We start from the raw sequence: 72,089 nt of genomic DNA, 5'->3' as shown, positions 1-72,089 counted from the left end.
AATATATCCAAGCAGGAACCCTACGAGAGAATTGGTTGGATTGTTAGATGATCGAGAAGTTAAAGGTGCACTTAGAGAAAATAAGACCATCATAGCAAGACTAAATTAATTCTTTGCTTTAGTGTTTACTAGGGATGTGCAGGGGAAAAAAAAATTGTTTTTGTTTTCGGTTCATTTTCAGAAGGTTTTATCCATTGAATTTTGATTCGTGGATTGCTTGATTCATTTCATTTGTGTGAAAAAATGAATCAAACAATTAATAAAAACAAAATGGCCAAAAAATGAAAAGATGTCCCCCTCCCACCCTCCTGGAAAAATGCCTGGGCCAGGATCCCCCCTGGCCCCCAGTTACCCTGTCCAGTGGAAATCAACCGGCTTGGACTAGGCCGAAGCATTGTATAAGATGAGGCCACTGTAGATTGCTGTGGCCTAGTCCTAAGCCCGACATCTGAGTCTCGGCTGGAGCCTGCTGCAACCTGATCTGAAGACTGGGTCCTGACAGTGGGGTCTTGGCCCGGACCCAGGCCCAACAATGTGCACAGCTTCAGCCAGGAGGCTGGATCCTGATGCCTTGGCCTCGGTCCAGGGTCAGGTCCAGACCTCAGAGCCCAGGCCTGGAAGCTCCAAGCGTCTTCTTCTTTCTTCTTCCTGAAGCAAAATTACGGCATCTCCTGGGGTCGCACTGGAGTTAATTAACTCCGGCGCATTCACGCCAATGGATGGTGCCATTTTGATGTTCGGCCAAGACCGCCAAAAATAAAAAAAAAATAAAAACAAAACCTTACCTTATCCGTTGGGTATCCATCGAAGGCCAGGTTCTGATGCCAGGGCCTTGGCCCAGACCCAGAACCAACGCCGTGACCCGACCAGGCGGTCAAGTTCCAACACTGGGGCTTCAGCCTAGGCCCAGACACAGGCCCAATGCTGGGGCCTCCACTAGAAGACCATATCCCAGTGCCTGGGTCTCGGCACAGGGTTAGGCCTAGACCTTGGAGCCCAGTCCTGAAAGCTCCTCTTCTCACATACTCTTCTTTCACCTTCCTGAAACACAATGATGGCATCCATTGGGCTTGCGCTAGAGACAATTAACTCCAGCTCATTCACCCCAGCAAATGGTGCCATTTTGATGTAGGGCTTCAGGCCTAGATCTAGGCCCGATGCATTTGTTTAAAATGAAACAAAAAAATAAGGTTAGTTTCATTCAGGGCCCCCCAAATGAAACAAATTAGCCTTATTTGTCGAGTTTGCACTTTTGTTTTAAATGAATGCATATCCCTAATGTTTACTAATGAGGATGTTGGGGAGATATCCATTCCATTCCAGAGACAGTTTTCAGGGCTGATGAATTAAATGAACTGAACCAAATCATGGTGAACCTGGAAGAAAAGTAGGTCAGATTGGCAGACTGAAGAGTAGCAAATCACCTGGACCGGATGGTATACATCCTATAATTCTGGAAGAAATAAAAAATGAAATTTAATTTAATGATAGTTACAAATTACTAGTAATTTGTAACTATCATTAACATTGTCCATTATGGCTGTGGATTGGAGGGTGGCCAATTTAACTCTAATATTTAAAAAGGGCTCCAGGGGTGATCCAGGAAACTATAGACTGGTGAGCCTGACTTCAAGTGCTGGAAAAAATCATGGAAACTATTCTAAAGATCAAAATCACCAAACATATAGATAGATATGGTTTACTGGTATTGCCGAGGCCCTGGCCGCGGGCCCTGGCCGAGGCAGGCCCGCGGCCAGGTTTGCTTACCCCCAACACCAGGCCTCCAGAGCTGGCCCGACCTCCTTGGTGGCAGTGGGCAGTCGCTTCTACGCCCATGCTCCCAGGACCCTCCTTTGCTGCCGCGATTACCTCTGGGGCCGACCAAGCCTCCCTATGTGCAGCGGGGGAGATGCCGCCACCTCCTCCTCTCTGGCCTGTCAGCTTTAGTAACTTTATGATGGGGAGGAGGAAGTGAGAAGGGTAAGGCTGCCCCTCGAAAAATAACTATACGGTAAGTGAGTGGAACTTTCAGATGCAAAACGCAAGAAATCACCTCCCAAACTCAATGCCAAAACAACAATACTATGGGATAAAAAATAGCATATGTGACAAAGTGGTTTTGGGAAGTGAGCAGGTCAAACAGTTATGAGTGGGCGCTATGCCAGCTCAAAAGAGTTTCCAAGGAATCCACGCCACCCTCTGATATAAAAAAAATGAAGATTGAGTCAAACTGGAAGACAGTGATATACGCAATGAGGAACACCAAAAATAGCTCCAGTCTACCTCTTCAGAAGAGCAAGAACCTTCTGAGCACCAAAAAGATTGCAACCCAAGAGAGGTAAGGAACTGAAAGAACTTAAAAAATTTATAGATCTGAGATGCCAAATGCCCCTTGGGACCAAGGTCTCTATAAAGGACATACAAGCCCGGAAAGCCAGCAAGACAAAAATGGGTACACATATTTCATGTGCAATATGGATGACCAATCTTCCAGTCTTCCGTGATCCTCCTGCAGTTTATCACAATTCGCATGTTTTTTTAACTACTCTGAATAATTTTGTGTCATCTGCACATTCGATCATCTCACTCATCATACCTCTTTTCAGATCATTTATAAATAGATTAAAAAGTATCGGGCCAAGAACAGATTCTTGAAGAATTCCACTGTTTACTTTTCTCCACTGTGAAAACGGGCCATTTAATCCTACTCTCTGTTTCCTGTCTTTTAAACAGTTTGTAATCCACAAAAGGACATCTCCTCCTATCTCATGACTTTTTAGTTTTCTTAGAAACTTCTCGTGAGAGACTTTGTCTAACGCCTTCTGAAAATCCATATACACCACATCTGCCAAATGAACTTTATCCACATGTTTATTCATCCCTTAAAAAAAATAATAGATTTTGAACTTTTCCTCTAGGAACTAATTCAAACCATTTTTAAACCAGCTACACATACTAACATAACATAGTAGTGATGGCAGCAAAGGGCCAAATGATCCATCTAGTCTGCCCAGCAAACTTAAGGAAGTAACTGGCACTCTGTGCAGGTTACTCCCATATTCCTCTTAAGGTTAGTAACTGGCACTCTGTGCAATTATTCCCAAACCCATAAAAAATTCAGTTAGTAAGATTTTTTACTGGTTGATGAGCTTTCTTGAAAATTCATAGTGTTGCTTGATGTACTATGCTTATGGTCTTGGCCATAGAAGCAGTCCTGTGTTTTTTCTCTTATGTCTGTGTATCAGTATTCCCTTAGAGATTTCACCACATCCTCTGGCAACAAATTCCAGATCTCAATTATGCATTGAGAAAAAACAAATTTATCTTATTATTTCTAAATTGTTAGGATTCACAGCCTGCAGGTAGTTTTGCAAGCCGTGACACTCACCCCTGAATTGGCTCAGCTTTGCATGGCAGGAATGCCGCCGGAGTCAGCCTTCCATGTCATCTTGCTCCTCCCTGTGGTCCACACATGGCCTCAGAATGGCAAAAAAGCCTCCTCTGTTGCCATGACGCCATGAACCAATGTTTCCTTAAGCACGTGCACACTTCCCAACTTTAAAGGGCCCTCGGCAGAAAAGTCCCGTGGTGCCCTCTGATGACATCACAGGCTCCTCTGTATAAAAAGAGCCTTCCAAGGAACAACAGACACCTCTGTGAGGGTTCTCCTGCCTAGCAGTCTGTGTTGCCAGCATTCCTGATTCCTGTGTCAAGCCTTGCTTTCAAGCCTTGCCTCATCCAGGCATGTCTTCTAGCCTTTCTTAATCCAGTCTTACCTTGTTCAGCTTTGCCTTGTCCAGCATTGCCTTCCAGTCTTGCCTTGTCTTGTCCAGACTTGCCTTCCAGTCTTACCTTGTCTCCCTTACTTGTCTCATCCAGTATCTTCAGTGTACCTTTGTCCACCCTCGGCTTGCCTCCGGATCTTGACATCTTGCCTGGACCTGACCATGTTTTCCCGCTGCCTGGATCTGATCTGTTGCCTAGACCTGACCACGATTGTCTGCCGCCTGGATCTGACATCTTGCTTAGACTTGACTATTCTTCCTAGCTGCCTGCCCTGACCTTGGCCTGTAGCTGACTCTCAGGCGTCCAACCCGCGGCACCTAATAGCGCCCTCAACAAGCAAATGCATGTTGATGGCCCTATTAGGTATGCGCGCGCGATTCAGAAAGCAAAATGTGCAGCCAAGGTCGGCGCTAATTTCCTCCAGCACCGGGAAAGTGCACAGAAAAGCAGTAAAAACTGCTTTTCTGTGCACCCTCCGACTTAATATCATACTAAAAAGCAGTGGTCCCAGAACGGATCTGTTCTGGGACCACTGCTTTTTAGTATGATAAGGCACTCCACTATTCACCTTTCTCCATTGGGAAAATTTACCATTTAGCCCTATTCTCTGTTTTCTGTCTTTTAACCAGTTTGCAATCCACAATATGGCACTGCCCCCTATAGAAACATAGAAATGACAGCAGAAGAAAACCAAATGGCCCATCCAGTCTGCCCAGCAAGCTTTGCACTTTTTTTTTCTTTCATACTTATCTGTTATTCTTGGCTCTTAGTAACCTTGTGGTTCTATTTCCCTTCCACCCCCACCACTGATGTAGAGAGCAGTGTTGGAACTGCATCTAAGTGAAATATCTAGCTTAATTAGTTAGGGGTAGTAACCGCAGCAATAAGTAAGCTACACCCATGCTTACTTGTTTACCCAGACTATGTAATTCAGTCCTTGTTGGTTGTTGTCTGTATATTGATCCACTTTTCTTCATTCCCCCTGCCGTTGAAGCAGAGAGTTATGCTGGATATGCATTGAAAGTGAATTATCAGACTTTCTTCCCTGCCGTTGAAGCAGAGAGCTATGCTGGATATGCGTGAAATATCAGTCTTTCTCCCCTGCCATTGAAGCAGAGAGCTATGCTGTTGAAAGTGAAGTATCAGGCTTATTTGGTTTGGGGTAGTAACCGCCGTAACAAGCAAGCTACTCCCCGCTTTTTTGTGAATGCAAATCCTTTTTTCCACATTTCCTCTTGCCGTTGAAGCTTAGAGCAATGTTGGAGTCTCATTAACTGTGTGTATGTTTATTGAATAAGGGTATTATCTCCAGGCAGTAGCCGTCATTCCAGCGAGCCACCCACTCTTCATTCATGTCCTCTAGACCAGTGTTTCCCAACCCTCTCCTGGAGGCACACCTAGCAGGTCAGGTTTTCAGGATTGCCGCAATAAATATGCATGAGATTGATTTGCATACCCTGGGTCTCCAATGTATGCAAATCTCTCTCATGCATATTCATTATGGATATTCTGAAAACCTGACTGGTTAGGTGTGCCTCCAGGAGAGGGTTGGGAAACACTGCTCTAGACTTTATGGATCCACAGTGTTTATCCCACGCCCCTTTGAATTCCTTCACAGCTCTGGTCTTCACCACTTCCTCCAGAAGGGATTCCAGGCATCCACCACCCTCTCCATGAAGAAATACTTCCTGACATTGGTTCTGAGTCTTCCTCCCTGGAGCTTCAACTCATGACCCCTGGTTCTGCTGATTTTTTCCTGACAGAAAAGGTTGTCGTTGTCTTTGGATCATTAAAACCTTTCAAGTATCTGAAAGTCTGTATCATATCACCTCTGCTCCTTCTTTCCTCCAGGGTGTACATATTTAGATTCTTCAATCTCTCCTCATAAGTAATTCGATGAAGACCATCCATCTTTCTGGTCGCCCTTCTCTGGACTGCCTCCATCTTGTCTCTGTCTCTTTGGAGATACGGTCTCCAGAACTGAACACAGTACTCCAGGTGAGGCCTCACCAAGGACCTGTACAAGGGGATAATTACTTCCCTTTTCTTACTCGATATTCCTCTCTCTATGCAGCCCAGCATTTTTCTGGCTTTAGCTATCGCCTTGTCACATTGTTTTGCCGACTTCAGATCATTAGACACTATCACCCCAAGGTCTCTCTCCTGCTCCGTGCACATCAGCCTTCTCCCCCCCTCCCCCCATTGAATACAGTTCATTTGGATTTCCACTCCCCATATGCATGACTCTGCACTTCTTGGCATTGAATCTCAGCTGCCATATCTTTGACCACTCTTCCAGCTTCCTTAAATCCCGTCTCATTCTCTCCACTCCTTCCGGCGTGTCCACTCTGTTGCAGATCTTAGTGTCATCCGCAAAAAGACAAATCTTACCTTCTATCCCGTCCGCAATGTCGCTCACAAAGATATTGAACAGGACCGGTCCCAACACCGATCCTTGCGGTACACCGCTTAAAACCGCTCTCTCTTCAGAGAGAGTTCCATTTACCATCACACATTGTCTTCTGTCCGTCAACCAGTTTGCAATCCAGGCCACCACCTTGGCACTCACTCCTAAGCTTCTCATTTTATTCACCAGTTTCCTGTGCAGGACTGTATCAAAAGCTTTGTTGAAATCCAAGTAGATGATATCTCTTCCTTGATCCAATTCCTTGGTTACCCAGTCAAAAAAGTCAATCAGATTTGTCTGACAGGATCTTCCCCTGGTGAATCTATGCTGCCTTTGGTCCAGCAATTCTCCAGACTGTAGATATTTCACTATTCTCTCTTTCAACAGTGACTCCATTACTTTTCCCACCACCGAAGTGAGGCTAACTGGTCTGTAGTTACCAGCCTCTTCTCTGTTCCCACTCTTGTGAAGCGGGAGCACCACCGCTCCCATGACTTTTTCATTTCCTAAGAAGTCTCTCATGAGGGACTTTGTCAAATGCTTTCTGGACATTCAGATATACTATACCAACTGGCTCACCTTTATCCACATGTTTATTTATGCCCTCAATAAAATGTAGCAGATTGATGAGGCAAGACTTCTCTTGGCTAAACCATGTTGGCTTTGCCCCATTAATATATGCCTATCTATATGTTCAGAAATTTTGTTCTTTATGATAGTTTCTACCATTTTGCCTGGCACAGACATCAGACTCCCTGGTCTGTAGTTTCCTGGATCACCCCTTGATCTCTTTCAAAAATTGGCATTACATTGGGAACCTTCCAGTCTTCAGGTACCATAGACAATTTTAATGATAGTTTACAAATTATTAATAGCAGGTCTGCAATTTCATTTTTCAGTTCTTTCAGTTCTCTGGGATGTCTACCATCTGGTCCAAGTGATTTGCTAGTTTGTCAGTTTGCCCTTTTACATCTTCCAGAAACAATTTTGAATATCATTTCTCGCATGGGTATCTTCTTCAGTGAAGACTAAAGGAAATAATTAATTTAGTTTCTGCTAGGGTTTTATCATTCCCTAAGTGCTCCTTTTACCCCTTGATCATCTATTGGTCCAACTGACTCCCTTGCAGGGTTTTTATTTTGAATGTTCCTGAAGTACATTATTTTGTTTCAGTAATTTCAATTAAAGTCAGTGGGGGAAGCAATGCAAATGATTTTGCACTCTAATACTAGGATTTTCTATTTAAGTTTATTGAAACTTGCAGGCAGACAGCAGTGTCAGGAATAGCACTTCAAGACAACAGAAATGTGGAAAAGTGGTACCAACAGTAGCATGAACAGCCCAAGGCATTATGAAGGAGCAAAGCAGAATGAACAGTGTCATGAAAAGCTCAAGGCACTGTGAGAGGGGTAAATCAGCACAATGGCACAAAACTTCCAAGGCACCAAAAGAGGGGCAAAAGCAGCAAATGAATACCCCAAGAAACTAAGGGATGAGCACAAGGAACCAACAACAGTGGCATGAATACTCCAAGGCACCAAAAGAGGGGCAAATGACACAAAAAATAATGGCATTAACACACCATTACACGAGAGAGGAGTAAAACAGCAAAGAACCTAAGAAGGTGCAAAGGTACATGAACATCCTAAGTCACCAAGAGAGGGTGCCAATAACACATGAACACTATGTGATCCGAACTTGCCTATCACTAAGTTTCCCCTAGATTTTTCTAGCCTAAACAGTGTGGGGGGTCTGTGTGTGTATTTTTGGAATCTCCCCTTGCTTTATCCCCATCTTTTTGGGGAAGGCTGCTGGGAATTATAAAAATCCCCCAGATTATATGATTGGGTCTTTGCAATCCCCCTGGTGGACTGAACAGGAGGTGAAAGAGTTTCTCTGCTATGCAGTACATGAGACCAAGGAAGTAGATCTTGGAGCTTTGAAGATTTTTGCTACTTTTGTATTTTTGAGATTCTGACCAGTTCTTGACAGAAGGGAAGAGCTAGGTTCAGTTTTCTCTTTGTCCTTGCGCAGAGTAAATAGGAAAGATGAAGAGAGTAGAGGATTTTTTAGAAGTTTTGGACATTCCAGAAGGAGTTTCTGGATCTGTTTTAATTCTGAGGACCAGGTTTTGGAAACAGGGTCACCTTTTTCCCAGCTGTTGTATGCTGGAACTGGAATGGGACTATCCTACCCTTCAAGGGGAAGGATTATTGGAGATGGCTGCTGGTGCAGTGGAGAGAACTATACCATGGACAAGGAGCCAATGATTTTTCTGACTGATTTTCTTAATGCTGTTTTTGATTTTTTCAATTTTTGTGTGGATTTTGATTTTTAAAATAAAGTAAATTTTTGTAGAACCCCATCTTCTGGACTCTGTGGCTCTTTTTTTGGACTGAACAGTGGGAAAGAGAGTGGAGAGGGTGTTTGTATTTTCTTTTTATTTCATTTTCTTTGGTCTGATACCCTGGCTCCTACTGAAGGATTTCCTACACAGCATCTGAGACCAGGGATTTTGGAGAATCACCAGTCTACCACAGACAATACTATGCTAAGGGCCCAGAAGGTTAAGCTTTCCTCGCTAGATGGACCCCAGCATTGTAGCTCCACAAATGCAAACCAGCAGCCAAACAGGGGTCCCACCTCAATTACAAGGAACTAAAAAATTCTTTTCCACTCAATGCACAATTAAGCTCTGGAACTCATTGCAGGAGGATATGGTTAGGGCAGTTAGTGTAGTTAGGTTTAAGAAAGGTTTGGATAGATACATTGCTGGAGGAGAAGTCCATAAACTGCTATTAATCAAGTTGACTTAGGAAATAGCCACTGCTATTACTGGCATTAGTAGCATGGGATCTATTTAATGTTTTGTAATTGCCAGGTACTTGCAACCTGGATTGGCCACTGATGGAAACAGGATGCTGGGCTTGATGGGCCCTTGGTCTGACCCAGTATGGAAACTTCTTATATTCTTATGAGGTTCAGAGGGCACTAGTAACAATGGTTTGAAGATCCCAGACAAAAAAAGAGGGGCACAGAGCACCAACAATAGTGACATGAACTTACAAGGCACCGAAAGAGGGAAAAGCAACACTGTGGCTTGAATACCTCAAGCATATTGGGGGGTCATTCATCAAATCACATTAAGGCATTATTGCCCATGATAAATATCGCATCACAAAATGTGTATGCAAATGTATTCAGGTGGGAGGAATTTGGACAGAGAAAATGGAAATGAGGGTTGTTTAACATTGCATGGGATAAGGTAAACCATGCTATTGTGGAATTTAACACTGGAAATACTACACATTTGCCTGAGCATTATGCCTGCGCATTACAGCCAAAATGTGATTTATTGCATATCCCAGTTTAGAAGAGAGAGAGAGAGAGAGCAGACACCTCAGTAGAGGTCTGCTGATTTTTTAAACTCTTTATACCACTGTAAGAAGGGGCATTATGAACTCGTGGTAAGGACTGGGGGGGGGGGGGGGGGGAGTTGGAGTTTACAGACACAGACATATGTATGAACAGCACAGTTAACATCAGTGAAGATTTCATGTGATTTGGAGTGATGAAAGGTGAAAGAAGAGTAGGTTTGTACTATGTTCTCTTTAGCTTGCTTCATGCACTCTCTACCTAATTGCAATCAAGCTAAGTAGAGAGAACATGGAACAAATCTACTCTTCTTTCACCTTTCATCACTCCAAATCACATGAAATCTTCATTGATGGTAACTGTGCTGTTCATAGGTATGCCTCTACATGTTAAACTGCCCCCCAATACCCAACTCACCCCACAAACCTCACTCCAAGTTACTTTTTTCTCTCCTCACCAGCAGCCCAAAATGCAATAAAAGCCTATCCATGGACTTCTCAGCTTGTGATGTGAAAATATCGAGGGTGCAATAAATTTAACACGCATTGCAGTAAAATAACTATGTGAAGCAGTACCAAGAAAATTACTCTTTTTTTATCGTGGGCATTATTCATATAACTTCTGGGGGAATTCTGCGCACAAAAACTGAAAATTCTGCAAAATTCTGCAAACTTTATATTGGTCAAAATAACACAATTTATATGACAGTCTTTAAGTAATTACATTTTAAATTATTACAGAAAAATGTTATTACTTAAAGTCGCAGAATTTTAAATATTTTGAGCAGAATTTCCCTAGAAATTCACTGTAAGAGTGTCCCTTCCACATATACACACCCTCATACAGGCGCCCTCACTGTCTCGCACACACACATCCCCCTCATACAGGGCCCTCTCTCTTGCATACTCACCCACACAAGCTCCCTTTCTCTTTCACACATAAATCCTCACACAGGCTACCTATGTCTCTCTCTCACGCATCCCTTCACACAGGCTCTGTCTCACACATACAGAATCCCTTCACACAGGCTCTTTCTCACACATACATAATCCCTTCACACAGGCTAGCACCCTCACATACACACAATCCCTTTTTCATACACACGAGCTCCCAGTCTCTCACACACATACACACTCCTTCACAATCTCCTCATATAGGCTCCCTCTCTCTGAAATCCACACTCAAGCATCCCCCAGCCCCCTTCTCTTACCTCCCATGTTCTCTCTCACACTCTCCTGCTCTCTGTCACCCTCCCCTCATATAGGCTCCCTCTCTGAAACCCACACTCAAGCATCCCCCCACTCCCCCTTACCAACCAAGCTGTCTCTTACCCTCCCCCACACCCCCTCTCCTCATTTAGGCTCCCTCTCTGAAACCCACACTCAAGCATCCCCCCCACCCACCTTCTCTTACCTCCCATGCTCTCTCTCACACCCTCCTGCTTTCTCTCACCCTTCCCAGCCCCCCTTACCAACCTTGCTCTCTGTCACCCTCCCCTCTCTCACACACACATTCTCTCTCACCGGCATCCCCCTCCATGCTCTCTCTCACACCCTCCTGCTCTCTCTCACCCTTCCCTCCCCTCTCTGACACACATTCTCTCTCACCGGCATGCTGCAGGACGAGCTCTGTTCACGGCGAAGATGACATCCCGGAGCACCATTCGCAGTGAAAAGGGAAGGCTCCCGTGTACCGCGAACGGCGCGCCGGGCCTTCATCTTTGCCGCGAAAGGAGCGCGTACCGCGGCACACAGGGGCCTCCCTTTTCACCGCGAACAGCGTGCCGGGCCTTCATCTTCGCCGTGAATGGAGCGTGTGCCGCGAGACACGTTACATTCGCGGCATGCCGGGGGTCTCCTCTGCTATTTTCTGCACAGAATTTGGCAATTCTGCGCAGGGGGAGAATTCTGCGCAAATTCTGCATTCCGCAGTAGCGCAGAATTCCCCCAGGAGTAATATATCTAGGCCATAGTGAGCTATATGGCTTCCTACATAATGTGGAGTGGAGGAGTAGCCTAGTGGTTAGAGCAGTGAACTGCAAACCAGGGAACCAAGGGTTCTACTCTCATTGTTGCCCTTTGTTGGCTCAGGTACAACGTTAGATGGTGAGCACTCTGTGTATAAGGAGCTATCTATAGTACCTCAATGTAATCTGCTTTGAAGGGCAAAAAAGAAGAATATTAAAAAAAAAAAAAAATCTAATGTTATTAAGGCTGATCAATAAGTAGAGGAGTGTGGCAGCAAGTAAAGGGTATGGAAGCAAATGTATTTATTTAAAAATATGAATGATATTTGAGTGAGGAGTATGAAAACAAGCACAGTGGTATCAACACTCCAAGGCATAGAGTGAGCAGTAAGACAGTAAGAAGCATGGTATCAGTTCCCTAAGACATAGTGTGAGAGATACGGCAGCATGCACAGTGCCATCAGCAATTCAAGAACCTGAGAGAGGGGTGTGACATCAACACTCCAAGTCACAGAGTGCAGAGAAATATAGAAAGATAAGTGACATCATACAGCAAGATGCTGAATCAAGAGGGAATCAGGGCAGGTAGCAACAGTGGCCCAAGAACACAGCAAGTCAAATACCCAGAATAGGAGGCAGGACATGAGGAACAGGTTAGGTTACAGACAGAGTCAAAGTTCCAAAACCCCAAGGCATCCAGAGCAGCAAGGGTGGTTCTCGGGTGAGGCAGCCGCTTCAGGCAGCAAGATTTTGAGGCAGCAAAATTGCCCCCTGAAACCTTCCTGCCACAGCCGCCTGAGTTTATTATGCCTGCTCTTAAATTTGAAAATGGGGGGAGGGGGGGGAGGATTACCCTATCGGGGGATCGGGCTTCCCCCAGTGGATCGGTCGCTCCTGGCTGAAGAAAAGAAGAGGGGCTGCTGGCACTGCAGCCTGAAGATTTTTTTTTTTATCCTTATTAGTTTTAATTATTGGATGTAATGTATTTGCTGTTTTGAAATACTATATTAATGCTTGGTAATATTTTAAATATTTTTATACATGTTTTTAATTAGGTGAATTTATCAGTAGTTTTGATATTCTTTTTATTGATATGTTGAATGTTTTATATTTCTTGATTGTGTTTGCATTGCTTACAAAGTTTGTCTTCTTCTGATTTCCAGTAGAATTTTTGTCTGCACGCTTCAATTTATATTTTATGATCTCTTTATTCTGTATTTCATGAGAGTTTATCTGCTTGTGTGACTGAGGCTTTAGGTATTCTGCTAGCATGTAGTTTCTGTGCAGGGATTTACAACAACCTGGCTTTAATCTGTTTTCCTAATAGGAGGTGTATTGGTGTTTAGGGCCTGATGTAATATTTGCAGTATGGCTTTTTTTATAGGTTAAGTGCTGGCAATTATGATACGAAATTGGAATTGTAGTTCAGTTTATTCCTGGCTTTCGTGGGCCAAGTCCACACACAGTGCACTTTACCATAGGTCTGATACCATTTGGGATCCAGTAAACTGTCTTGATTACTATGAGAAAGGTAGTTTATTAAGTCTATTAAACTATTATTATTGAAAGTGTGTTTTTTGCAGTGTATGTCTATATAATATATATACTGTAAGTGATATTTTTACTTCAGAAGATTGTACTTTGAAAGTCTATTTTCCATATGCAATCTGCCTTTTTAGATTGGGGAGGTTAATACATAAGTTTTAATGCATAAGTTTTAATTATGTGGGGAGGGGAGGGAAGTGGGAATGAAAGTCTGTAAGGTTTGTCTAGGGCATGTAATACCCTTGTATAAGCCCTAAGAGAGAGTGTGTCTCACACACAGACTCCCACCATTCACCAACCTCTCACACCCCCAGGGGGCAGATCCTGGAGAAGGGTGGGCGGCAGGCAGTAGGGAATGGAGGAGTCCTATTTTTAGACCCAGGAGGTGGGATGGCCTTTGGCCGCTCTGCTCCATTAAACATTTCTCTGCTGCCCCCTAGTACGGACGCTAAAGACTGAGAACAAAAAGATAACAGGCCCCAAAAACTGAGTGCTTAGAGCAGTAGGCTGCAAACAGGGGAAGTCATTCCTTGTGACCTTGGGCAAGTCACGTCACCCTCCATTCCCCCTGCCCTGGCCCTCGGTGGTTTCACCTGTACCGGGCTATGGCGGGGGGGGGGCACCATTTCATCCTTCTTTGCTTCAGGCAGCAGATTGCCTTGAGCAGGAGAGGGGAAGAGACAATTTTTCTTTTTTTTTTTTAATGTTTCTTTTGGGAGGAAAAACACCTCAGTATAACCAGGAGAGAAGCAGGGCATGAGGAGCACACTGAGCAGTGGTAAAGAACAGTAGCAGCAAGGCTTTAAGATCCCAAGGCATCCAGAGAGAAAGAAAGAAGAGAGGTTTTTTTTTTTTTTAAATGCTTTAATTGGTTGCCAAAACTTCCTAGTATAACCAGCAGAGAAGAAGATCCTAAGGAGCAGAACTCCATTGCTGAGGGGGAGGGAAGACAGTGGCCTCTATTGCCAACCTCTAAACCTAGGGCCCCTGGCAGGAGAGCCCATAGTGTGATAGCCATTGGGTTACAGCAGCAAGAAAGGAATACTTTTTCATTACTTGCAGTTTAATGAAGATTTCCTCAAGAGTCAGGCACACCAGTGGTAAAACGTGGTCCTTATCAGGGGACAGCTGACTAAGCTGCATGCCGTGACTGTTTTACAAGCCTTTGAGAGATTTTTTTTTGTCGTTTTTTAGACAATGTTATTATTACGGTATAGCACAATTTTGTACACATAAATTTTGTGCTGTTCCTTCACTGACTTGATGAAAGCAGGATAAATCTTGAAAGCATGTCACAGATGTTTTGAGTTAGTCCTATAAAATGGTATCACCTAGAACTTGCTTGTTGACCCTTAATCCCATATATCCAAGTGGACTAACACGGCAACCACATTTCTTTGCTAAAAAAAAAAAAAAAAAAGTATAGCAATTTAGCTGGCAGAGGGTGGGGAGGACAGGGTGTGGGTCAGGAATATTCAAATCTTGAATTTTGTCTGCTGACTTCAAAGGTTACCAAGATAAATGTTTTGAATTTCAGGCTCGAAAGATTCTTGGGATGACTTTTGGAATATATTAGCAAAGAAGGGAGAAACAGCGGTGAAAAACATTTTTCAAGAAAGTAAAAATGACGAGCAACAGAGATGCAGAATATAATCTGACATAAATAGTGATTGAAGAACGAGGAAGGCCAGTACTGAAACTAGAGAATGTGCAGTAAAAGTGGATGCACTGTTTCTTTAATGTGCTAAACCCTTTGGGAATAGCAACAAGCAGAAATGAGACCATAAGGCAACTGAGCTTGAACCAATGAGGACCTTTTCAAAAGTGGAAAATGCCATTAAAGGGACAAATTTGAGAAATGCATATAGTTTGGTATTTTTCCTGTGCATACTTTGCAGCACATTTTCAAGGGAAACTGCACAGGTAAATCTATTTTGATAATTATTTAGCATATAAAGTATGCTCATTAAAAGTCCTCAAGTATTTTCCACCTATTTGTGCAGATGGGTGGGGTAGGGATAAATTAATAAACATACATTTGAAAATTCCATGTACACAAGACTCCCCCCACCTCCCACCAACCTAAATGTACTCAAAAGAATGACCCTTTTTAGTACAAATAAAAACGAGCATGTTGTGAACTTTTAAGTTGCTCAGAAAAGGGCAGTTTTCAGAGAGGTCAGTTTACCTGGGTATTTACATATGGAAATGTCCTGGAAAGGTGCCCTCCATAGGTGCACCCCAATGAAAAAAAAAAAGCAAAAAACGCAAGGCATAGATTTATCAGCAGAAATAATTAAAGCCACAGGGAAAAAAGGATAAAATGGCTTTACATAGTATATCACGCAGCACGGATCTAACAGAAAACATCATAAGATTGGCAGATTGCCATCATTTTCCCAATCTGGAAGAACAAAGGCAGTAGTTGGGGATTGTACCAATTATAGAGGTATTTCCTTATTAAGCCACAGAGAGAAGATTTATGCTAAAATAATTAAACAAAATTTAAGAGGTATAATTGAACACACGCTGTCAAAAGCTCAAATGGGCTTCAGAGAAAATCACTATTGTACCCATTCCAACTTTATACTTAGATGAGTAATGAAAAGGCACATCGAATACAATAAAAGCTTGAAGCTGGCCTTTGTAGATAAACATAAGACTTTTGATTAAGTCAACGGGAAATGTGTTAGGGTAAAACCCAGGCAGAGACTTGAAATGGGGTCAGTCCTGGCACTCTTCTATCTCAGTGGCTGCAGCTCCAGCTTGACACTGGAAGAGATGAAGAGCACAGCTAGATTTTGTGCAGAAGATGGGGGAGGAGAAGAGAGGGTGGAGACAAGAAAGAGAGAGAGCAAGAGGGAAAAGGTGTGGGGGCAAAGGGAAGAGAGCAAGAGGAGAAAAACTGGGAGGAGGGGACAGGGGTCAAAAGCAAGGGGAAAGGGCAGAGGGAGAGTAGGGGTTTGGGACTGAGATGAGAAAAGCAGGCTAGGGGCAGAGAAAGGGGCCGATCAATACAGTGCGCTCAACCGAGCGCACTGTATAACCCGCACTCAAATGCGGGTTAAATAGGCGTTAATCCACCCCCTAACGCAATAGGGGGATCAGCACCTATTTAACCAGCGACGGACGCGGAGTGAATGAGTTAGCGCTCATCACATGCAAATGCATGTGAATGAGCCTATTACTCATTCACTCCGCATGCAAAAAGATAAATGTGCGTCTCAGATGCACATTTATCACTCAGCTATTAACGCCTGCCTGGAGCAGGCGTTAGTAGCTGAGCGCAGGTAAAAGAAGTACAGAAAAGAAGAAAAAACTGCTTTTCTGTACTTCTTTTTGAAAGTTAAAATAAATAAATAAATAACTCAGCAGTTCGCCGAGTTATGAAGACCAACGCCGAGTTTACTGGCGTCGGTCTTCATTACCAGCAGCTGCGACCCCCTAATTTACATATTGCATGGCCCCAAAGAGAGCAAAGTTGGGTGGAGAAAGGAGGGGGCTGAGGGGAGAAGGGGCAGAGAGAGAAGGTGCTGAAGAGGGGAGAGGAGGGGGCTGGGAGCAAGGGGAGAGAAAATACAGGCTGGGATGGTAGGGAGAAAGCATGAGGAAGGAGCTGGTAGTAAGGGAGAGAAGAAAGTAAGGGGAAGAGAGCATGGGGACGAGGATGGCTAGGAAAGACAGGAGATCTCAGGGACCCTGCTTCCGGAGAAGGTGGTGGATGCCTAGAACGCCTTTCCGGAGGAAGTGGTGAAGACCAAAACTGTGAAGGATTTCAAAGGAACGTGGGATAAATACTGTGGATGCATAAATTCTAGAGGATGTGAATGAAGAGAAGAGGCATGCGAGTGACTTGCGGGAATGACAGCAACTACCTGGAGATTAATACCCTTTTATTCAATAAACATACTCACTGTTAATGTGACTCCAACATTGCTCTATGCTTCAACGGCAAGAGGAAATGTGGAAAAAAGGACTTGCAGCCACACAAAAGCAGGGGAGTAGCTTGCTTGTTGCGGCGGTTACTACCCCAAACCAAATATGACTGATATTTCACTTTCAATTAGAGATGTACATTCGTTTATCACGAATTAGGCAATTTCAACGAAACTGCCTAATTCGTCGTGGGTTGGGGACCCCGAACCCCGAAACGGATTTTCCCCGAACTACGAGGAAAATGTGTTTTTCGAGTTTGTACGGGGGGGAGGGGAACATTTTATTTTTTTAAATAAAAAAACACCCCAAGCATTAAAATTTAGTATAATACAACAACTCCCCCCACCATCCCGATCCCTCCCCAAGACTTACTAACATCCCTGGTGGTCCAGCGGGGTCCCACGAGCGATTTCTCCCTCTGTGCCGTCGGGCTGTCCGGCCTGCCTCGCATCAAAATGGCGCTGATAGCCTTTGACCTACTATGTCACAGGGGCTACCAGAGCCATTGGTCAGCCCCTGTCACATGGTAGGAGCATAAGATGGCGCCATGTGCAGGAGATCGCTCCCGGACCCCCGCTGGACCACCAGGGACTTTTGGCAAGTCTTGGGGGACCATCCATTGCTCCTACCAAGTGACAAGGGCTGACCATCCATTGCTCCTACCATGTGACAAAGGCTGACCAATGGCACCGGTAGCCCCTGTGACTAGGGATGTGAATCGTTTTAGGACGATTAAAATTATCGTCCGATAATTTTAATATCGTCTTAATCCGTTATGGAACACAATACAATAGAGATTCTAACGATTTATCGTTATAAATCGTTAGAATCGTGAGCCGGCACACTAAAACCCCCTAAAACCCACCCCCGACCCTTTAAATTAAATCCCCCACCCTCCCGAACCCCCCCCCAAATGACTTAAATAACCTGCGGGTCCAGCGGCGGTCCGGAACGGCAGCGGTCCGGAACGGGCTCCTGCTACTGAATCTTGTTGTCTTCGGCCGGCGCCATTTTCCAAAATGGCGCCGAAAAATGGCGGCGGCCATAGACGAACACGATTGGACGGCAGGAGGTCCTTCCGGACCCCCGCTGGACTTTTGGCAAGTCTTGTGGGGGTCAGGAGGCCCCCCCCAAGCTGGCCAAAAGTTCCTGGAGGTCCAGCGGGGGTCAGGGAGCGATTTCCCGCCGCAAATCGTTTTCGTACGGAAAATGGCGCCGGCAGGAGATCGACTGCAGGAGGTCGTTCAGCGAGGCGCTGGAACCCTCGCTGAACGACCTCCTGCAGTCGATCTCCTGCCGGCGCCATTTTCCGTACGAAAACGATTCGCGGCGGGAAATCGCTCCCTGACCCCCGCTGGACCTCCAGGAACTTTTGGCCAGCTTGGGGGGGGCCTCCTGACCCCCACAAGACTTGCCAAAAGTCCAGCGGGGGTCCGGAAGGACCTCCTGCCATCCAATCGTGTTCGTCTATGGCCGCTGCCATTTTTCGGCGCCATTTTGGAAAATGGCGCCGGCCGAAGACAACAAGATTCAGTAGCAGGAGCCCGTTCCGGACCGCTGCCGTTCCGGACCGCCGCTGGACCCGCAGGTTATTTAAGTCATTTGAGGGGGGGGGTTCGGGAGGGTGGGGGATTTAATTTAAAGGGTCGGGGGTGGGTTTTAGGGGGTTTTAATGTGCCGGTTTTGCGATTTTACGTTTTTTCGATTTTTTACGATTTTTCACGATTTTTCACGATATTTTACCCCCCCAAACGGCAACAATACGATTCCCTCCCCCTCCCAGCCGAAATCGATCGTTAAGACGATCGAGGACACGATTCACATCTCTACCTGTGACATAGTAGGTCAAAGGCTATGGGCGCCATTTTGATGCAAGGCAGGCCAGACAGCCCGACAGCACGGAGGGAGAAATCGCTTGCAACAGGTCTCCACGTTCGCCGTGTGCTTACTTGCTACTCCTTCGTTCCTGTTCCTGCTGCTGTACTTGTTTGTTCCAGTCCTGCTTCCTGCGTTCCTGTTTCCAGTTCCTGAGTTCCAGTACCTGTTACCTGTTCCTGATTACTTTGGATGGATTCTTGGCTCTGATCCTTGCTCGCGCCGGCCGTCCATTGCTCCTACCATGTGACAGGGGCCAACCAATGGCACTGATAGCCCCTGTCATATGGTAAGGGCAAACGGCCACTGGCACCATTTTGATTCCTGGCAGGCCCGATCGCCCGAGAGCAGGACCCCACCGAACCACCAGGGCTTTCAGTAAGTCTTGGGGGGGGGGGGGGTTTGTAATTAAGTACATTTGAAGGGTTGGTTTGGGTTTGGGTTTTTTTTTTAATAAATGTGCCCCTCCCCATGCGCTAACCCGAAAAAGGATCTTTTCCCGAATTTCGGGGAAATATCCATTTTGGGATTTGGGTCCTCCGAACCATGCCGAATTAGACAATTTCATTGAAATTGTCCAATTCGGCAAAAACGAATGCACATCTCTAATGCTTTTTAACTTGTAAATCATTTTGATGTAATGTGGAAGAACAGTATGGGGCGGATTTTCAGAGCCCTGCTCGCGTAAATCCGCCCAAAACCGGGCGGATTTACGCGAGCAGGGCCCTGCGCGCCGGTAAGCCTATTTTACATAGGCCTACCGGCGCGCGCAGAGCCCCGGGACTCGCGTAAGTCCCGGGGTTTTCGGAGGGGGCGTGTCGGGGGCGTGTCGGGGGCATGTCGGGGGCGGTCCCGGTCGTCGCGGCGTTTTCGGGGCGTGTCGGCAGCGTTTTGGGGGCGGGTACGGGGGCTTGGCTACGGCCCGGGGCGGTCCGGGGGCGTGGCCGCGCCCTCCGTACCCTCCCCCAGGTTGCGGCCCGGTGCGCAGGAGGCCCGCTGGCACGCGGGGATTTACGCCTCCCTCTGGGAGGCGTAAATCCCCCAACAAAGGTAAGCGGGGGGGTATAGACAGGGCCGGGCGGGTGGGTTAGGTAGAGGAAGGGAGGGGAAGGTGAGGGGAGGGTGTTAGAGGATTCCCTCCGAGGCCGCTCCGATTTCGGAGCGGCCTCGGAGGGAACGGGGGTAGGCTGTGCGGCTCGGCGCGCGCCGGCTATACAAAATCCATAGCCTTGCGCGCGCCGATCCAGGTTTTTTAGTAGATACGCGCGGCTCCGCACGTATCTACTAAAATCCAGCGTACTTTTGTTTGCGCCTGAGCGCAAACAAAAGTAGGCCTATTCGCGCTCCTTTTAAAATCCGCCCCTTTATGAATACTTGCAAATAAATTAATACGTGGATAAAGCTAGCAACACTATAATGCAAATATATGGCAATTTGTGGTATGAGGAATAATAATGCAGACAACACACACTCCAGCAGAAACAAGAGCCCTACAAGGAATTTAATACACTAGATAACTTCAATATTAATTATAACCTGCACAAATGTTTCCTTAAACCAGTCCTCCCTGAGTACTCAGGAAAGTAATTCCCCAGTCACAGTCTATGGGTATTTACACCATCTGTTGGGGCCCTTGCAGATTTGGGATAATACATGTAGAAATAACTTCCAGTGAATATGTTGAGGTGGGAGGTGGCCCTCTTCCTGGGCTGGTCCAAACTCCCCACTTCCGTCTCTTTGGGGGCAGGCTTGAACACAATCTCTCTGTCAGTCCCAGGAAACAGCCCTATACAGAAGCAGTATTCAGCCGGCTACAACTCAAGAAGAAGTCTGGGTTTGAAATAGGCTGGGCTGATGCAGCCATCCAGAGAAAGGGGAACAAAAAAAAAAAATCTCCCCGCCTCGCTTCCTGAAGGAATTTCTATAACCCGTATGTGTACTTATCTCAAGTTCATTTGCCTGGAGATTGTATCAACCAGCCCTGAAGTGGAGATTTCACTGTAGGGCCCCTCAGTCTATATACACAACCTCTCTCCCAATGGGAGGTCAATATATTTCAGCCTTTCAATCTCAGATTTGTCTGTTTTCTGGTAGCTGCAGGTAGAAATTACTCTCCACTCCTTTTCAGCTCTCTCAAGATCATTTACTCCTCTTCTATCCAGCCCAGGAGACAGAGAAAAAGCTTCTTTTTTTTCTCCTTATATTTGAAAAGATCCCACAATTCATTGTGCTTCTTGATCTCCTGTTTCAGTTCAACTTTGTCGTCTTGAGGGAGGAGGTTTCTCTCGAGGTGGTTAATCCTGCAGCTGCTGCAGCAGCACAAGTCCTCTGATGAGTTTCATTCGAAACAGTTTTTTTTTCTACACAGCTCTGCTCACAGTAGGGAAAGGAAGCAGTATCCACTCCAGCAGATGCTCTGCTACAGTCTAGAGTGCAGTTGTTCCCAGTCCAGCTCGTATCCATTGTCCCTGGGTTAACTATATAGTCACAGCATAAGGCAAGCTCATGAGGAAGGGACCTGGTAGGGGACCCGGCCACATTTGTCTCCACTTAATTGGAACACGTCTTCTCACGCATCTGAAAGAAAAATTAAGTTAATTTTTCAAATGCACCTAGCATACTAACTAGAGAAACAGGAATGTTACAGTAAATGTGACTTTGAAATTCATGTTAGTCCCGGTGCTATTTTTTACAATCGCCACTATGCCCCGGGATGCTGCTTGCATTGGGATACCGGTAGGCAATTATAGCTGTTGTGTTATATTATAGTAAATAGTCTGCAAAATCTCCCTCAACCATCTGAACAAACTAGAATGTTTTTCTGACACATATTTCTTTCCCATATTTATTGTTTTTAAACATGGTTGCAATAAATCACAAGAATGACACTCATTAAATGTAATAATTCACAGCAAGTATAATACAAAAAGTGGCCTTGAAGATTATTTCTATGTGATTGTGATTTCCATAATGATTGTGTTTTTTCAAAGTATGAAAAATTTAGACTTTAGGTTTGCAATATTACATGTATTTCTCCTAATAATGTGCCCTTTTATTTATTAAATGGAATGGATAATATCAGCTGACCTATTTGCAAGAAACATGGATTTGGGAATGACCCCAGCATAAAGTAATGTGATTGAATGCACAGAATGGGTAGATGTGAATTGGTTATTTACTCTTTCGGATAGTAGAAAGACTAGGGGGCACTCCATGAAGTTAGCATGGGGCACATTTAAAACTAATCGGAGAAAGTTCTTTTTTACTCAACGCACAATTAAACTCTGGAATTTGTTGCCAGAGGATGTGGTTAGTGCAGTTAGTATAGCTGTGTTTAAAAACGATTGGATAAGTTCTTGGAGGAGAAGTCCATTACCTGCTATTAAGTTCACTTAGAGAATAGCCACTGCCATTAGCAATGGTAACATGGAATAGACTTAGTTTTTGGGTCCTTGCCAGGTTCTTATGGCCTGGATTGGCCACTGTTGGAAACAGGATGCTGGGCTTCATGGACTCTTGGTCTGACCCAGTATGGCATTTTCTTATGTTCTTATGAAATAAAGGTCAATAAAAATATAAAAAATGATACCATTTTACTGGATTGACAATGTATTTCTTGACTAGCTTTAGGGAGTTACACCCGCTTCATCAGGATAAAACAAAATGAGTGGGCTAAGACAAATCTGCTTCATTTTTTGAAGGGGTTAATAAACATGTGGATAAAGGTGAACAGGTAGATGTAGTGTATTTGGATTTTCAGAAAGCATATGACAAAGTCCCTCATTAGAGGCTTCTAAGAAAACTAAAAAGTCGTGGGATAGGAGGCGATGTCCTTTCGTGGATTACAAACTGGTTAAAAGACAGGAAACAGAGTGAGGAGGTGGAGAGAGAAGGCAATTTTCGAACTGCCATTTACCTGCTGGGACCAGTGAAGGGTGAGGAGGGAGCTCCCGGCCCTAAACGAGCAACCAGGGAGGCTATTTCCCGCATCTGACGTCATTGGGACTGCGACTCTCGCACGCATAAAAACGGAACCCCTGGAGGTGCTCCGTCGATGCCGGAGCTCCGCCCAAGCCGCCCGCGCCATTTTTAAAGATGACGCCAGCCATCCAGTGCTCCTACCATGTGACAGGGGCCGGCCAATGGCACGGATACCCTGTCACATGGTAAGGGCAAAGGGCCATCGGCGCCATTTGTATTAGCGCAGCTGATGGCCCGAGAGTGGGAGATTGCTCTCCACGCCCCCACTGGACCACCAGGTAATTTTAAAACATTTTTTGGGGGGTCGGGAGGGTGGGGGAGGCTAAGTGGTCAGCTTTAAAGGGTCAGGGTGGGTTTTTTGTTTATCGGATCGGGCGCAGCCTATAAACAAAAAACCAATCGGGCCGGACGATAAAAATTATAAGATTTGAATCGGAACCGGAACCGAACCGATTCCGGTTCCGATTCACATCTCTATATATTATTCTTTAGGGCCTGGTTTAATATTTTTAGTTTTGCCTTTCAATAGATAGTGTTTTACTGTTTGTGAGTGTTTCATAATGCAGATGTAACTTTGTGCAAATTAGTTTGTGTGCATTATTGCAGATGCTGGGACTATGTTAGGTACTATATTTCTTTTTGAATTTCTCCAGGTTTACATTGTATGCAGAGTGGATTTTTTGGGTTTCCATTCCAGTTTCTATCTCCATATTTATAATTTGTGTTCTTTCTGTACTTGGTGAAGGTTGGTTCTGTGTGTGTGACCGAGGTGAGGTATTTTACTAGCATGTAGACATTTGTATCAATCTTATTTGTTATGCTTTCTCAATAGGACATGCATTAGTGGTAAACTACTGTGTTTTCATAAGAAGAGCAATTGCACCCGGTAGTAGAGGGAGTTTGTTTTGCTTTTACTGAGATGTCACCAGAACCAGAATATCTTTTTATATGGTGAGTTGTATGGGTAATGCCCTAGTTTTGCTCTGCACCCATTGTTGGGGGTTGAGGGGGTTCCTATGGATGCAGAGTGCATGTTTACATTTAGCCCCGTGATGGTCACATGTTCAGTGTGTCACGCATATGAGAACCATCTGTCAGGTATGTTCCAGCTCAAAAAAGATTGAGAATCACTACATTAAACTATAGTAATTTTCTTCTTTATAATAGTTTCAACCATTTTTCTTAGCATTAATATCAGCCTCACTGGACTGAGTTTCCTGGATCACCCCTGGAATCCTTTTTAAAAACTGGCATTGCATTGGCTACCCTTCAGTCTTCAGGAAGCATAGCTGATTTTAATGATAGTTTTCAGATTACTAATAGTAGGTCTGAAATTTTATTTTTCAGTTCTTTTGGCATTCTGGTAGGTATTCCATCTGGTCCAGGTAATATGCTAGTCTTTATTTTGTCAATATGCCCTATTATATCTTCCATGTTCATTGAGATTTATTTCATTTCCTCTGAATCATCATATTTAAATATCACTTTAGGCATGAACATCTGCCTTATATCTTCCTCAGTAAAGATCAAAACAAAGAATTTATTTAATCTATGGCCTTGTGCTTCCTCAGTGCCCCTTTTACCCTTCAATCATCTAATGCAGTGCTTCTCAACCCAGTCCGCAGGGCACACCTAGCCCATCAGGTTTTTAGGATATCCACAGTGAATATGTATGAGATAAATTTGCATGCAAATCTATCCCATGCATGCAAATCTATCTCATTCATATTCATTGTGGATATTCTGAAAATCTGATTGGTTAGGGTTGTTGAGAGGACTGGGTTGAGAAGCAATAATCTTATGGTCCAACTGACTCCCTTATAGCTGACTTTTTGCTTCAAATATATTTATATTATGAGTTTTTGCATCCACAGCAAGCTTCTTTTCAAATTCTGTCTTTCCTTTCTTATTAATGCTTTGTATTTAACTTGTCAGAGCTTATGATGTTTTCTGTTTCCTTCATTCAGATCCCTTTTCCATTTTTTGAAAGTTATTTTGGCTAGAATATGCTCTCTCACCTCATCTTTTAACCATGTGGCAGTCGTTTGGTGTTCTTTCCACCTTTTTAATGCTTGGAATACATCTGGTCTGGGCTTCTAAGAGTTGTGTTCGGCGGCCGTGATCCCCTACCTGACCCGCGAAAGCGAGGCCGCTGCGGCAGCATTGGGGAGGCCGTGGGAGTCCAGGCCCAATCGCCCCCGCACACTGGGTTGAGAAGCAATAATCTAATGGTCCAACTGACTTTCTTATAGCTGACTTTTTGCTTCGAATATATTTATATTATGAGTTTTTGCATCCACAGCAAGCTTCTTTTCAAATTCTGTCTTTCCTTTCTTATTAATGCTTTCTATTTAACTTGTCAGTGCTTATGATGTTTTCTGTTTCCTTCATTCAGATCCCCTTTCCATTTTTTAAAAGTTGTTATTTTGGCTAGAATATGCTCTCTCACCTCATCTTTTAACCATGTGGCAGTCGTTTGGTGTTCTTTCCACCTTTTTAATGCATGGAATACATCTGGTCTGGGCTTCTAAGTGTTGTGTTCTGTGGCCATGGACAGCCGCGGCCGTGATCCCCTACCTGACCCACGACGGCGGGGCCCATCGCGGCAGCATCGGGGAGGCTGCGGGAGTCCAGGCCCAGTCATCCCCGCATACCGGCGCGGACCTCCGCGGTGACTGCCAGGTTGAGAGGCGTCCCTGCTCCTCCCTCACGGCGTCAGGCCACTTTCCTCTGCAGCCGGGAATCCAAGATGGCCGCCATGCTCTTAGGCACAAGGCCTCGGCTCCTTACAGAATTTAAAGGGGCCTCGTCCCCCAGATTGACTTCACCTGTGCCTGATGGGCCAGGCACAGGGAAGTATATAAGGAGACTGCCCACAGTCATTCCTCGACTTGGCAACTTATTTGTACGAGTCTGCTTGCTTCGGTGAGTCTTCTGGATCCTCGAGTTCCTGATTCCTGGTTCCTGCTTCTTCTTGGTGATTTCTCGGTGTGTGACTTCGGCCTGGCAAGTGGTGATCCTTTGGTGTGTGACTTCGGACTGGCAAGCGGCGATACTCTGGTACTCGACCTCGGACTTCTCTTGGACCATCATCCTTCAAGGGCCCACCTAATTCCCAGCGGCCCAGGTCCCTACGGGCTCCTCCTGGGGGGACCGCGGGCTTCCAGTGGCAAAGATCCAGTTGGCCCTTGCACCGTCCTCACGCCTCTTCGACCTCTTAAAGGTCCACCTAAGTTCCAGCGGCCCGGGTCCCTACAGGCTCCTCCTGGGGGGACCGCGGGTCTCCAGTGGCGAAGATTCAACTGCCCTTTGCTTCGACTTCGCGCCTCGTCGTCCTCTCAGCGTCCATCTGAGTCTCCTACAGCAAGGATCCAGCCAGTCCCAACTTCTGTTCCGCCTTGTCACCCGACGGGGGAACCTGCGAAGCCATCTCCCAAGGTAGTACCAACCTCCCCGTCGGTCCAAGGGTTCACGAACCTCCTGATCATAACACTAAGATGGTATAATTAAACAATGTCCATGCCTGATGTAAACTCTTAACCTTTGAAATTGCTCCTTACAGTTTTTCCCTAACCATTTTTCTCATTTTATTAAAATCTCCCTTTTGAAAGTTAACTATCACAGTAGATTTCCTTAGTATCCTCTCTCCAGCTATCAAGTTAAATTTGATTGTGTTATAATCACTATTGCCAAGTGATCCCAACATCATTATCTCTCACAACAAATCATGTGTTCCACTAAAGATTAGGTCTAAAATAGTAATTTATTTTATCTGGAAACTTTACTTCCTTAGCATGTCTTAATGTGAAATTTGTTATGTTTGGCAATCCGCAGGCTCCCTCCGCGAACCGCCAAACTTACCCCTGAGGCCAGGCTTTCTCCCTCATCCCAGGATGCCACCAGTCTGTCTCTCCTTCCAGCGCAGCGAGTCACCATGCAGTGACGTGGCAAGATGCTGCTGAAGATCCCTGCAGCAGGATGCCATTGACACTGCAGGGGTGTCTGCAGTGGCCTATATAAGGCCACTGCAGACACCCCTCTGTCACCTCTGCAACAGGTCTCCCTACTGCCTTACTAGTGTGAGCTGCTTCTGTGTTCCTGTCTCTGCATTCTCCAGTTCCTGTGTTTTTCAGATCCAGTATCCTTATGCTTCAGTTCCTGTGTCTTTGTTCACCAGCTCCCTCATCTTCAGTTCCAGTTCCTCATCTTCATCTTCTTTTCCAGCCTTTCTTGTCCTTATTCTTCAGTTCCAGTGGTTGTTGTCCTTGTTCTTCAGTTCTTGTAGTCAGTTCTTTAGTTCTTCAGTGTTTTTTGTCTCTTCGTCTGCCCACCTGTTCTTCTCCTTGCCTTCCTGCCCTGCCTATTTGTCCCACCTTTCCTTTGGATGCATTTCCGGAGTTAGCCAGCTAAGTTACCCAGCAAACTCTGATATTCAAATTTAGCAGGCTAACTTAGGGGCTGATTTTAAAAGCCCTATGCATTCTGGGCCTATTTTTAAAGGCCCGACAATGCACGTAAAGCCCCGGGATGCCTCTAAGTCCCAGGGCTTTACAAAAGTGGAAGTCCGGGGGTAGGGTGGGGTGGGGCCAGAGGCCACTGGCACAGCAGCCATTTGCTGCTGTGTCAGAGGATCACGTGCCGGCAGACTACTGGCGCGAGCAACTTGCGCCTGCCCAGAGGCAGGCACAAAAGGTAAGACAGAGGTCGGGGGTTTAGAGTAGAGCTAGGGGGGGATAGGTTAGGGAAAGGGTGGGAAGGTTAGAATAGGGGAAGGCCGCGGGATGACCCCTGATTTTATAACATGCACGCCGTTGCGCACACATGTTATAAAATCAGGCGTACATGTGAGCATGCCGAGTAGCACTCATACATGTACGCCTGCGCGTATTTTTGAAAATCTACCCCTTAGTCTCATCAGGCCAAAGAGCTGCCCTAAAGTTGCCTAGATAAAGTTAGCTGGCTAATTTTAAGATAGCTGGCTATATTCAATAGTGCAGATGTACTATTGAATATACCTCCAAAGTTAGCCAGAAAGTTTTATCTGGCTAACCACTAGATTCACTAAGGGGTAGATTTTCAAAAACCGCGAATAGGCGTACTTTTGTTGGCGCTCCAGGCGCAAACAAAAGTACACTGGATTTCAGTAGATACGCGCGTAGCCGCTGAAATCCGGGATCGGCGCGCGCAAGGCTATCGATTTCGTATAGCCGGCGCGTGCCGAGCCACGCAGCCTACCCCCGTTCCCTCCGAGGCCGCTCCGAAATCGGAGCGGCCTCGGAGGGAACTTTCTTTTGCCCTCCCCTCACCTTCCCCTCCCTTCCCCTACCTAACCCACCCGCCCGGCCCTGTCTAAACCCCCCCCATACCTTTGTTTGGGGATTTACGCCTCCCGGAGGGAGAAGTAAATCCCCGCGCGCCAGCGGGCCGCTAGCGCGCCGGGACGCGATCTGGGGGCGGGTCCGGAGGGCACGGCCACGCCCCCGGGCCGCCCCGGGCCGTAGCCATGCCCCCGGGCCCGCCCCCGGAACGCTCCCGACACGCCCCGAAAATGCCGCGCGGTTCGGGCCCGCCCCCGACACGCCCCCAACACGCCCCCTCCGAAAACCCCGGGACTTACGCGAGTCCCGGGGCTCTGCGCGCGCCGGTAGGCCTATGTAAAATAGGCTTACCGGCGCGCAGGGCTCTGCTCGCCTAAATCCGCCCGTATTTGGGCGGATTTAGGCGAGCAGGGCTCTTAAAATCCGCCCCTAAGCTTTGATGCAATATGGATCCCTTTCTTCAAAAAAACATCGTGGCTGTATAGTGTGTTCTTTTGAGTTGAGATCAAAGACCACATGACAAAAGAACATGGCAAGCGGCCCTTTAACGTGATGGCGGCACTAAACTCACGGGACCACCATCAACTGAAAAGCAACTGGCCCCCCCATAAAAGATGAGGCAAACTTGGAGGTTGAGTGGGAGTCAGTGCTGATGCCTATCTCATCCCAGGGCTGCCAGTGGAGGTAGTCTGACCCCCAAAATGTAAAAAAATATAAATCTAAAGGCGCGCTGCAATAGCCTTTCCAACCCCTCCCCCCAACATTCATAATGAAGCCCCCCCAGTCTATTAAATAAGGCTTTGCCCCCTTCACATCCTCCTTCCCCCAAATCCAACATCAAGCCCCTCACCCCAATCCCCTCAAGACCAAGATCAAGTTCTTCCACCCTCGCAAGACCCCTACTCAATATCCCCATTTGCCACATCTTTTTATTTATTTTTAAAAATTTTTGGCCACTAAATGCGCAGTGGGAGCCTTGGGACCCGTGTTTGGATCTTGGGCCTCCTGGCACACATCTAATGCATTTCAATGAGGTATTATTTTTTTGTGGCTAACTACCTTCTCAGTTGGCCGTGATAAAATATTAACATCAAATTGACTATGCATGACCTTCTTTGCATATATTTGCATTATTCATGCATTCAAATCGCATGCAAAGGAGGTTATCTGGATGGGGAAATGCAAAATATTGCTTATATAGCATGACATCACCACGTTAGTGCTTTATTGGGGTGATATCATGTGAAATAACTCACGTTAGAGCCCTAATGCGGCTTGATGAATCACCCTGTATCTTTGCTGTCCAGAAAGTGATTGAATATAGATCTCTGAGATGCCGATTATATTTACTTCTTCATTTAATGCTATACATCCTAAATCTCCCATCATATATTTTAGACTTCTAGTATTTGTATACAGACATTTCAAAGTATGTTTTTTGTTTGTATTAACAACCTGCTTATCAGTTGAAGAGGTAATTTGGAATCCTTCTGCTCTGTCTGTTCATTACTTAAAGGCACATGTGCTAGTATAGCATTTATTGCAACCTCTTTATTGGGATACCATAACTTCACTGTTATGTTAGTATCAATGAAAACAATGCACTTCATAGCTACTGTCAGCTTTACCCCATCATCTAGTTTAAAAGCTGCTCTATCTCCTTTTTAAAGTTTACTGCCAGAAGCCTAGTTCCATTCTGGTTAAGAAGATACCCATCACAGTGGAATGGGCTTTACCTTCCCCAGAATGTTCCCGAGGTCCTAAAAAACCTAAACCTCTCTTCCCTGCACTATTGTCTCATCCATGCATTGAGACTCTGGAGCTCAGCCTACTTCTGGGGTCCTGCATGTGGAATGGGAAGCATTTCTGAGAATGCAACTCTGGAGGTTCTAGATTTCAATTTCCTACCTAAGGAATGGGTAACCTGCATGTTGGGCAGACTGGACGCGCGCCGGTAATAAAATTCACCAACTTGCGCGGTTCATACCCAGATGTGTGCGGTTGTGCGCACCCAGTTGCAAAATAGGGCACGTATGTTATAAAATTGCTGTGTCCCTGGGTGCCCACATGTCCCTTTGAAAGTTACTGCCCCTGATGCCAAATCTACATGTGTAAATTGCTCATAATATAGCAATTTTTAAATGTTGGCCCTGCCCTGGGAAGTTCTGGCCCGCACCATTTTTACATGTGCAAATTTATTCATTAACCCTTACTTACACATGCATGTTTGAGGTTTATAAAATAGCAAATATGCAAGCATATGCTATGTTCAGCGTATATGCTGATAGTTATGCATGCAACTTTTCAAAATTCACCTTTAAGAATTTTTCATTTTTATAAATTACAAGTAGCTCTTTATTTCAACTACAATCTAGTTAATAACCATTTATTTTCATTCAACCCTCTGAAGTCTTCTATACTCTTACATTGCATTTATAATTCCAGATAGCATTACAATTCAGCATTCTTTTCCAATCTTCAGCAAGAGGTACCATATGAGCAGCTGTTGCCATATCATCATAGTTTCCAGGGATTATTTGGAAGAGGAGCAGCAAAATGTTTTCAGGCAAACTGAAAACAAGCATTTAGGCTGCAACTCAACAGAAATGGTTCTATAAAAAAAAAATGTTATGGTCTTCTTGAAGAAAGTAAAAAAAACAAAACAAAAAAAAAACAAACCTCAATAGGAGCTAGCATGTTTATTAAGAACATTAAATCACCATTAAAATAGCTTAAAGAAATAGATCATTTTCAACAAATATTTTCTCTAATTTTATTATTAAAATAATACACAATCTACCTTTGATAACATGGCTATTTTCATAAAATGATGGCCTTACTTTAATAGTATGAAGAGATTTGCAATCTTCTGGATGGATACTAAAATCTTGAACTGACTTAGAATTTGAGAGCTATGCAGTCTCACAGTCAGGCATGACTATACATGCAAGTCCCTGAAAATGATTATGAATACCATTAAACTTTATAACTGTTCTTCTACATTAAAAAGCATACGTTCTGCCTCAGCTGCATACAGTTTAGTCTTTGATATGACTTGCCAATTAGCATAATTAAATGTCAGAGTAATAATGCAATCACAGCCCTGATATATGCTTTCTAGGGATATATGAAACATTCAAGGTCAAACTTGAAACAAACTGATCTAAGCTTGCTTTGACTGTTGCTATCAAATTCTGTTAAACTTGCTTGCTGCGATGAATTGCAGTAAATTTCCGTAGCTTGGGTTCAGAAGTTCTACATTTGAAAAAATCTTTCCCCCTACCCTCTCTCTCCAAATATTCATAATTCCAGGGAGAGATTTTTCCATATCAGCCCGTGCACATTTACACCTGATATTTGGTGCATGGACATTTTTCAGGAACTTTTACATGCATGTAAGTGCAAAACCCTCCCCAATTCTGCCCCAGGAACACCTCCACTCAGTCCGGATAAACTTACACTCAAACAGGACAAGGGCGCATAAGTTTACCCACACTTGAGGCAGCCAGTTTTTAGAAAGTTCATTTTTTTCAGATACAACAGTATTTTATCCATGGAAATGCTCCTGAAAATTACGCTCCCTCTGATCGTTTTTCAGATGTATGGTGAAATTAGCGTTAGAATAATGTTTTGCAAGTGACCTCATTTAACGGGATTCTTTCCATTCCTGAACTCTTCCTTCTGAAATGTCCAGATTCCAATCCATCTATTTCTCTTTCTTTTCTGTATACTCTTCCCAGCAAGGCCTCTCTTTACTTTTTTCCATCAGACTTATTCAATTTTATGAAGCAGGACAAAAGTACCTAATGAGTTAAGCCTAAACATTTAGAATTCAAAATAAGAAAATTGAACTGTTAGATCAGTACAGAAATAACTGGTCCTCTAATAATGAGCAACTTTGTTGTTTAGGCTTTAACTAGTAAAACTATGGTCTGCTAATAGGAAAAATAAATGATAGGAGAACAAGAGTCTTTGTAGATTGTGATACCTTTTAGAGGACCAGCAAAAAAGATGTGGTGGTACTCGTGCTTTTCGGACCACAGAGGCCCCTTTTTCAGATGTGACCAACTAGACCTGCAGTAATGATTTAGAGATTTCAATGCATCATGGTTTCCTCAAATATTTTCTGTTTTCAAAACCCGGACTGACGCTGCTAGTGCTCTTTTAAGAAGTTTAACTTTATTTGTGGTATACATGTTTATGTTTACATTCAGAGTATGTGGCAAAACAGCACATGCATTTGTATCTAATTTTAGACTTTGATATCAATCTCACTCTCTTTTTGGGCCATACCAGCTGGGAAAATAAATCTTGATATCCTCCTCCAGAGAAGTCAGCATCTGTTTAATATAAACAAAAGAACAAAAGATATGCTGGGATCCTGACATCCAGCTTGGCAGCATCCAGCTGGTGACAGCAATGGCATTTAAATCAGAAAGAAGACAGGCAATCATTATCAGATAACAGCATTCATACTGGCAAAAATGTGAACTTAACCTGGTTATAGTAGGAAATGGAGAAATTACTTACCTGATAATTTCATTTTCCTTAGTGTAGACAGATGGACTCAGGACCAGTGGGTTTATGCTCCCCTGCCAGCAGATGGAGATGGAACAAGCTGACGTCACATATATAGTGCTGCACTGACCCCAGCCTGCCAACTGGGGACAGACTAGCAAAAACTTGATTAAAACATAAATAAAAACAGTCAACCAGAACTGTCCTCAACCAGCAAGAAACACTGAACTCATGTAAGATTCTAGGTACCCCAAGCTAAGTAATGGATGAACATTTGCCAATAAGCCCTTGGGATCCATATCCCCACTGGAGGACTATTGAAACATTCATATGGCAGCCGAGGGTGGGAAGTGGCGTTCATCTGTCTACACTAAGGAAAACATGGAATGGTTAAATGCATCATTACATCTTTACATGCCAGTGAGAAATTTAAGATCTGCCAAATTCCATCTATACATTTGGTACACCTAAGTGAGGAAAGGGCACTGTCAGTCGCCGGTCCAAAAGTTTGGAAAAGCTTACCAGAAGAACTATGTATGATGAAAAACAATAAGCTCTTCAGAAAGGATTTAAAAACATGGCTGGCATACTCAGAGCAAGAGAAAGAATGAAAAGCAGAGTCAATGAGAGAGCAGATTTTATAACTTTATTTTATTTAATTTAATAATTTAATGGTATACATTTTTATTGTATTTAATTGTATTGTATCATTGTACTTTTATTGTAAACTGCCATGATTGTTTGCTGCAGAATGATGGTATATATATAAATAAATATATTAAATATGAAATTAAATTATCAGGTAACTAATTTTTCCATTTTCTAGCGTGCAGACAGATGGACTCAGGACCAGTGGGATGTACCAAAGCTACTCCTGAACAGGGTGGGAGGATACCTGCAGTCCAGTCAACACCACACATGCAAAGGCTGCATCCTCCTGGGCCTGCACATCCAGACAATGTAAGGAGGACCACGTCGCAGCTTGGCAGATATCAAGGGGAGACAACAATCTAACCTCCACCCATGACACTGCCTGTGCCCTAGTGGAATGAGCCTGAACCTGCATAGGCAACAGCTTTTCAGCATCCACATATATGGCTGTGACTTCCTCCTTAATCCAATGAGCTATGGTAGCCCACAAAGCCAAAGCGATCTGCTTAGTCCTGCCATGGAGAACAAACTGGTTATCCATCTTTTGAAAAGGTTCAGAAACCTCCAGATTCCACATGACAAGTCTCTTCACATTATAGGAGCATAAGAGACGATACTCCTCCGCATTCCTGACCTTATCCAAGGACGGCAAGGAGATGTACTGATTCAAATGAAAGTCCGAGATTACCTTGGGCTAGAAGGATGGAACAGTATGCAACTGTAACGCCCCCGGAGCCACCTGAAGGAATGGCTCCCAGCAAGACAAGGCCTTCAGCTCAGAAATTTGACGCGCTGAATGGGGGTGCTATCCCGACATGCGCCAAGATGGATGCCTAATCTTGGAGTTCCTTTCCTCGCATTGCATAAATCAATGCTCTAAAGCATTCAAGATTTGATTTTGATGGTGCTTTGCTATAGTCCGAATACCTTTACTTCAGGATGGCTGCCAGGAAGCAAGCAACGGATTTAAAGCATTTTTCATTTAGTAAACATGCTGCAGATCTGATTATTGAGGACAACAACCAGGCCGTGAAAGGGACAGGGGACTCTGGTAGCAAGGATCCGGAGGCCTTACCCATCTTAATGCAGCCAGATGCAGAATCTACAGATTTTCCATCCAGATCAGAACTGAGAGAGCGGTTCATAGAAATCCAGGCCAACATGAGCCAGCATAAAGCAGATCTCCTGGCCTCAATAACAGAGGTTCAGGAGAACCTAGTGGCACTAGGGCATTGGGGTAGATGAGCTTGATACCCGAGTTGAGAGCCAAGGTGTGGCACTAAACATCGTAAGCATGCAATATACGTCTATGGATACTGAGATCGCTCTTTTAGCAGACAAGTTGGAAGACCTTGAAAACCGTTCACAATGGTGCAACACTAGGATCAGAGGTGTTCTGGAAATGGAGACGTTTGCTGACTGTGTAGCAACAGCAACTACAATTTGCACCTTTATCCTCGCTACCAAGGCAGGCCTATCGGAAGGTTCTCCCGGCTTTGACCAACAAATTAAAATTGAGAGGGCTCATAGAGTGCTGGGCACAAAACATGACAATCAACCAAGACACATTGTCCTTTGTCTACACAGCTTTACTCAAAAAAAAAAAAACATTGTTGAAATTGCCCAGTAAAAAGCTACTTGGATCTTGGAACGGGCATGACATTGCTATCTATAATGATCTGGCACCAACTACTCTGCAAAAGCGATATGAGCTCAGGAAAGTCATTAGTGTACTGTATCAAGTGGGAATATCCTACCGATGGGCTTTTCCCTTTGCTCTTCAGTTTCAGTGCAAAGGGGTCTCATACCAGATAAAATCCCTCCCTGAAGTGGTGTCGGCTTTCAAGCAAGCAGGTCTGGCTATTGTTTTCTCCATTCCAGACTTGGCCCCAAATGTAGGAGCTACTGACATGTTTCCAAGATGGTGCTGGGTGAGGCATGGAGGAAGTCATCTGCAGCAACATTCAGAGGAGTCCCGATCACCTTTCTCAAGTCAGGGCTGAGACTCTAATCTGCATGGATTTTCATATTTTGCCATTTTTCTATTCTAACATGAAGAGCTGTTTATCCGTTGTAACATGGACGTGGTTATATGTACATTGTGTTTTATATTTTCCTCTGCCCTTCATAATCTAGTGAGGGTGTTGATTGTCTTTAACATTATTGTGTGCTAAAGTTGAGGAGGGGGATGGGTGGGTATATCTTTTGGTACTCAGGATTGTCCCTATGGGAAGGGATTTGCCAAATGGGATGGGCAGATCGGAAATTAGTGTGTTTGTGTGTGTGTGTGGGGGGGGGGGGGGCAGAGGAATTATGGGATTTGACGTTCTCTTTTTTGGCTAGTTCATGTTATCTTACTTTGGACCTGTGGGCTCATTCTTTTGTTATAAAGCATGCATTTTCTGAGTCATTTATTTTATTTTGTTTAATGCTGCTGCAATCTTACTTTCACAAACATGACAACTTGTATATTATCACTCAGTGTTAAAATACGTTCCTGTGAATTTGTCTCTCAAAACGTGACTATTATCTTTTTGCAGGAGACACATCTCTGAAAAAGACATGAGTATCTATTGTCACTTAAATAATACCCACATTAATTTTAGGCTGCAAGATACTCAGGAGTGGGCATACTTATTTCCTTTCAATTAGCTCATGAGTTAATATTTCAGATTTTAGACCCACTTGGTTGATATATTTTAATAAAAGTTCGACTTGGGGTTGATGTTTTATATTCATATGCTCTCAACCAGGACCAAGGGTCCTTCTTATATTTCTATTAGGGAATTGCTGGATTCCTACAGGGAAGGTTTTATATTCATAGGTGGGGACTTTAATTTTACTCTTCGCCCTAATTTTGATAATTCTCATTTGATTAAGATCCCGTTGCAGGGACCAAGGAAGCTTCTGTCCTCTATTATGTCTGACTGGAACCTTACAGATATATGGAAGCAGATATTCCCCACCTCTCGTACTTACACTTTCTATTCCTCCCCTCATGCCACCTATTCCCATATTGATTTATTTTTTGGTTGATAACACCTTACTACTTTGGATGTCTACCATGGGGGATTGGTCCTATCACTTGGTTGGATCATGCCCCCGTTTGGCTAGATTTGCATCTCTGTAATTCCGATAGAAGGCAGCAATGTCTGAATGAAACCCTACTTAAAGACGATGCTTTTGTGAAGCTCCTGGGGGATCATTTAAAAGAATATCTTCTTACCTGCACCAGCGACTCTGAACGTGCGAGGCCTGCGCAGCCGGCGCCGAGACCCACCGGGGTAAGGCCCTGTTCGCACCCTTGCCCCCGGCAGCCCCCAGCGCCGACCACGAGGCACAGAGCCGCGATCCGAGGCGCCACCCTCAGCCCTCCTCCGGGCCGCGAAGCAGCCAATCCGCGCCGACACCAGCCGCCAATAGCAGCAGGGCCAGGAGCCCTTTAAATCGACCGCGGCGACGGGGATTTCTCCCTTCTTACCTGCACCAGCGACTCTGAACGTGCGAGGCCTGCGCAGCCGGCGCCGAGACCCACCGGGGTAAGGCCCTGTTCGCACCCTTGCCCCCGGCAGCCCCCAGCGCCGACCACGAGGCACAGAGCCGCGATCCGAGGCGCCACCCTCAGCCCTCCTCCGGGCCGCGAAGCAGCCAATCCGCGCCGACACCAGCCGCCAATAGCAGCAGGGCCAGGAGCCCTTTAAATCGACCGCGGCGACGGGGATTTCTCCCTTCTTACCTGCACCAGCGACTCTGAACGTGCGAGGCCTGTGCAGCCGGCGCCGAGACCCACCGGGGTAAGGCCCTGTTCGCACCCTTGCCCCCGGCAGCCCCCAGCGCCGACCACGAGGCACAGAGCCGCGATCCGAGGCGCCACCCTCAGCCCTCCTCCGGGCCGCGAAGCAGCCAATCCGCGCCGACACCAGCCGCCAATAGCAGCAGGGCCAGGAGCCCTTTAAATCGACCGCGGCGACGGGGATTTCTCCCTTCTTACCTGCACCAGCGACTCTGAACGTGCGAGGCCTGCGCAGCCGGCGCCGAGACCCACCGGGGTAAGGCCCTGTTCGCACCCTTGCCCCCGGCAGCCCCCAGCGCCGACCACGAGGCACAGAGCCGCGATCCGAGGCGCCACCCTCAGCCCTCCTCCGGGCCGCGAAGCAGCCAATCCGCGCCGACACCAGCCGCCAATAGCAGCAGGGCCAGGAGCCCTTTAAATCGACCGCGGCGACGGGGATTTCTCCCTTCTTACCTGCACCAGCGACTCTGAACGTGCGAGGCCTGCGCAGCCGGCGCCGAGACCCACCGGGGTAAGGCCCTGTTCGCACCCTTGCCCCCGGCAGCCCCCAGCGCCGACCACGAGGCACAGAGCCGCGATCCGAGGCGCCACCCTCAGCCCTCCTCCGGGCCACGAAGCAGCCAATCCGCGCCGACACCAGCCGCCAATAGCAGCAGGGCCAGGAGCCCTTTAAATCAACCACAGCTCCTAGGCGTCGCACGCCGAGCGTCGCACGCCGAAGGAGCACGACAAAGGGGCTAGCCCCTTTGTCTCGCCCCTTCGTTGCAGCCCCGATCACCACCCAGGGAGTTCCTACAAATAAACAAGGGCCCCATGCAGACGACAACACCTACCTGGGGATAACTACAGCTACCTGAAAATCAACTAGCCTAATACCGCATCATCGAAGCCCAGGACCTAACAGGATCTACAAAGACCGGTCAATTAATCCCGAGACCAACGCGTCCACCCGCTTCTCCTTTCCCTGCCGAGGCTCGCGCGGTCGGCGCGGCCCATTTGGGGCGAGAGCCTGCTCACACTCCAACAACCAGGTGAGCCGCGCAGGGGGAAGGGAGCCAAGTAAAAGAAAACTTAGGCTAACAAAACACCGGGCCCAGGAAGCATCGCGGCGAGAGAGCCGCGCCTCCTAAGCAGCCCCAGGTCCAGGGCCTACTCATTTAGAAGTGAACCTCCTTAGATCCTTTTAAGTCCAACTGACCTCCGGTCTATCACGCGGCAATACCACCGAAGGAGGACCAGCTGAAAGGACGAGCCTCGCAACCGACGCTAGGCACACCGGGGTAAGGCACTCTCTAGACTACTTTTTACACTCGCCCTAACCCGCCGAGCCACGTGGTTCGCACCTCCTGGCACCTCAGAAACATACCCACGCTACAAACACAGACAGACAACTCTCCAGGGCTTCAGCATCCACTCAACAACGCCAGACTCAGAATAAGCAAACTTCACAGACTACTCAACAACGACAGACTCAGACTACTCAACAACGACAGACTAAGACTACTCAAACTTCACTCTTGCCCCTACTTTGGCAGCTCACAAAAGCATTCATCCAACTCCCATTCAATCCAAAGCAGCATTCAACCAGCACACAGCCAACTTACAGCAACATTCAACCAGCTCTCAGCCAACTTACAGCAGCATTCAACCAGCTCTCAGCCAACTTACAGCAGCATTCAACCAGCACACAGCCAACTTACAGCAACATTCAACCAGCTCTCAGCCAACTTACAGCAGCATTCAACCAGCTCTCAGCCAACTTACAGCAGCATTCAACCAGCACTCAGCCAACTTACAGCAGCATTCAACCAGCACTCAGCAACTTACAGCACTCAGCCAACTTACAGCCAACTTACAGCAGCATTCAACCAGCTCTCAGCCAACTTACAGCAGCATTCAACTAGCACTCAGCCAACTCACAGCAGCATTCAACCAGCACCAAACCAGCTCAATACAGCATTCATCCAACTCTTATCCGACCTACAATAGCATTCATACGGCCATTCCCCTGGTACCTATAACAAGCATTCATTCAACAGACAATGCTCTGCCGCCCACGCACCTACAAATCCCTCATCCCAATCATGATTTCCCCTACCACACAGTTTCTAGGTCTCACCTTATTTACCATCTTCCTATTTAACGCACAATCAATTACCAACAAAACTTTAATACTTAACGACCTACTGCTGGACTCAACACCGGATTTTTGCGCCATAACAGAAACATGGCTCAAACCCACTGACATCGCACTTATTAACCAACTACCAACACAGATCTACGACTTCTTCTCTATCCCAAGACAAAAAAAAAGAGGAGGGGGTATCTTTCTAGCTGCCAAAAAATCCCTGAGGTTCTCTCTCTATCCTATCAACACAAATACCAAATTAGAACTAGGATTGTTCAAATCAGAAGATCTCCAAATCCTTCTAGTCTACGCCCCTCCAGGCCTGCTAGAGTCAGACACCTCTCCTATTCTAGAAACTATAACTTTACACCTAAACCTTGACTCCCCAGCTATAATCTTGGGTGACTTCAACTTACATGTTGACAAAATTCCCCTTTCAACGAACTGCGAAGCCTTCCTCACCGCAATGTCCGCAATGGGTTTCAAACAACAAATCAACAAACCCACTCACAAAGCAGGACACACACTCGACCTCTTCTTTACAAATGCCGGCATTTCCCAAACAAATCAACCTGACTGTCAACAAGTCCCATGGTCAGACCACTCCTTAATCTCCACCAGCTTTTCCCTACTACAACCAGATTCCAAGCCTGACTCAAGACCTTCTTTCCTCTACAAAAAAACATGTAACTCTGAACTCCTCAGCAAACTTCTAGCCCCAGAATTACCATCCATCGATGTTTCTACACCTAAGCGCTCTTCAATCATGGTCCAAAATAACAAAATCAGTAGCAAACACACTTTGCCCACTGACCACCAAAAAACACTCTTCAAAGGCATCCAAAAGACAACCCTGGTTTAATGATGAACTGAGAAATCTCAAACAACTACTTCGGCAGAAAGAAAGAAAATGGCGTAAAGCCCCTTCACCAGCCTCACTCTCAGACTACAAACGCACGCTCCACCAATACAAAAGCAGTACACAGAAAACAAAAAGAGACTACTATGCCCGTCAGGTTCATCACCTCATCTTTGACTCAAAAGCCCTATTCGCCTTCGTTTCCAATCTCACTAAACCTATCACTCCTGATATACCACCCGAATTCTCTCAGACCAAAGCAGACGAACTGGCTCTTCATTTCAGCAAAAAAATCTCTGACCTCCTCAATCAACTATCACTAACCACTAGCTCCCAAGACAACACATACCTTCTCCCTAACAAAGATATACAGCTTAAAGCATTCGAACCCATCACTCTCACAGAGATACAATCAGTGCTGAAGAAAATGAAACCTTCATCACACCCTTTTGATCAAATTCCTTCCAAAATGCTACTTCTCATTCCTGATACTATATCAAAATCCCTTGCCGAAATTATAAACTGTTCCCTCTCCCAGGGTATCTACCCAGATGATCTAAAAACAGCTTCAATCAAACCCCTCCTAAAAAAACCGAATCTAAATCCAAGTGATCCCAACAACTTCCGCCCTATTTCCAACCTTCCATTCATAGCCAAAATAATGGAAAAATTGGTGAACACCCAACTTTCCAACTACTTGGAAGACCACGGCATTCTGTCTCCAAACCAATATGGTTTTCGAAAAGCTGCAAGCACAGAAACACTACTTCTTGCACTTTCAGACTTCCTCCTCGCCGGCATCGATAAAGGCAAAGCATTTTTACTAATCCTCCTCGACTTCTCGGCGGCCTTTGACACCGTCAACCATTACCTCCTCTTAAAACAACTAGCAAATATTGGAGTGACAGCTACTTCACTAACATGGTTCAAAACCTTCCTGGAAAACAGAGGATATAGGGTCAAAATTCACAATACAGAATCCCAATATCACCACTCCACCAGAGGGGTGCCACAAGGTTCATCCCTCTCACCCACCCTATTTAATGTATACCTCCTACCACTCTGTCAACTACTCACAAAACTATGCCTTAAACACTTCCTCTTCGCGGACGACGTACAGATTGTGATCCCTATAAAAGATTCAATCTCGTCAACAATGGAATATTGGGATAGTTGTTTACTAGAAATCAAACACCTCCTTACCAGCTTAAACCTAGTCCTTAATGCGTCGAAAACGGAATATCTCCTTATAGCACCTGAAAACAACATCACGCTCTCAAAGCCACCTACCCTCCTACAAACCACCCATGTAAGAGATCTAGGAGCCATCCTAGATAACCGTCTTAACCTCAAACCATTCATAAACCGAACTACAAAAGACTGCTTCCACAAATTACATATTCTGAAAAGAATAAAGCCACTTTTCCACGCGCAAGATTTTAGATCAATCCTGCAAGCAATAATCTTCTCCAAACTAGATTATTGCAATTCTCTACTACTAGGCCTCCCAGCTTCTTACACCAAGCCTTTACAAATGGTACAGAACACAGCAGCTAGAATACTTACAAACTCCAGGAAAATCGACCATATCTCCCCCATCCTCAAAGACCTTCATTGGTTACCGATCCACTTCAGAATTATGTACAAAACCATCATGATTATCTACAAGAACATCCATCAACACACTCAACTTGACTTACAAATCCCTTTTAAAAAATACACAGCCGCCAGACCCATCAGGGAACATTACAAAGAATCACTTCAGGTACCTCATGCCAAAACTTACCAACATAAATCCTACAGTTCAAGAGCTCTTTCATCAGCAGGTCCAATCCTCTGGAACTCCATCCCACCGGACTTAAGACAAGAACCATGCGCCCCAACTTTTAGGAAGAGACTAAAAACGTGGCTTTTTAAAAAAGCGTTCCCAGAACTGGATTAAATTCCCCACCCATCAGCACAAACACAAAGTTAGTGAACTGTAATAAACCCACTAACTTCATACGCAGTCACAGCATCTTATTATTATAATTCACAACAGCATCATATTTGATCATTTTTGCTACTCATCTATATTTTTATACTATACATATTTATTAATTGATACAGTTGGCTAAAATGTTAATATTCTTCCTTCAATTTCCTCCCCCTTTCAGATCCTAGTTATTTTTCCCTGTTTTTTGTAACTTTCTCACATCCTAAATATTGTTATTATATCTGTTAAGTTTCATTCTATATGTGACGTTGAATTGGGAAATGTTTTACTATGTTACTCTCTGCCTTTACTCACATTGTTAATTGTAAACCGGGTTGATGTGATTCCATCATGAAACTCGGTATAATAAAAATAATAATAAATAAATAAATAATAAATATTTTCAGTTAAATACTCAATCCTCTATTTTCCAGGGGGTAGTTTGGGAATATTCCAAGGCTGTAACAAATTACTTATTTTCGAGGCTGCTGCATGCAAAAAGGAGAGGGAAAGGGAGAGGTCCACTTTATTGGCTAGAATTGTCCTTTCCCAACAATATAATTGTATACAGTTCAACAATATTTATCATAGGCTGCTTGCAGCTAGATCCGAGTTACATCGGCTAATGCTAATCAGTTGGATCACCATCTTGACCTAGTCAAACAAGCCCACTAGGAAGGAGAGAATAATGTTGGTCGTTTTTTAGCCCGGCAGTTGAAAGCTTGAATTGCTCAAGGTTCTGTTACTAAAACCAAAGACTCACAGGGTAACATACATACTACCAAGGCTGAGATTCGGGGATGTTTTACTGAGTTTTATGCTGCTCTGTACAGTAGGAATGCAACTATCAGTGACATTGACATAGATGCTACCTTTGGACCCTCTCCTTGCCTTCCCTTACTCATGAGCAGCAGCAGTATCTAGATAGGCCGATTACCACTGTTGAAGTTCTCCAGGTCATAAAGTTGCTTAAGTCTGGTAAATCTCCAGGTCTGGTTGGGTTTTCCAGTGGGTATTATCACAAGTTTTCTCATATATTGGTTGCGCCATTAACTGATATGTTTAATTTTATTCGGGATGGTGGCTCTTTTCCTGCACATTCCAATGTTGCTGGGATGTCTGTTATAGCCAAACTGGGTAGGGGCCCATCCCTTTGTGGGTCCTATAAGCCTATTTCAATGATTAATCTTTATCTGAAGATTTTGGCTAGTGTATTAGCATTGAGGCTGAATAGGTTGCTGCCTGCACTCATTCACTCTGATCAGGTGGGTTTTATCCCGCAGCGGATGGCTGCAAATAATGGGCGTAAACTTATTGACCTCATGTGGTGGGTTGATCAGGAGAATATACCCTCTGTCTTATTATCCATTGATGCTGAGAAAGCTTTTGACCTAATACATTGGTCATTTATTTTTAAAACTTTACAGCACATGAACTTTGGCTCTTTCTTCTTTCAATGAGTAAATAAACTATATGAGCTCCCAAGGGCTAAAGTTAAAATAAATGGAGGTTATGGGAAGGATTTTGATATTTGAAGAGGGACTAGAGAAGGCTATCCCTTTCCCCCTTATTATCTGCATTGTTCCTAGAACCCTTTGCCGTGAGGGTCTGGGCATTATCTTTGATTCAGGGGGTCGCCTTAGGTGAGCTGCAATTCAAGTTATCGCTATTTGCAGGCGATATTATGTTTACCATAATTGACCCAAGGTTATCCTTACAGGATGTTGATAGTGAATTAAAGCTATTCAGTAAGGTTTCTGATTTTAAAGTAAACCTTGATAAGTCTGAGCTCTTAAACATTAACCTAGAAGATGCAGAGGTGTCTAGTATTAAACAGCGCTTCTTGTTTCAGTGGGCTAAAGCATCTCTTAAGTATTTGGGAGTCATTTTAGGCTCCCATACGTCAAACCTCTTTAGTCTCAATTATAATTGTGAGCCATAGACAAGGACATAGAGAGTGGAGTGGAGGAGTAGCCTAGTGATCAGCGCAGTGGGCTTTGAACCAGGAGACCAGGGTTTAAGTCCAGCTGTTGCTCCTTGTGACCTTGGGCAAGTCATTGCCTCAGGTACAAACTTAGATTGTAAGCCCTCTGGGGATAGGGAAATACCTACAGTACATGAATGTAATCCACTTTGAAGTTCTATGAAAAGTGGAATATAAAAAAAATTAAATTGAGAGGCACTTTCTCTTGGCTTGGCCACATTGCTATAGTCAAGATGAAGTGTTGCGAGGCTATTGTATCTGTTCTCCACCCTTCTAATATTTATTTCTGCAGCTTTCCTACGCTTATGGCAGAAGAACATTTTTTATTTTATCTGGTGAAGGCGCCCTCTTAGGGTTGCATGCTGGGTTCTTTTCCAACCTAGAGCATGAGGTTGCCTTGGAGTTCTAATCTGTCCTGGTACTTCGCTGCTTCTCAGCTCTGGGCACTCATAGATCTAGGTAGATGTACCTCTGTAAAGCAGTGGGTAGCTATAGAGCAGTTGATCCTTGGGGTGATGCCCTTAAATGCTTTGCCCTGGCAACCTCAGTCATCTCGGTGCTCAGTGCAGTATTTACCTTTTGCCTTCCATGCCACACTATGGGTTTGAATGCATTGGAAAGCAAAGTTGGTGGGTGATTTTGTCTACTTTTATCACTTATCCCTCTTTCACAATATACACTTTCCTACAGGTTTTCAGACTAACTTGTTTCATACCTGGAAGGCAGTTGGGCTTACCGCTAGTGGACATTTATCTAGGCAGGGTAGTCTTCTAACGAAGGACTCCCTTGAGGAACTTTACCATCTTGAGTATGTAGACTTCTTGGCTTTTGCTCAGATTAAACATTTTATAGATTCTTTGCAGAACTCAAATCATTTAAGGAGGAGCAAATCTATGCTTGAAAACTATTGTGCTCAAGCTGATTCTATCCAGGGCATAGTAATCAAATTGTATATGGTGCTCAACGGTCTGGAATCAGAACCCTTTCTATATATTCGAAGAGGAGAAGCAGACCTAGAGCAATCTCTTGGCCCAAAGGAATAGGATATTGTTTATTTGAATGCCAGTAAATGTTCTATTTCGGCTCAGCTGCAAGATAATTGTTTTAGTCTATTGTGCTGGTGGTATATTACCCCAGAAAAAGTTACATTGAATATACCCCACACAGTCTGAGCTGTGTTGGAAAAAATGTGGTTTGATAGGGACTTTCTTCCACATCTGATGGCAGTGTGATAAAATTGCTCCTTTTTGGAAGAAAGTAACTGACTGGATGAGCATTTTAGTAGGAGTAGATATCACCCCTGAAGCTGGGTCTGATCTGCTGAACTTACCAGTTCCTGGGTTAAATAAACATCAACATTTTTCTTATTTTTTTGCTTTGTGTGCTATTTGGTGTTATATACTAGTCACTTATGAACTTAATGGGGGGAGGGGGTGGTTGGGTCATGTTACAGTGATTATTTTTCTATATTTGCTCACAGTACATTTGATGGAGATGTTTATATTGGACTTTATCACTGTAATGTTCTTTTCAAAATACTTAATAAAAATGTTAATTACAAAAAAAAAAAAAAAGAAATTTGACACACTGAAAATATAGCCACCAGGAACACAGTCTTTCAAGGTCAACAACCACAAGGAAAGACTTCACAGCATTCAGGATATAGGGCCTGCCAAAAAATCAAGCACCAAGTTAAGACTCCACAAGGGAATTGGTAACCTCAAGAGAGGCCTAAGATGCTTCACCCATAAAGGTGAGGCGACAATGAACCACCAAGCACCTGGTCCCTGAAACAGGTAAGAGCCACAAGATGCATCTTCAAGGAATTAAGGGCCAATCCTTCATTCATCCCATCCTGCAAAAAGTCCAGAATGATTGGGATCTTAACTGAACAAGGAAGAATACCATGCTCCTCACACCAGGCCTCAAGAACTCTCCAAACCCACACATAAGCCAAGGAAGAGGAGAACTTGTGAGCATGGAGCAAGCTGGCAATCACTGCAGAGGAATAACCACACCAACAGGTGAGCCCTCTCAAGGACCATACTGTAACACAGAACCAAGTTGGACTCTCATGAAGGACCAATCCCTGCTGTAACAGAGCCATGTGCAGCAGAAGGCGAAGGGTGGTCTCCACAGTAGTCTTCACAAATCCGCATACCACGGACACCTGGGCCAGTCCAGCACCATCAGGAGTACTAGTCCCTTATGGCCTTCAATCATGCAAATTATCCTGCCCAGCAAGGGCCACAGAAGAAAAGCATAAAGCAACGTGTATTCCGGCCAGACCTGTACGAGATCGTCTATTTTCAGGGACACGGATCTCTCCTGCGACAGTAGAATCGAGAAACCCTTGCATTGCAAGAAGTCACCAGCAGGTCGATGAGCAGAAGGCCTGAAATTCCTCAGCTGTCAACACCCAGTCTCCTGGGTCCAGACTCTCCCTGCTTAGAAAGTCCACTCCCACGTTGTCTTTTCCTGCAGATGACCTTCCACCCATACCATAAGCTGGCCTATTTCCTGCAACACTGGCTGGCTTTTGGTTCCTCCCTGGTCACTGATGTAGGCCACTATAGTTGCATCAATGACATCAAGTGAACCTCTGCATTCTGCAGCCTATGGCTGAACTGCAAGCATGCCAGCTGTACCGCCTGGGCTTCCAGGCGGTTGATGTTCCAGGGTGACTCTTAGGCACTCCAATGCCATTGGGCCTTCAACTCCAGACAGTGAGCCCCCCCAACCATGAAGACTGTCGTGAGTGCCAACCAGGTTGGAGAGGACAAGGGAACTCCCTTCCTCAGATGATTCTCCTGCAACCACCCCTGGAGGTGGGAGCAGATATCCATTAGCAAGTGGAGCCGAATCGCATAGTCCTGAGACTGCGGGTTCCAACAAGACAGAAGAGAGCACTGAAGAGAACACATATGCATCTTCACTCATGGCACCACTTCCAGGGTTGCCACCAACAAGCCGAGTACCTGTAGATAGAACCACACCGTCGGCTGCATGGTGTTCACCAACTGACACACTTGAGACATCAATTTCTGAATCCAAACTTCTGGTAGGAAATTTTGTCCTGTCCCGGGTCAAATCGGATCCCTAGACACTCCAACAATTGGGATGGCTGAAGATTGCTCTTGGTCAGGTTCACCACCCAACAGAGCTCACACAATAATGAGATCATTTTTGTGTGTCACCAGGCGGCTCTCTTCCTAAGACTTGGCTCGAATCAGCCAGTCATCCAAATATAGGTGCACCAGAATCACTTCTCTTCACAAGGCCACTGCTACGACCACCATAAGCTTGGAAAATATACTGAGAAGGATGGCTAGACCAAAGGGCAGCACCCGAAACTGATAATGGCACTGCAACACTGCAAAGTGTAGAAAGCATTGTTGCTCCAATCAGATGGGAATATGAAAGTAAATCTCTGAAAGATCCAAGGAGGTCAGAAATGCCCCAACTGCACCACCATTATCACAGAGTGTAAGGATTCCATGCGAAAATAAGTCATCTTCAAATGATGGTTGACCCTCTTGAGATCCAAGATGGGATGAAAGCAGCCCTCCTTGGGCACAACAAAATAAATTGAATCCCACCCCATACTTTCTTGAGATGAGGGCACCGGAACCACAGGCATCAGCCTAAGGAGCCTTTGAAGCATGAATTCCACTGCCTGCTTCTTCTGTGAGGAGTGGCAAGGGGACAGCATGGCAGATGGACAGAGAAAAAGTCTACACTCAGCAATCAATCAAAAAAAAGCAAAAAGAGTGTAGAGCAAGTAGTGGTCTTTGTACAGTTCAGAAAGATTTCATCTCTTTATTCTAATGACAACTCTATTAAAGCACATCCAAGATAATACATTTGAAATTGTCCTCCAACATGGACCCCATGTTTCACCCAAAGGCTGTGTTGGGAGGGTCAACAAGACAGGCTCACAAATGCTAAAAATAAAAGCAAAAACCCAAACTAGATAAGGACCAAGAATAACTGGGCTTATTATACAAGTCAGGATTGATTGATAGTCTTCAATATACAGGGAGTGCAATGCACACTGCACAGTCCCAAATCTTGAGCATTTAAAGACGCAAGTAAAGGTGCCAAAGAACAAACCAGACAACTCCAGCAGATACATCGGGCAACCAGTCAGACGAGGGATGTTGTCTAAGTACAGAGTTTCAATGGATACAGACAGACTTGAAAGAAAAAAGGCTTTGAAAAGAGATTTACAAACCTATAAAAGAAAGGACAATAAAGAGACCCATGGGTGAAAAATAATAACATATATAACATGGTATTCATGAGTATGCAATAGTATCACTAACCACATAACCAGTACATAGTATAAGAAATTTTAGATTTTATATGGAAGTGTCTTATAAATAAAGCATCGTATATCAAAAAAATTTGTTTTCCATAAACAATTATGATGGACACATGCCATATGCATCCCAATACATACTAATAATGTCAACACTAGAAAAAATGGTGCCAATCAGAATCTCCATGTAAACTAAGTAAAATAAACCCATTCAATCTCTCTGTTTAAACCATAAAGAGACAAACTCTGAAGGGTTCAGATCCATCTCTGTTCTCACCGGATCAACATTTCAGAAAAGTTCCTGCCCCTTGATGATGGAATAAGGACATCGATGACAAAAAACTTCAAGTTATCCACGGAATGTGCAGCTGACAATCAGTGCGAGACCAGCAGAGCTTCCTTGCTGAGTGTTAGAATACTTGAATGGTGTTCAATAATGCACCTCTTAATTGGCTATGTCATTTTACTGACATAAAGCTTCTGACAGGGACAGATGATTAAATAAATTATGCCAGCTGAGAGACAAGTAGTTGAAAATTTCAGTTTAAAAAGCTTGTTTGTGGTTGGGTGTCGAAACGATGAAAGTGATAAGTGTGCACACAGAACAATTCCCGAATGGATGATGGCCAGAGGGAGCCAGATCAAGTGCATATGAAGAATGTGATTAGGAGAGTACAAAAAAATCTCTCAAATTTCTACCATGATGTTAGGTAATCCTCAGCGGATGTTAAAAACACTGTGCAAGGTTAACATAGATCAATGATGTATAACTAATTTAAGAGAAATTCAATTTAAAATTATACATAGAAGTTATATTACTAGAACAACAGGTTATTATATGAGATTGTGGAATAATAATTTATGTTTAAAATGTAAAGTACAGAATGGTACTTTTTGTCATATGTTTACAGGATGTCATAAATTAAAAATATATTGGAGTAAAGTATAATGTTTTTTAGAAAAAAATTTAAATACCAATATTGAATGGTCAGGTAAATTATTGTATTTACACTTATGTGAACAAATGAATACAATGTCCAATGGGGACATTTTTTTTTTTTATGTTTATTACTTTTATTGGCTAAAAAAAATATATTAATGTCTTGGAAAGAAGAAGAAGCACCATTATATGAAACATGGATAAAATTATTACATCATACTGTATTATATGAAATTCAAAGAAGAAAAGATATTCAAAATCCTCTGTAAAAAATAAAGCTTAAAACATTTTTCCAATTATGGTAAAATGTTATGCTATGTATTACTTAAATATATTTAAAGGAGAATATTTATAATAATTAATATATTGTTTAGAATAGAAAAATATATTGATGCTATTTATTTAGAACCAATTCTTTATTATAAATATAAGGAAAAGTATTTGGGAAAAGTAGTTGGGAGGATTTAGTAATAAAGGGGGGAATAGCTGAGTGGAATTAATAATTGAGAAAGAATTACAAATTGTATTTTAATTGTAATTTTTTAAAGAAAAATGTTATTGTTTAATTGTATTTATATTTAATTTTTATATTATGAAAATTTCAATAAAAATATTAATCACATATAATAGAACTAATCTCTTCAACCCATGCAGAATAGGGTAGGATATAGTTTAAGTAGTCAACTAGACCCTCGCAGTTAGGAGAGGAAAAGTAAATCGCAATTAATATACAGTACCTGTTTAAATGCTCGTTTCAGGACATGATGAGGATATCCTCTATCCATAAAATGGGCCATCAACTGCTTAGCTTGAATAACATATTCCTCTTTAGTGAAGCAGAGCTGCCGCAAGCAGAGAAATTGTCCAACAGGAATATTAGATCTTAATGAATAAGGGTGATGACTATTAAAAGATAATAAGGTGTTACAGTCAGTGTTTATGTGGAAAAGTGAAGTCACGAACCCTTCAGAGTTGTACGAAATCCAAATGTCCAAAAATGATATTTCAAAACAGTGCAAACAGAAATTGGATTGTAAATTACTGTTGCAGCTGTTAAGCCAATCTAGAAAAAGAAAAAATTGAATATCCATCCTCATCCAGGTTAAAATACAATGTCATCAAAATACCTAAGCCAAATAGCTATGAAACTAGAAAACGGTGAAGGATAAACAACTTTTCTTCAAAAGCTTCCACATATAGACAGGCTAAACTTGGGGCCATAGTGGCATCCATAGCTTATCCCTTAATCCGTTGAAAAAATGCCCTGTCAAATTGAAAAAAAATTCTTTGTTAAAGTCAGGCAGGTCAGAGATAATAAAAAACAAGTGAGAACACGAATATCGCTAGAACGTCGATTCAGGACCTCCTATGCCATGGAAAGGTCTTCCTCCTGGGGGATGTTAGAATAAATTGAAACTATGTCCAGTGTCACTAGAAAAAATTGAGTTTTTGGAATAACTAGAAGTATGGTAATTAGATGTCCGGAATCATAGACATATGAACAAATTAATAGTGCGATGTGAGGAGTGAGGAGGAGTAGCCTAGTGGTTAGAGCAGTGGGCTATAAACCAGAAGACCAGCGTTCAAGTCCTGTTATAAAATCCGGGGTTGGTGCACGCAAGGGGGTGCACCTTGCACACGCTGAGCCCTAGGGGGGACCCGATGTTCCCTCCGAGGCCGCTCCAAAATCAGAGCGGCCTCAGCAGGCTGATGACTATCTTTGAATAGTCATCAGCCAAATTCATTAAGATCTAATATTCTGGTTGGACAATGCCCCCACTTGTGGCAGCTCTGCTCCTCTAAAGAGGAATATGTTATTTAAGCTAAGCAGATGATGGCTCAGTTTATGGATAGAGAATATCTTCTTCATGTCCTGAAATGAACATTTAAATGGGCATTCTATATTAATTGTGATTTACTTTTCCTTCCCCAACCCAAGGGTCTAGTGACTACTTTAACTGTATCCTATCTTATTCTGTATGGGTTAAAGAGATTAGTTCTATTATATGACATTATTGATCTATGTTATCTTTGCGCAGTGTTTGTAAATACCCACTGAGGTTTACCTATCATCATAGTAGAAATTTGAGAGGTTTTTTGGTACACTCCAAATTATGTTCTTCACATGCACTTAATCTGGCTCCCTCTGACCATCATCTATGCGGGAATTGTTCAGTATGTGCACAATTTTTATCATTTTCATTGTTTCGACACCAATCACAAACAAGCTTTTTAAACTGAAATTTTCAACTATGGGTCTCTCGGCAGGCATAATTTATATAATCATCTGTCCCTGTCAGAAGCTTTATGTCAGTAAAATAACATAACTATTAAGAGGTGCATTATTTAACACCTTCAAGTATTCGAACACTCCGCAAGGAAGCTCCGCTGGTCTCGCACTGATTGTCAGCTGCACATTCCATGGATGACATCAAGGGGCAGGAACCTTTCTGAAATGTTGATCCGGCGAGAACAGAGATGGATCTGTACCTTTCAGAGTTTGTCTCTTTATGGTTTAAACAGAGAGATTGAAAGGGTTTATTTTACTTAGTTTACATGGAGATTCTGATTGGCCCCATTTTTTCTAGTGTTGACATTATTAGTATGATTTGGAAGGCATATGGCATGTGTCCATCATAATTGTTTATGGAAAACACATTTTTTTGATATAAGATGCTTTTTTTATAAGACACTTCCATTATAAAATTTAAAATTTCTTATGTATTGGCTATGTGGTTAGTGATACTATTACATACTCATGTATACCATATGTGTTATATGTGTTATCATTTTTCACCCATGGGTCTCATTATTGTCCTTTCTTTAATAGGTTTGTAAATCTCTTTTCAAAGGCTTTTTTCGTTCAAGTCCGTATCCCTTGAAACTCTGTACTTAGACGACATCCCTCTTCTGATTGGTTGCCCGATGTATCTGCTGGAGTTGTCTGATTGGTATGTTCTTTGGTGTCTTTACTTGGCATCTTTAAATGTTGCAGATTTGGGGCTGTGCGTTGCACTCCCTGTATATTGAAGACTATCAATCGATAAAGTGTGTGATCATTGTGACTTGTATAATAAGCCCAGTTATTCTTAGTCCATATCTAATTATGGGTTTTGCTTTTATTTTTAGAATTTGTGAAGTTGTCTTGTTATCCTACCTGACACAGCCTTTGGGCGAAACACAGGGTCCGTGTTGGGGGATAATTTTAAATTTAATACCTTGGATGTGCTTTAACAGAGGAGTTGTCATTGGAATAAAGAAATGAAATCTTTCTGAACTTGCTCTACACTCTTTTTCTATTTTTGAAGGGCTCACCATGAACACATCCCAAGGAATTGTTGCAAATGCCTGGATCCTGCAGCATGACCTCTCTTGATAAAGAGCTGCTGCGCCTGTCTCTTATTCTCCAGCAAAAGAGGAACTGGAGATTCGCTCCACTTACTGGCCAGGTTCTCCAACTTGTTGTCAAACAAGGGTGAGCTGTGAAAAGGAAATTTGGGAGATTAGCCTTGGAGGTTGCATCGGCTGACCAATTTCTCAACCATAACTGGAACCTGGCTGCCACAATCGAAGTCACCCCTCTGGACAAGATGTGGACCAAGGCACAGTGTGTATAAGCTAAAAAGGCGGCAGCTGGTACTATAACAGAGCTAGGATTTACACCAGAGTCAGCAACCTATTGGGAGAGAAGCAAACAAAGCGATGCAAAATCACTGCCTCAGCTTCAAATGCCTGCTCAAGGATAGTCTCAATCTTGCTAACATGAGCATCCTTCAAGGCCTTTCCCCCTTTCATGGGAATAGTTGTCCACTTGGAGACTGCACACACAAGTGCATCTACCTTCGGAAAACGAATGCGCTCTCTCACCACTGAATCCAGAGTCTACAGGCCTTCCAAAATCCGACCCCTTTGGAAATAGCCTCTAGGGCACCACCCACACAAACTCAAGCAATTCTAGAATGGCTTCCATCACGTTGAAAAAAGAAGAGGCTTTGCATGGGAAACCAAACTAGTATTTCTAGTTGGCTCAGAAATGTAATCTGCGCCAGGAACTCTAAGCATCGTCAAAGTCTGGGAAAAACAGAGCTGGCATTTCAACACTATGAAAGAACTCCAATCCGGAGGGGGGGGGGGGGGGGGAAGGGGGAATCCTTAAGAGAGGCAGGCCCCATCCTCTGAACCAGCTTGAGATTCACCCAGAGGACTCACTGCCTATTGAGAGGCACTGCGGCGCTGAAAAAAGGGTAGAAGCATCCAGACCGAAAGGCATTTGAGGACCACTTACTGAGCCACCTTCCCCTGCTGAGAAACAATTAGGGGAGGGCCAAGGTCAGGTGCTCCACCTGATATGTCTTCAACCAGACCACATCCAGCTGGGAAGAACCAGACTTAGCCAAAAACAGTGGAAGACAAGACACTCTAATCCTCCAAGCAGTGCTGGCAAAAAGCAGCAGGCACTCCAGGAAGGAGACACCTGAAAAGAACAGGCAGTGCAAAGATAAGGTGCTTAGGCTTCTGAGGCACAGGCGCTATTATGGCTGAGAATGCACTGAGCGGCAGCCAGAGGCATGAGTCTAGCTGCTTTTTGCCTTTTTTTTAAAATATATGTACTCAACTAGGTTCCCAAAATTTTTGCGGCCAATACTTGTTTGCGCACAGCTCGGTGCCCAACTATGTGCCCAAAAATTATGTGTCCAAGACTTCTGCACACATACCTAGGCATTCACCCAAGTGACCAAAATGAGAGCGCACAAAAAGCTCAAGCGCCCAGTGCCACTTGAACACTGTCAGAAGTGCATGGCCACTAGGTGGCGTTTAATGTGGGCACTCAAAATTCAACGCTTTACTGTGCACCCAAAAACTGGGCACACAACTGGATGAACAGTAAGACGCTTTTGCCAGACTGTCAAACCAGTAGAGTGCAGTCTCTGAAAGCATGAGAAAAGCCGTTGTGGTCTACTACACTGCACGCAGCAAAAAGTCTCAGAGCGGGGCCTAGCCTACAGAGGCTGCTCAAACCGCCAGGCTGCCCACATTCCTTGACCACCCACAAAGCAGGAAAAATGTTGGAACAGCGTGCCGAGCTTGGAGACTAGGAGGGAGAAGGAACCCTGTACAGTAAAGCCTCCCGCTGAGTCTCTGTGTATATATCTCCTTCCTTTTTTTTTTTTTTTAACTTACTGGAGCTCAGCCTTACCTGGCTGAGCACAGAAATGGTCTCCAGCTGCGGGGGGAGAGGGCAATTGCCATCACCACCGTACTTGGCTTCCTGCAACTGCTGCCTTTCAGCTGCTCAAGCAGCTAAGTCCACGCTGGCAAAACTAGCACACCTTTGAGGGACCATGGAAATCAACTAAGGAATTCTCAACTGAGGGAGGTACCTTTAGCTATCACTACAGGAGAGCGGGGCTTTCTTTTCCTTAATTTACATTTCAAATTTCTCCTTCCAAAAAACTCAAAGCAATCCTCAATAGGAGATGCACGTCCACCATCTGCTGGAGACGGAGAATACTGGCAGGCTGGGGTCACTGCAGGACTAAATATACTGTGATGTTAGCTTGCTCTGTCTCCATCTGCTGGCAGGGGAGTATAAACCCACTGTTCCCTAGTCTAGGAAATGCACATTAGCAATCAATGAATATGCAGCAGAATACACTTGCAAAACTGGTTGTCAGGCATCCAGGCACAGAGCCAAAAAATAAATATTATATTCCATGTACTTTTATGAAAAACAAAAGCAAAAGTATTCAATACAAATAAAATAAAATATTATCTGAAAATTCCTTTTATATGAAGTCCATAGTGTTTCTGTCATTTTCTAGTAGAGTGCTAGCAATATAAAAGTTCTGACAATCCACCACGGACATGTGGATTGGGTGGGGTTGCCTCAGCAGCCTTCTGTAGCTCCTTTGAGTGCAATTGATATGTGCAACCACCTGTGATTTATTAAGGGATTCTGCAGATTGCCAGAATTATTAGAGTCACACCAGGGATGGGTCAGCCAGCCATCACCTGAGTCAGACACCAGTTCTGAATAGATTGATTCAGTTTAGAACTTTGTTCACTATTTTGAACTGGAGCACTGAAATCTAAATTTACTGAGCTGGCTTGGAATTATTTGGTTTGACTACTACTACTATTTATCATTTCTAAAGCACTACTAAGCCATGTGCAGTGCTGTACAGATACACATAAGAAACATGGAGCTTACAGTCTGGTCAAGATAAACATACATTACAAACAAGAATCAATGGTGGTGTATTTATTATAAAGAAGTGGTTAAGAGTTAAAAGCAGCCTCAAAAAGGTGAGTTTTTAAACTGAATTTGAATGTAGCCAGACAGAGAGAACATTCTCTGCTCAGATTTTCAAATGAGCTGTTTCAGATGTTCAGTGAAAAGCTTCCTCAGGTTTGTTTGTTTCACAAGGTGGCGAAAAGGCAGGAAGATTTCTCATAGTCTACAGTGCTTTCTTATAACAAACTATGAATTATAAGAGCAATGTTACAGTAGACAGGCATGAAGTGATTTTTCCATCTAGCCTCACAAGCAAACCAGATTCCATTGATATGGATTTTAATGTGGCCTACATTAGGATAAAGATGAATGTAGAGTCAAGTGTATGTGAGCAAGACTCACTGTGACTATGGTGACTGAGAACTTCTCAGAAGTAATAGTCCGTATTAATCAGTAACTATTTTTATAATATAATCCCCCCCCAACCAAAAATTAATTACAGTTACAATTTTAAAGGCTATCATTAGGCTATGAGGAGGTTTAGAGAGGCTTTGTTTTTAGAATGGTTAACATATGATCAAATTTGAAACTAATACAATATTTATTTCTTGAAGAGCAATTTCTCCAGGGCTCAGGTCCATTCTATTCCTTGCTGCAGCCCTGACTCCTGTGTCCAACCCTAATGAACTCCTCTTTGTACTAAACTTTACCTTTCCATGAAAAATTTACTCCACCAAGAAATTTACTACTCCAGAAAAATGCAGTTTCATCCCTAAGCTACAAAGAAAACATTAGAGATACACAATAGATACTGTATGTAATGGGGCAAAAGAATATACATTTAAAATATTTATTACTTGTTTTTACTTTGATATACTGCTACGTTAGGCCACTGTTGTTTGAATTTCAATTTTAGTCCTAAATTTATTATTTTGCCATAAATTTCACATGAATACTGCCCGTGATAAAAAAAGGGGCGTGTATATTCAAATTGTCGGCCTGCCACATTCCATAGTTAAATAACCCATATGGCATTGCGGCAATCCATGGCGTGTTGTGGCTTCGCACTCTGCATTGTATCATTGCTCAGCGCATTATTTTTTGGTCCGCTATAAATACTGCCTTTCTGCATGTGCCTCTTTGAGGGTGTGTCAGGAGTTTGGTTAGAGGAGGTAGGTGTTGGTGGGTTCTAAGAGATTTATAGTGATTACTGATTGTGTTGTCTTGTTAACCTTTGTCTTCTGTTTCCCTTTCCCTTTGTCTTTTGTCATCTTTGTTGGAGTGAAAGTTTTTGTTTGTTAGTCCAGCTTGTCAGTCTGATTTTTGTGTGGAGGTGGTGAGGAGGAGTGCAGAGGTGGTGAGGAGAAGTGGAGAGATGTTAGAGTGGAGGAGGTATGTGTGTGTGTATGTGTGCTGTGGCTGAGGAGGTGTGTGTGTGAAGGAGATATGCTTGGAGGTTGTAGAGAGAATGGAGTGTGAGAGACATGAAGAGAGAGGAGAGAAGAGGCATCAGGATAGGAGGGAGAGGGGGGCCATAGAAATAGAGGGAGGATGTGGGCACAAGTGGCAGGGGAATGAGTTGAGTAGGAGTAGGGAAAGGCGCAAGAGTAGAGAGAGGCAGCATTGAAGGGATAGGAGGGTACGGGAGGGGAAGGGTCTAGTCAGGCAAGTTCTGGGGAGAAGTAGGGCAGTGTAAGGATAGACAGAGAGGGCAGAAGGGAAGGGAGTTGGTAGGGCAGGTGCAGGAGGGGAGGAGGAAGGGAGGGAAGAGGGGAGCAGGACAGAGAGTGAGGAAAGGGAGGACACCTCTCCGGAAGAGGAAGTGGCACCCCCCTTCAGGCAGCCAGCCAGCATCACATCCTCATCTAAGGGCCAGAAAGGTCAGCACTCACGAGAACAACCAGGTCATCACAGGGATCCTGTAGAACTATCCCATGCTATTTGGCAACCGGGCAGTCAAGATATCCAAGGCCGTGAAGGGACAGATATGGCGCAACATGGCAGAGAAGCATGTTAAGAAGTGGGGAGCAAGTCACCCACCAATACAGGGGCATTAAAGCCCAGTTCAAGGCCAAGGTGGCAGGGAGAGCCAAGTACCAATGCCTGACCGGAAGAGGCGTGCCCTGTCTGATGAAGATGGAGGAGCAACTGATTGAAAATCTGGGACTGGACGTGTTCGAGGGCATGGATCAGCAGCTGGACACAACACAAGCTGCAGCTGGTAAGTTCACCTCACTCATAAATGGGCAGGCTGCAAAGGGTGCACACATCATTTGGCATAAGATGCTCACTATGAAAAGAAGCTAAGTACATCTCGCATGCCAAAAAAATCAGGATATTTGCTGGCAATTGTATTTATGTCTTCTTTTTTGTTTCTTCTCTATTGTTTCCACAGCTCTCGAGTGCCAAGCTGCTGGTCCAACCCAGCCATGAACACCCAGTGCCTAGCTGGGAAGCCTCTGGGACCAGCCTGGATGCCCCTGGGAGCAGCTCACTGTACTAGAGAGGCCCTTACTGATGGATGCAGAGAAGCAGTGGAGTGAGGAGGAGGAAGAGCAGTAGCAGCCTTAGGATTCACAGCCATTGCTGTTGCTACAACAGCTGACCTCAACAAGCCCACTTCAGGTATCCCTCAATCTGTCTATATTCATGGAGGATGGCGATCTGGACTGGCACCCTTCAGAACCACATGTATCATGATCCAACACCCAATGCCAGCATGTGGATCCACCATCCCCAGGCCAGGTGGAGGGCACCACAACACCGATGCTCATCTTGCACCCTCACACACCAGCAGTGCCATCAGCACTGGCACCGACAGCCCCACTGTCAATGACACCACCACCATCAATGAAGGTGCCAGCAGCACCGACATTGCCATCAGGACCAGCACCGGCACCAGCAGCAAGCATGCTTGTTGCTGAACTGAGGCACTTGCAGGGAGAGATACAGCTAATCAGAAGGTCCGTAGTCTGGCAGAACAGGATCCTGCAACAGAATACGGCTGCCAACAATCAAAATGACAACACCCTTGTTGCTGCCATCAGCAATATGAGTAATATGCTCACACAAATACTGTCCCGTATGCCAGAGCAGCCTTCAGAATCCTCAGCTCCATCCCTCGAATCAATACCATGAAGCAGTCCTGGAGAGTCAAGACACCAGAGAGGTAGGCCGTACGGGTGTGCATTCGTTCCCTACGAATTGGTAATCCGCAATGTATAGGGCCATATTCGTTGTATTCGTGGGGAAGCGAAACATATCGCGATTCCCCATGAATACAACGAATCTTCGCCAAATTATTCGGCCGCCTAAAGGAGCAAATTTAAACAAACCCCCCACCCTTCTGACCCCCCCCAAGACTTACCATAACTCCCTGGTGGTCCAGCAGGGGGTCCGGGAGCCATCTCCTGCACTCAACCCTCGGCTGCCGGTATTCAAAATGGCACCGATAGCCTTTGACCTACTATGTCACGGGGCTACCGGTGCCATTGGTCAGCCTCTGTCACATGGTAGGAGCAATGGATGGCCAGCACCATCTTGTGCTCCTACCATGTGACAGGGGCTGACCAATGGCACCGGTAGCCCCTGTGACATAGTAAGGGCAAATACTATTGGCGCCATTTTGAATACTGGCAGCCGACGGCCCGAGTGCAGGAGAACGCTCCCGGACCCCTTTTGGACCACCAGGGACTTTTGGCAAGTCTTGGGGGACCCTCCTGACCCTCCCCCCCCCACACACTAACCCGAACAACAAATTTTCCCCGAAGTTCAGGGAAAATCCGTCTCTGGATTCGGGTCCTCCAACCCATGCCGAATTGGACTATTTCTTTGAAATAGTCCAATTCGGCAAAAAGGATTGCACATCACTACTAGTATACTTTTTTTGGGTGCCACTTCCTCTTTCTATGTTCTTAGTTGTAATCATGATTGTGCCTAAATGATAAGATGCAATGCCTGTATATGTAATGATGCCATTTCAATATATGAATGTACAGATGTACAGTGACTGTGCTGTTCATGAAAAGTACTATGTTTTTTTTCTATTAGCTGTCTTGTCCTTGCAGAATGTGATTACCTAAGACATTGCATTACTTTCAAACAGTGCATTACATGTGTTTGCTAATAAAGTGCTCACTGTTTGGAAAAATCTACTTTCTGGTTGTGTCCTTTCATTGTGTGGTTTTAGTGCTTATGGTACCAAAGGTTAAAGGTTTGCTCTTCACATGACCTTGCATGCTAGAATGGCCTGTCTCTTTCCAATTGTGCAGTTATCGAGCATGCAAGACCATATAGGCTATGGCATAACAATGAAAGCTGCATGTATGCTGGTAAGGAAGACAGCCAGAGGTCAAGAAGAAGCTTGTTACTGGAGACCTTCACTATTGCCTTTTGTTACCTTCTTCACATACCATACACTTTGGTAACTCCTGCTTACATGCACCTGCATGTGACATGCTCAGTACCTTCATAGACAACACATTAGATAGTGTGCATGTACAGGATAGGTGGTGTAAAGGCTAACTTGAAGTCATCATGACACAAATGTTTATTTTCTACCTACTTATTTCTGTCAGAAGTGCAAGGGTATGTGACCAGAAACATTTGCAGCTTAGTCTGCAAACCTAACATGATGTGTACTTGCTGAGTGTTGCTACGCACTGTCAGCTGCTGCGTCACAAATAGGGATGAGTAGTGAGGTATGTAATGGTTTGGCTCCCGTGGTGGGAAGAGTTAGCAATCTGTTATGCTCTACTCCTCAAGAAGGGAGGAGTTAGCAATCTCTGTTAGGAATAGGCTCCCATGGAGGGAGGAGTTAGCAAACTGTTATGAACTGGCTCCTGTGGAAGGAGGAGCAGTTAACAAACAAGGTATAGACTGCGGAATAGCAATCTGTTATGAATCTGTAGCTGAAGACTCATGATGGGGAAGGAGTAGCCATCTGTTACCAGCGGAGTGCTTGGAGAGGACACTCGGCTGTAGAGGAATGTATATAGGTGGATCCTTGGGCCGATGGCAGATGGCAGATGACTGCGCCCCCCTGAGATGGACTACCGGCTAGACTTGGGTATGGAGACAGACACAGATAGTTCTTTTATTAGACAGGATAGCAGAACCACCAGAGGTGGCAGTAGTGAGCTGATAAGCGCGGCAGGGCTAAAGTCCCTCAGGTACTGGAACAGCAATCCCAGGGTTGCTGAGCTGTAGAGAAACTAGAGATAGTGAGGAGACAAGGTATGATGTGTTCATAGCCAGAACTGGATGACAAAACTCACAGAAGGTCTTAAGGAAGCTCAGTAGCTGGAAAGGTTTAGGCCCTCAAGGAGCGAGTACTTGGTTCCAGGGAAAGCTCTGAGAGAGCGATGGTAACTCACGAAAGTCTGTATCTGCGATAGCTTCCAGGGAGTAGAGAATCTTCAGAGTGTTCAGGAACATGGGCCCTCGAGCAGCGAGTACCGGTTCCTATCTGCAATCTGAAATAAAGAAAAGAGAGCGAGGCCCCCGAGGAGCGGGTACCCCTGGTAAGTCCGAGGAGGCAGAGTAGCTTGGGAGAAAAGCCGAAGCAATCCCCAGCAATTCCCCCTTGCTCACTCCATTTGATACGTTAGTGAATACTGAGACCTTTTATATTGGAAGCGGATGATGTCATCCCAGGGGAATGCCCCCAAGGTTCACCCCCAAGGTTCGCGCCCTTGCTGGTACATCAATCGGAGTGTGCCCTACGTCATCAGGCAACATGGCAAATCCGCAGCGTCGTGCCGGTCCGGGGACGCCGGAGGGAGATGGCAAGGAGACACCGCAGCAGCTAACTGTCCATCAGACCCGGAGGGAGTCACCACAGGGGTAAAGAGGGCGGAGTGAGGGTGTTGAGCAGTGACGGATGCAACAAGGGAATACCATCTGCTGTACAATGTCCATAGGCAACCACCAGAGGGCTTAGAGGGATGCTGCTGGTTTTGGGGGCCAGGGTCACTTCTCCACTGTGGCTCCCACCCCAGTACTGCCATGGTTTGGGGGTCTGTATAATACGTGTAAGGTAAGGATTACCTTACAGGTAGTATACAGATCCCAAAAGCAGGCCACTACAATAATGTCAGTCTGTGGAAGTCTGCTTGGTCCACAGCACTACACAATGTACACAAGAAGAGGACATATCCAACAATTATTTTCGTTTATTAATATGTACCCCAATTACCTATCTAACATTAAAATCTCTCTAGCATATTCATCCATCACACATACACACACATCTAAAACCAATATTCATCAATAACATGAAATATTCTTTATAATGTCTATATCTTGTAATATAACTTCTAAAGATTTTACAAAGCACTGATGTTCGTCCTAATGTCCAACAAAGATCTTCGTTTCGCCCGTTTTATCTTAAGGGCTTCTTCAGGGATGGACTTATGCTGCGGTCTCGGTCGCCACGCTGGCGCCCGAGGCCTTACCTTCCTCCCGAGTCCCGGGGAGCTGCCGCGTTCCGCGGCCTCAGGACCCCGGCCGCTGCTTTCCGGGGAGCTGCCGCGTTCCGCGGGCCTGCAGTGCCTCCGGGCGCCATGCGCCGGCTCTCACGCTGCCGCTGGCGTGGCCTCACGGCCAGTCCCGCCCCCAGGCGCGCGCGCGCGACTGTCCTCCACTTTTAAAGGGACCAGCGCGGGAAAACCCGGCTCCTCCCTTCTATGACGTCAGACGCTGCAGGGCTATTTAAGCCCTGCAGTCCCTTCCCTTCTTTGCCTTGCAACGAGGTTCACTACTTCCTGTAGTTCTAAGTTGCGTTCTGGATTGCCTGTTACCTGCCTGACTCCGCTCTGCCTGACTCCGCTTGCCTGCTACCTGCCTTGACCACGGTTTGCCTGACTCCGCTTGCCTGCTACCTGCCTGACTCCGCTCCGCCTGACTCCGCTTGCCTGCTACCTGCCTTGACCACGGTTTGCCTGACTCCTGCTTGTCTTCAGCCTGCCTTGACTCCGGTCCGTGACTCCGACTCCTGCTTGTCTTCAGCCTGCCTTGACTCCGGTCCGTGACTCCGACTCCTGCTTGTCTTCAGCCTGCCTTGACTCCGGTTCGTGACTCCGACTCCTGCTTCTTCAGCCTGCCCTGACCTCGGTTCGTGACACCGACTTCTGCTCGCCCGCTGCCGGCCCAGACTCCGGTCCGGATTCCACTCCTGGGTTTCTTCGGCCTCGCCTAAGTCCCAGCGGTCCGGGTCCCTACGGGCTCCTCCTGGGGGGACCTCGGGCTTCCAGGGCGAAGTCTCCTAAGTCCTAGCAACCCGGGCTCCCACAGCTCCTCTGGAGGAGTCTCGGGTTTCCAGGTGAAGATCCTGTTGCCCAGTGGGAGTTCTGCCTACCGACTCTTCCCTCGGGCCAGTCGGCCCAAGGATCCACATCCGGATTGTCTCCAGCATAACAGTTTGCAAGGCCATGGATCCGGCAGACCTCGCCGGGCTACAGGCCATTCCGGGTTTGGCCCAGCGGTTGGTGCAGCAACAACAAGTCCTGGATTCCCTGGCTGCTACAGTAGAGCGGCTGGCGTCTCGCATGGATACCGAGCCGCCCGCGCCCGTTCCAGTACCGGCACCTGTCCCTGCACCACTGGTAACCCTTCAGACCCCTACGCAGCTCCCAGCGCCCTCTCGCTATGCCGGGGATGCCAAAGCGTGCCGAGGGTTTTTAAATCAATGTTATGTGCGCTTTGCACTACTGCCTAACCAGTTTCCTACTGATGGTACCAAGGTGGCGTACATTTTTGCCCTTCTGGACGGACGGGCCCTGAATTGGGCTTCCCCCATGTGGGAGAATAATGATCCTGCACTGGGGGACTTGAATCGCTTTGTGGAAGAGTTCAAAGCGGCCTTCGATGAGCCAGCACGACAGGCTTCCGCTACCTCAGAGTTACTTCAGCTCCGGCAAGGGTCTCGGACTTTGGCAGACTACGCATTGGAGTTTCGCACCCTTGCCCACGAGGTAGGCTGGCAGGATGAGGCTCTCCGGGGTGTGTTCCTGGAAGGCTTAGCCGGTCGTATTAAGGACGAACTAGCGGCTCGGGACCTGCCGGAGACCCTGAGTTCCCTGATTGACTTAGCGGGTCGTATTGATCGGCGTTTGCAGCAGAGGGCGAAAGAGGGGCGCCCTTTCCGACGCTCGACGTCCGTGATTCCCAGGTCCTCGAATTCGGGTTCGAGTTCGGGGTCACGAGGAACTACTTCTTCACCTACAACTGCCGCCGACGAGCCCATGCAAGTGGGTCGTTCATCTTTATCTCCCGAAGAAAGGCAGCGACGCCGGGACTTGAGACTGTGCCTGTACTGTGGAGGAAAGGGCCATTACCTTGCCCAGTGTAAAGAACGGGCGGAAAACTCCCGCGCCTAGGTGTAAAGGAGGAGTGTCCCCTAGGCTGCCTTAGTCCTGCTCCTCAATGTACTATGCCAGTAACCTTGGATTATCCAGGTGGTTCTTTCCTCACACAAGCCCTTATTGACTCAGGGGCTGGAGGCAACTTCATTACTAAAGACTTGGTGCAACAGTTGAATCTCCCTACGCGACCTAGGACTCCTGCCTTGCGGATAACCTCTATTCAGGGTACTCCTTTATCAGGGTGCATCTCCACTGAGACCGTCCCGTTAATTTTGCAGACGGGCTTGTTACACACAGAAGAGATTTCCTTGCTAGTGTTGGAGAGAGCAGTACATCCGGTGGTTCTCGGGTTACCCTGGCTTCAGAAACACTCTCCTGTGATTCGCTGGAAAGATTTTCAGATTACCCAGTGGAGTTCGGAGTGTTTCCAATCCTGCCTCCAAGGGAAAAGATTCCAACGGATTCCGCTGGCCCACACCGTACCGGTACTACCGGCTCCGTATGCTGACTTTCAGGATGTTTTTTCCAAGGAAAAAGCGGAATTGTTACCGCAACACCGACCTTTTGACTGTGCAATAGAGTTGCTTCCGGGTACTACTCCCCCACGGGGACGAGTTTATCCCTTGTCTCAGCCAGAGACCCGGGCCATGTCCGAATATATCACTGAGAATCTGGCTAAAGGCTTCATACGCCTTTCCAAGTCCCCCGCCGGAGCAGGTTTCTTTTTTGTTGCCAAAAAAGACGGAGGCTTGCGGCCTTGCATTGATTACCGTGGGCTCAATGCTATCACCAAGAAGAACCGGTACCCGCTTCCCCTCATTCCGGAGTTGTTGGACAGACTCCAAGGAGCACAAGTCTTCACGAAATTGGATCTCCGCGGCGCTTATAACCTGGTTCGAATCCGTCCCGGGGACGAATGGAAGACGGCGTTCAACACCCGGGACGGCCATTATGAATATCTAGTAATGCCGTTTGGACTGTGCAACGCTCCTGCTGTTTTTCAGCACTTAATGAATGAGATTCTGCGTGACTTATTGCATTCCTGCGTGATCGTCTATTTGGACGACGTTCTCATACACTCTCCGGATCTTGCCTCCCATCGGCAACATGTGAGACAAGTACTCCAGATCTTACGAGACCACCATTTGTATGCCAAGTTCGAAAAATGTCTATTTGAACAAGAGTCGTTACCCTTCCTCGGGTTTATAGTGTCTTCTACAGGTTTCCGGATGGACCCCAGCAAGGTAACCGCCATCAGGAAGTGGCCCCAACCTGAGGGGTTGAAAGCATTACAACGCTTTTTGGGGTTTGCTAACTTCTATAGACACTTTATTCCTCAGTACTCCCGCTTGGTGGCTCCTTTAACCGCATTAACTCGGAAAGGGGCAAACACTCGTCTCTGGCCTGAGGGAGCTTGTGAGGCTTTCGAACTATTAAAGGAGGCGTTCCTCCAGGATACCTGTTTACGCCACCCAGATCCAACACGGCCCTTTTTTGTTGAGGTCGATGCCTCTAACATTGCTGTGGGAGCGGTCCTCTCACAGGTCTCTAACTCCGGACATCTCCTACCCTGCTCCTATTTTTCTAAGAAGTTCTCCTCTGCCGAGTGCAATTACGGCATTGGGGATAAGGAGTTGCTGGCGGTCAAACTTGCGCTGGAGGAATGGAGACAGTGGTTGGAAGGCTCCCTCCATCCGGTTACAATTTATACAGATCACAAGAACCTGGAGTTCCTTAACCAGGCCCAACGTCTTAATTCTCGACAAGCACGATGGTCCCTTTTCTTTAACCGTTTTAATTTCATTCTGAAGTACCGACCCGCGTTGAAGAATGTACGGGCTGACGCACTCTCCCGTTATGAGCTTCAGGAGGAGAAGGAAGACCTTCCACAACACATCATAGATCCCGCTAAAATCCAGTTAGCTAGCACCACAGTTTCCACTCTTGGACGAGTGGTGGTTTCCCACAAAGACCGCAGAAGGGTGTTAGCTTGGGCCCATGACTCGCTTTCAGGGGGTCACGCCGGCAGGGAGAGGACGCTCGACCTGCTTAGCCGCTATTATTGGTGGCCTCGAATGCGACAAGACGTCCGAGTATATGTTGACTCATGCCCAGTATGTGCCCGGCAAAAACCGCCCAGTGGTCGGCCCTGGGGCCTCCTGCAGCCGCTGCCTATTCCCGTGGAACCATGGTCCCACATAGCCACGGACTTTGTAGTGGATCTGCCCCTCTCGGAGGGCAATACGGTGATTTGGGTAACTGTAGACTGTTTTTCTAAGATGATTCGCCTGGTACCCTTGCCCAAGCTGCCCTCTGCACCTGAACTCGCACTCCTGTTCACTACCCACGTCTTCCGGGCTCACGGTCTACCACAGAGTATCGTATCGGATCGAGGGCCACAGTTCACGGCTCGTTTTTGGCGTGCCCTTTGCAGAAAATTTGGGGTCCAATTAAACTTATCCACGGCCTTTCACCCCCAGACTAATGGTCAGACAGAGCGCACGAACCGCACTCTTAAAGCCTTCCTTCGCAGTTTTATCTCCGAAAAAGGGAATAACTGGACTTCTCTCCTGCCTTGGGCGGAGTTCGCCTACAACAACCATACCCATGCTGCCACTGGACAAACCCCTTTCCAGATTGTGTATGGACGTCACCCAAGGCCTCCTTTGCCGCTTCCGATTTCCATTCCATCACCTGCTGCCTTAGCCACAGCACGGCAAGTACATCATCTCTGGAAGAGGATTCAACTCAAACTGACCACCGCAGCAAAAAGGTCCCAGCAGTATACCAACCGTCATCGACGACCAGCGCCAGTTTTTCTGCCAGGTACCAAGGTGTGGTTAAGCACTCGGAACCTCCAACTACCTAACCGCTCTCGTAAGTTGGCCCCTCGATACTGTGGGCCTTTTCAGGTTGCGGAGCGTGTTGGTACCGTTTCCTACAGACTTCGCCTTCCGTCTTCACTTCGCATCCACAACGTGTTCCACGTATCCTTGCTGAAACCAGTGGTACTGTCCCGGTACCATCATCCGTCCACGGATGCGCTATCCTCCTCTACATCTTCAGAGACTACGTATCAGGTTCGAGAAATCCTGGACGTTCGCTTCCATGCCCGTCGCTGGGAATACCTACTGGCATGGGAGTGGTGTGGCTCCGAGGAGGACTCTTGGGAGCCAGCTCGAAACATCTTGGACAAATCATTGCTCACTCAATTTCATTTGGACCATCCCGGGAAACCTGGTCCTCGGCGGAGGGGGCGTAAGAAGGGGGGTACTGTTGCGGTCTCGGTCGCCACGCTGGCGCCCGAGGCCTTACCTTCCTCCCGAGTCCCGGGGAGCTGCCGCGTTCCGCGGCCTCAGGACCCCGGCCGCTGCTTTCCGGGGAGCTGCCGCGTTCTGCGGGCCTGCAGTGCCTCCGGGCGCCATGCGCCGGCTCTCACGCTGCCGCTGGCGTGGCCTCACGGCCAGTCCCGCCCCCAGGTGCGCGCGTGTGACTGTCCTCCACTTTTAAAGGGACCAGCGCGGGAAAACCCGGCTCCTCCCTTCTATGACGTCAGACGCTGCAGGGCTATTTAAGCCCTGCAGTCCCTTCCCTTCTTTGCCTTGCAACGAGGTTCACTACTTCCTGTAGTTCTAAGTTGCGTTCTGGATTGCCTGTTACCTGCCTGACTCCGCTCTGCCTGACTCCGCTTGCCTGCTACCTGCCTTGACCACGGTTTGCCTGACTCCGCTTGCCTGCTACCTGCCTGACTCCGCTCCGCCTGACTCCGCTTGCCTGCTACCTGCCTTGACCACGGTTTGCCTGACTCCTGCTTGTCTTCAGCCTGCCTTGACTCCGGTCCGTGACTCCGACTCCTGCTTGTCTTCAGCCTGCCTTGACTCCGGTCCGTGACTCCGACTCCTGCTTGTCTTCAGCCTGCCTTGACTCCGGTTCGTGACTCCGACTCCTGCTTCTTCAGCCTGCCCTGACCTCGGTTCATGACACCGACTTCTGCTCGCCCGCTGCCGGCCCAGACTCCGGTCCGGATTCCACTCCTGGGTTTCTTCGGCCTCGCCTAAGTCCCAGCGGTCCGGGTCCCTACGGGCTCCTCCTGGGGGGACCTCGGGCTTCCAGGGCGAAGTCTCCTAAGTCCTAGCAACCCGGGCTCCCACAGCTCCTCTGGAGGAGTCTCGGGTTTCCAGGTGAAGATCCTGTTGCCCAGTGGGAGTTCTGCCTACCGACTGTTCCCTCGGGCCAGTCGGCCCAAGGATCCACATCCGGATTGTCTCCAGCATAACAACTTAAACATAAAAAACCATCCAGAATAACTTTCCCAGACAGTATTTATATTTCTTCCTGATTAACTACTTCCAACAGACATCATTGGTATCTTCATCAGCCTCACAAGGATCTAAACAAACATTAATAAAGATACAATAAACATATAATACACAAAATACTCAAGGACAAATACTGCGTTAACATGCATAACCCAAAAACTTTACAATTCTTACCACCAACTTACTTAATGTATATCACAGTCACGGATATTATTACTCTTGTTTCACATGCACAAATACCAGCTCTTGGCTCGTCATACCCTACATATGATGATTATAGCACCAGTTGATATCCAATTGTATAACAAAGGATAAAAAATCATCCTTATTTCTCGCATCTAAACTACTAACCCAGATAAGGATTAACTATGGTCATAAAGCTTACGGTACCTTTAATGAATCTCCAAATAATAGATGATTACTCAATCGATCTGTATTGTTTATTCATATCCTATCCCAGAAGGGAATTCACCATCTATAACATGACAAAAATTACTTTGGATGAACAATCCCTCCACAATGAACTAAAAAAGCTCATATACTCACCAACACGATCTCTCAACGAACACTTATCCAGAAGTGACGCGTGCTTCACATTTGAAAAGAGCGTAATAGACGTCCAACTCACTTCCCTCTATTATGTATGTACTCACAGAGATCAGCTGACTATCCAATGGAACACTCTCCAATCCACATACAATTTAAAGTCACATACATTTTAAAGCCAGCACAAAAAATCCCGAATATCTCTATAGGAATGCATTCCACTCAACCGGACCATTGAGTCCATGCGGGGCCATAGTATTCCATTTAAAAATGAAACCTTGTTCTGCTCACCGCAATGCTGTGGACAAACCCCCACCATTCTTCAAAGAAACTTTCTTAATAACGAAGAACTTAATATCCTTCCATGAATGATTGAGCTCGTTCCAATGGTCCACCAAAGGAGCATGTTCTTTCAATGCCGTAATCCGGCTGTGGTGCTCTATAATACGAGTTCTGACCGGTCTACATGTTTGTCCCACATATATTAAATCACACGGGCATTGAATAATATATACAACTCCACTACTCCCGCATGAAAACAAATCCGGTAAAGTGTAAGTGTAATTTGTGTTTGGTGGATGAAAACTTTTACATTGAAGAACGTGTTGACAAACCGAACAAGATCCACAAGGGATCTGCCCTTGGATTTGATTATTCTCTATGCCCCTAATGGTAGATCCCTTCAACCTTTCACGCAAAGATTGGCTTTTTTTATAGCGAAAATAGGGAGTTGATCAAAAATCTTTAAAGGGGATAATATGTACCAATGTTTTAAAATGGAACTTTTTATTTCAGAAAGTTTCATAGAGTAAGGGACAGCACACACAACTCTAGACGGGGTATCTCTATTACTTGGTAAGAAAAGATTATCTCTATGGGCATACTGAGCTCTCTTGTACGCCTTCTTTATACAAGAATTCGAATACCCTCGAGCTACAAATCTATCTGACAGTTTCTGGGCTTGTATCTTAAAGTCCAACATAGAACTACATAAACGCCTATAGCATAAAAATTGCCCAACAGGAATGTTATCTTTTAACTTTTTCGGATGAAAGCTCTCATAGTGTAATAAGGTATTTTTATCTGTCTTTTTTCTATACCCCGAAGTAACCAATTTCCCTCCATGAATAGAAACCTGTGTGTCCAAAAAATTCACTGTATGTGGATGTACAGACGTAGTGAATTTTAAATTGGTATCGCTCGAATTCAAAATCACTAAAACTTGATTTAATTCTTCTCCTGAGCCACGCCATATAAAGAACAAATCATCAATGTATCGCTTCCAACAAATGACACATGAAAACCATCCAGATGAATATATATATCTCTGTTCATAATGAGAGACATATAAACATGCCACACTAGGTGCCATGGGGGATCCCCCTTGATCATTATAGCTGAAAATATTAGAAGTGAGAGTGATCTCAGTGATAACCAATAAAAATGTCACTCGTTGTTCAGATAACTGATTTTTCTTGAGTTCCATTTCCACAACTTTTAATGCCTCCTTCTGCGGTATGCTCGTATATAACGCTGTGATGTCCGCTGTAACCAAAGTCCAATTACTTTCTACATGGGGAAGATTAGATAGCTGTACAAGAAAATCTGAAGTATCTCGAACATAAGACTCAATATTAGACACATTAGCCTGCGCGCCGGGAAGCCTATTTTACATAGGCCTCCCGGCGCGCGCAGAGCCCCGGGACTCGCGTAAGTCCCGGGGTTCTCGGAGGGGGGGGCGTGTCGGGGGCGTGTCGGGGGCGGGCCCGGTCGTCGCGGCGTTCCGGGGCGTGTCGGCAGCGTTTTGGGGGCGGGTACGGGGCGTGGCTACGGCCCGGGGGCGTGGCCGCGCCCTCCGTACCCGCCCCCAGGTCGCGGCCCGGCGCGCAGCAGGCCCGCTGGCGCGCGGGGATTTACGTCTCCCTCCGGGAGGCGTAAATCCCCCGACAAAGGTAAGGGGGGGGTGTAGACAGGGCCGGGCGGGTGGGTTAGGTAGGGGAAGGGAGGGGAAGGTGAGGGGAAGGCAAAGGAAAGTTCCCTCCAAGGCCGCTCCGATTTCGGAGCGGCCTTGGAGGGAACGGGGGGAGGCAGCGCGGCTCGGCGCGCGCAGGCTATACAAAATCGATAGCCTTGCGCGCGCCGATCCAGGATTTTAGTGGATACGCGCGGCTCCGCGCGTATCTACTAAAATCCAGCGTACTTTTGCTTGAGTCTGATGCGCAAGCAAAAGTAGGCTGATCGCGCTTCTTTTAAAATCTACCCCACGGTGCGCAGAAACAAAACAGAATACGTGATCTCATAAAAGTTCATAATACACAATAGATTCACCACTCACACAGGGGTAGATTTTAAAAGAAGCGCGATCAGCCTACTTTTGCTTGCGCATCAGACTCAAGCAAAAGTACGCTGGATTTTAGTAGATACGCGCGGAGCCGCGCGTATCCACTAAAATCCCTGGATCGGCGCGCGCAAGGCTATTGATTTTGTATAGCCGGCGCGCGCCGAGCCGCGCTGCCTACCCCGTTCCCTCCAAGGCCGCTCCGAAATCGGAGCGGCCTCGGAGGGAACTTTCCTTTGCCCTCCCCTCACCTTCCCCTCCCTTCCCCTACCTAACCCACCCACCCGGCCCTGTCTAAACCCCCCCCTTACCTTTGTCGGGGGATTTACGCCTCCCGGAGGGAGACGTAAATCCCCGCGCGCCAGCGGGCCTCCTGCGCGCCGGGCCGCGACCTGGGGGCGGGTACGGAGGGCGCGGCCATGCCCCCGGACCACCCGGGCCGTAGCCACGCCCCCGTACCCGCCCCCAAAACGCTGCTGACACGCCCCCGAAACGCCGCGACGACCGGGCCCGCCCCCCGACACGCCCCCCTCCGAAAACCCCGGGACTTACGCGAGTCCCGGGGCTCTGCGCGCGCCGGTAGGCCTATGTAAAATAGGCTTACCGGCGCGCAGGGCCCTGCTCGCGTAAATCCGGGCGGATTTACGCGAGCAGGGCTCTTAAAATCCGCCCCACAGTATCTAGCAGGATATCTTGTCAGGAACCATTTCCAGGAGTAAAAAAGTTTTTAAAGGGGAATGACATCAGACAAGAGAATACCAATTGATTCTCTCGTTTAAACCATCAGGGTCCACAGTATGCAGGGAGAAAATCCAGTAGTGTTCACGACGATTTAATGTTCTATGTGTGTCTCCTCCTCTTGGATTTGAAGGCACAGATTCTAAGATCGTCCAGCGCAAATCTGTAAATTCATGATGAGCAGTATTGCAA

The sequence above is a fragment of the Rhinatrema bivittatum genome, chromosome 1, assembly GCF_901001135.1.
Source record: "Rhinatrema bivittatum chromosome 1, aRhiBiv1.1, whole genome shotgun sequence".
Lineage (NCBI taxonomy): Eukaryota > Metazoa > Chordata > Amphibia > Gymnophiona > Rhinatrematidae > Rhinatrema > Rhinatrema bivittatum.
The sequence above is the reverse complement of the archived record's forward strand: the minus strand, read 5'-3'. Positions refer to the sequence as shown.